The sequence below is a fragment of the Oncorhynchus mykiss genome, chromosome 18, assembly GCF_057628025.1.
Source record: "Oncorhynchus mykiss isolate SJ-2025 chromosome 18, ASM5762802v1, whole genome shotgun sequence".
NCBI classification, from domain to species: Eukaryota; Metazoa; Chordata; class Actinopteri; order Salmoniformes; family Salmonidae; genus Oncorhynchus; species Oncorhynchus mykiss.
Genome location: NC_143039.1, coordinates 51,747,322 through 51,819,199, shown reverse-complemented (window position 1 = coordinate 51,819,199; position 71,878 = coordinate 51,747,322). Strand labels below are relative to the sequence as shown.

Genomic DNA, 71,878 nt, shown 5'->3' with positions numbered 1-71,878 from the left:
AACATCACACCTGCGGGACAGGTACAGGACGGCGACAACAACTGCCTGAGTTATACCAGGAACACACAATCCCTCCATCAGTACTCAGACTGTCTGCAATAGGCTGAGAGGCTGGACTGAGGGCTTGTAGGCCTGTTGTAAGGCAGTTTCTCACCAGACATCACCAGCAACAACGTCACCTATGGTCACAAACCCACCGTCGCTGGACCAGACAGGACTGGCAAAAAGTGCTCTTCACTGACGAGTCGAGGTTGTGGTCGGATTCGCGTTTATCATCAAAGGAATGAGCAATACACCGAGGCCTGTACTCTAGAGCGGGATCAATTTGGAGGTGGAGGGTCTGTCATTGTCTGGGGCGGCGTGTCACAGCATCATCGGACTGAGCTTGCTGTTATTGCAGGCAATCTCAACGCTGTGCATTACAGGGAAGACATCCTCCTCCCTCATGTGGTACCCTTCCTGCAGGATCATCCTGACATGACCCTCCAGCATGACAATGCCACCAGCCATACTGCTCGTTCTGTGTATGATTTCCTGCAAGACAGGAATGTCAGTGTTCTGCCATGGTCAGCGAAGAGCCCGGATCTCAATCCCATTGAGCACGTCTGGGACCTGTTGGATCGGAGGGTGAGGGCTACTCCGGGAACTTGCAGGTGCCTTGGTGGAAGACTGGGGTAACATTTCACAGCAAGAACTGGCAAATCTGGTGCAGTCCATGTGGAGTTGCTGCACTGCAGTACTTAATGTGGAACTTGTTCAATGTATGTCTCGGTTGTTGAATCTTATGTTCATACAAATATTTACACAAGTTAAGTCTGCTTTAAATAAAACGTAGTTGACAGTGAGAGGCCGTTTTTTTGGGCTGAGTTTAGAAACTCCATTAAAAACCAGCCGTTTCCAGCTCCAATAGTCATTTACGACATTAACAATGTCTACACTGTATTTCTGATCAATTTGATGTTATTTTAAATTGACTATTTTTTTTTGCTTCTCTTTGAAAAACAAGAACATTTTTAAGTAACCCCAAACGTTTTTTTCACAGTTTGGAATTAGGCCATGCAACAAAAAAAAACGCTTAGGCGGCCCACCCAAGGATTTCAATGGCAGAAAAATCCCTGATGAATAAAATCAACTAGCCCTAAACTCCATTTCCGTGATCAGTGAAGTGGGCTGTGTCAGAGTTCTAAAGCACTATTAGTGTCGTTCCAGTGACGAGGAAAGCCACTTGCTGTTGCTGGCACAATGCCCGACAGCCATCTTGACTGGTGCTGCGACAATCAAAAGTCGGCATATCAACACAGTCATGACACATAGTGATTCCGACACCATCAAAAAAAGCATAGGCTACAGGCAGCAAAAATCTAACAGGGGCGAAAAATAAAACATGTCAATGATCTGAAAAGGCCAGTATTTCAATTGAAATAAAAGAAATGAGACATCTCATGTTTCCAACAGATCTCCATTGCAGACTGTGGAGAGGCTCCTCTGTATTATTTTTAAGCGAGAGCCTTTTGGGCCTCTGTGCTCCAGAGAACATATGAAATGGTGGGTTTTATGATTCTTCTCAGCCACAAACTTACTACATGATGGCTCCAGTCCTTTAAATATTTAGCATAATATTAGGACGCGCAAAAAAATGGTGAAAGGAGAAGCTATTGAGGCACAATTACAACACCATGGAGCAGAGGGGTTGACTTGACTGTAGGATGTTCATGCTGTTTCATTTGTGAAAAGTACACACTTTAAATCAAATGCATACCGACCTGGCTGTTATTGTTGAAGGTGCAGAAAGATGGAATGCATTTCACTACAACGCTAGGCTATATGCTCAGTAAAACACATGAGGTTTGATAAAGCCACCTGGGTGAATGGGAAATAGGAAAAGTAAGGCACTGGCAATGTTTTCCCTAAAAACAAAATGTTGAAGGCGGGGTGCAGAGGAACCTGTAACAGCCCCCATGGAAGCCAACTTCAAAACATTTCTATTGAAGTCAATGGAGGTCAAATTCCTTCAGGTGAGACAACATAACTGTGAGGGATAGCATTGGTAAGGAAATCACTGTATTATTATTTTCATACACAGACCAAAAATCACACTAATTTACCATGCCTGCTTTTTTATACCAGCTTTTTCATATATCTGAAAAGGTTAGGGGGTTATGGCAAATTCAAAGCCATCTTATGACCTATATGCCTTTCATATCAAGATGTTTTTCTGCCAACTTTACCATAATGTTAACATTTTCCACCTTTTCTTTATGTCTGAAAGGTTAGGCAAATTGTTGCTTACTGAATCTCCCAAAGTCACCCAATCCTTGTAATAAATTTGAAGCAATAGCCTAAGTGTCAACTTGATCATTTCAGCACTGTTTTAATTGGGACAGTGCCATCGCACTGCTTTGAGACAAGGGTGGGGATTCGCCTTGATAAATCAATAAGGTCAGATTTGAGTTTTCACTGAATCTCCGTTTAGATATTGGTTAGGCTACAATTAGATTGGGGAAACGTTAGCTAAGTTCAGGGGAGTGCTGCTCATGATCATCTTGTCTAGTTGGCTCATGTATTACAAAATTGTGCCAGCATGTTATGTAGCTTAACAAGTGGATTATTTTACTCTTCACTCGCAGTTGCTTGGTAGCCTAGGGCTACTCCCGACCAAAAGCCTGTGAATTCACTGACTTGTCTGATAATCAATGTGAATTTGTTTCACTGTATCTGTCTGTATAGGCTATTTGGTTTCTGACTGGGCAAATAAATGGAGGTGGTATAAGCTAATCTATTGTTTGCTCATTTATCACTGATCAGAAACATTTAGCATGCAATAATGTAGCATAAATCAAGTGTAGGCCTATTATTTTGCCCGATCTCGTATCGGCAACTACAAAAGTCCGCAGAGGTTGTGATATATGAACACGAGAGACACACGCTTGTGAAAATAGGATTTGTATTTTCTATCGGTATCATGCTGAAAACACTACGGCTGCTCACTAACAAACTAGAGAGGGTAGGGAAAGACGAAACGTGGATCAAAAAAGCATGAGCTTGGATTTGTATATTTGGATCCCCATTAGCTTTTGCAGAAGCAGTAAATACTCTTCCTGGGGTTCACAAAAAAACACAAAACATGTAAGAAAAACACTGATACACAAGGAGAGTCACAATTTTAAAATACAACTATATACTGTACAAACAATACAAAACAAAAATACAAACAATACAACTAAAGAATAATGTGTGTGTTAGAGTGTCTGGTCTGTACGCGTGTGTATGTGCTTGGGCTCCGTTTCAAAATATGACTTTATTTTTATATATGACAGTGGTTCCACACTTTCCTGTGACAAGTTGTGTGGGAACAATATTATTTGTATTTTATTCAGTTCTATTCTTACTATAAAGTATATGTGTGTTTACTGATCGGGTCGGTGTGTATTGTCTGTTTAATGAACAAAAGTTATTACAAACAAATTTGTAAGCATTAGGCTACCAACAGAGTAAATGTGACATGTGGTGGTCCCACCTAGCTATCTTAAGATGAATGCAATAACTGTAAATTGCTCTGGATAAGAGCGTCGGCTAAATTAATAAAATTAAAATGTAAAATGGATTCAAAATGTTTGCCCTCTGCTGGTGATTTGTTACATTGCCTACTATGCCAATGGCAAACGTGCATAAAGATGGCTACCACAAATCCTTTGTTTGCTAAATTCGCCAGATTGTAAATTGCTCTACATTACTTTTTGTATCGGCATTAGCATAATCACAATTCTAGCTCGAAGATGTCAGCAATTTGAAAAACTGAGAAAGTAGATTGTGCTGATTTATTGGTGCATTGAACCATGTCATTTTAAAAAATGTGGATAATTATCTGTACTCTGCCATCTTTATGGACGTTGGCCATTTTATTGTATAAAATGTCATATCAAAATACTACTCATAATACAGAGCAAGCGGTAAAGCTTCATATTACACCAATTATTGCTTTGTAGCACCTACAGAAGAAACATTATAGTCTTAAAGGAGGCCTGCGTAAAGCCAGAATGTTACAAATATTCCAACTTCAACAATTTATTAAGATACAAATATGTGTCAAAAATCCTTCCACCAAAAGGACCCTCCCATGGATTATATTTTGTGAAAATAATTTTTTGTTATTGTTGTTGTTGAGGAATCATTCAACTTGTGGATATGTGCAGATTAACTGATTTAACTGATTTCAATATAGCTAATACAAAACCATTTTCAGTCTTTCTTACCCTTGGTCCATCAAATTCCAAATCAACCTAGCAGTCCTCTTTCAACGTTAATATAGCAGAGAATCGGAGCTGGGGGAGAGCTCTATGAAAGATAAAAACTATCAAAGTTTAAGATAAGCTATGTTTCTTTCAACACTTAAGATGTTTTGTTCTATAATATAGCCTATAGTTAGATGAATGAGGTCAAGCCATGGCCTGTGTCCTGACAGGGGATTATCCTTAATCAAGCAGGTTATGCTGGGTACCTCTGTCATCAATAACCTAAAAGATAGGTCTGGGTCTACTAATGTCTCATATTGGCTAGTTGGCGAGTGTCTTTGAAAGACTTATAAGCCTAGTACTATATGTATCATAGCAATTAAGTGTTGAGTGGTGATGCTTGTTTCCATGTCGCAATTTCCAGATGCAAAGTTGTGTGTGCATTCACAGATTAAATGATGGCACGCAAAAGGAAAACATCCTGCTTGATTGAAGATCACGCACTCAAGAATATGGAAGATATTTGAGCCTCCACTTAGGTTGATTAGCATACATTTTGATTTGATGGAATTCAAGGTCTTGGAGTTTAGTGCTTTCCCTATATTCATTTAGATTTTTTTTGTTTGTTATGTAAACAATTATATATTTCTGCTGAGACACGCTTTTAAATAGAGTCTCAATTACTCAACAGAACCAACAGGAGCCTGAACAATTTCTACAGTAGCAAAACACTACAGTAGCTCTATGCTGGAATACTACACTACCCAGCCTATCTGCATTGAAAGTCTATGGGAACAGATAGCGCTAACATTAGTAGCAATGCCCCCCTTTCCATAGAAAATCATTCAATCTGATTGTGGGGCCTGCTAAGTCCCCACAATCAGAGGAGGACAAAGGAGTCGAGGAGAGGACGGACTTTACCCAATTGAGAATCTCCCATAGAATCATTACATTTTTTTGACTCCTAGATGGCCTAGACCTATACTTTTGCAACCACTCTGAAGCATTTCTTATTTTATTAAGTAGTTTAAAATATTTTCTCCCATTGCTAGTTACAACCTTGTCTCATCGCTGCAACTTCAATGGGCTTGGGAGATGCAAAAGTCGAGACATGCGTCCTCCAAACGCCTGGCCGCCTACTTCTTAAGAGACTGCTCGCTTAACCCGTAAGTCAGCCGCACCAACGAGTCAGGGGAAACATTGTTCACAAGGAGTCGCTAGAGCATGATGAACTAAGGAAAGCCCCCCTCTGGCCAAACCCTCCCTTAACCCGGACGGCGCTGGCCCAATTGTGCACCCCCCTATGGGGCTCCCAGTCATGGTCGGTTGTGACAGCCTGGGATCGAACCCCAGGCTGTAGTGGCGCCTCAACACTGCGATGTAGTGGTGCCTTACTGCTATCGTTACTGAGCATTTCAAAATATAGACTTGCTAGTTGATTATTGAGACAGTCTAGTTTAAATTTGCACGTTCCAAAAGAGTTTCAGGTGTGGTGACACAAAAAGTGTTTTCCCTTTCAATAGATCTAGCCTTCAAATACTGAATAAATACTGCTGGCTCAAAATAGATAGGTTCATGACTCAAAATAAACTTAATTAGGGCGTAAGCTCGTTAAGGGACTAAGACAGGGGAATGACACTGCAAAGGTCGGTAACCTCAAATTCTGAAAGGACTTTCAGTTTGTCTAAACATTCGACTGTTACCATGCTTTCTCCATGGATATCAGTCTGAAAGAAGTCGCTGTAAAAATAATGCAATAGTCTCTACAAGCCAGAATGTTGAATACAATCATTTTTAAAATGCACATTACCAATTGTCCATGCTGTTGGGCCTTCTGGCAGTAGGAAGTAGAGATAGGGTAATCACAGGAAAGTGTTGTTTACTCAACTTTTTTGCAGCGCCAGTCGGTTCTGTTGCTTGTATTTTCCATCTCCCGATGAATTTCACGTGATGCACAATATGTAAACAAATAGCCGAATATTGTTGACCAAAGCACGTTACCTTGCAATCAGCTGGAAGGGCTTGTGAAATTTGCTAGCCCATTGCATGGGACAAATTTTGGTCTGTGCTTGAGTTAAACTCTGCCATTGTTGACATATGCAAATCTCGTGCGAATTATGTCAGAATTGAAAATACAAACCGACATACAGACCAGCGTACAGAAAGTTGTGTTAATAACACTACTCTGTGGATATTGTCTCAGATTACCTCCTACATATGGACAAAATCAGCAGACAACAGGTGAAGTATGTTCAAATGAAGTGTATTCAATAGTCTGACTTGTGACTTGACTGTTCACAAAAAGTGAGCCTACATGTAAGAGAGTCTTCCACTCTCGGATTTGTAGAGGCTAACCTGCATTAACAGTCCAGTCTACTTTCTTTCCATCTGCCTACAAGCACCCTTTTATATATTTTGGGACTCCAGCAGGGAAGTGACTATTCTATTTTTACACTATCATCCTTCTCAGTTAACTATGAGGGTGGGTTTTCGTATCATCATAAAGTAGGCTATTGTGCCTGTTCACTGGATATTTAGAAATTGTATTAAATTCTGATTAAAATAAATCATACATTGAAATAGTACGTGAGGTGAGCATATGATGCATTGCAAAGCTTGATTGATTGATTTCATGAAGAGCAGAGCTTGTGTGACCTCGCCTTCTGCATGAGATAAGCAGTTGGCACCTTTTATTTTTTCATATCATTCAGCAGGGCTGTTATGACCTCATTTGTAGCACTGGTGGTTACAGTAACGTTAGCGTGCATAAAAAAGGAAACCAAGAATCCGTGACGTATGGAACATTTGAGTTTGCTCAAGCTAACTAGGGGCATGTCCTGAACCTGTCACACAAGAATTTCAATATTTCAATCACGTGGTGTTAATCAAGCCTGGCAGGAAAGGATGAATTGGTTCGCTAACTATCCAAGTTCAAATTAATACTTCTCTTCAAAACTGGTAGCTACATTTTAGGAGAAAACAGCACGTTTCTATGAGATACCAATGGAACTTCACATGACAAAGGAAGTCTTGCTAGCTGGCTAACACAGACACCTAAAACCCCCGGGCTGTCATCCATGCCATGGGGGTGCATGTTTTCTAGCAGTGACAGCTGACAGGGGGGGGAACACGGAAGGGGCTCCCGAAACAGCTACTAAATAAAACGATGTAAGCCCATGTATAACGGGAACCACGTGCAGCAATGAATGTGGTTCCCAAGCCAGACTAACCGAAACTTTGAAACGCAAATAAATAATTGACCTCGGCTAGATACCTAGTACTAGGCTATCATACCTTTGCCTTGCCGGCCTCGAGCTTCTTTTGCCTCTCTTCGTCTTCCATTACCGTTGTATGTAGCTGAGAAAAGAGGAAAGGGGCTTCATGCGAAGTTTCTGTTTGTTGACATTCACTTTGTTTAGTAATGGTTTCATATCACTGCGACCGGCTTGCATTAGGAGAAGACATAGTCCTTGCTACAACCACATCTCCGCCGCCATGTTATCCACGTAAACACGATTGCGTTGACGTCACGTAGGTGGCTGTTTTCTGCTGCTACGCCCCTTTAGGATCTTACTGCAGGAAATGTCAAAACGTGTCATTTGATTAAAACAAATTACAGAGGGAAACATACTGTATACAAATTAAATATACATTGATTGAAATCATATGCGTGAGTAAATCAAAATAATTTCTGTGGAGGTGCAAACAAGGTCAATGTGTTGCACAATTGCTAATCGTGATTCATTTCACACTGCCCAGTTAAGAACAGATCTAAAACATTCACAATATTGTTCAAACTGAGTTTAGAGGTTTTTTTTAAATAAAGTTTTCGTACTCTAATAATAATATCATGACGAATTTATAGTGGTCTCTCCAAATGATTATTTCTGCAATTTTGTTATTAAAACTAATAATAAATGAGAGCACAATTTGCACATAATCATAGAATATGTCCATCTGACATTTACAGTCAATGCTTCCAACCCAACCGCATCACAAATTATACCACTTATAGCATTTAGGAACATTCTCTGGATTCTCCATTGCGCTGGAAAACCATGCAGACCCTGATAATCAGCATTGAAAATGTGATTTAGGTCAAGAAAGCTCACAGAAAAGAAACATCAAACCTTTGAAGCTTCTACACAGACAGTGACACCTACATACCGGCAGCAGCAGGAGAAGGGGGTCTGTGTCTTCGACTGATGGGAGCTGTGCAGCTTATGGTCTGGCAGATCTTGAATTCCACCCATCTTCTCTTCGACATCCTTAGCTCAGATCCCACCTGTGAACTTTTGTTGTTTGTGCAGCACCTTCAGCAAGACCTGCTGCCCATCTGAAAGTTTTAGGCTTTTAATAATGGATGGCTCTGAGGAGTACTATGTCAGTGGCACAGTAACCCAAGCACCACCATGATTGCAAGGCATCAACAAAAGGATCAGGAAACTGATCTAGATTATGTCAACACAGTGGCAGTTTTCATAGAGTCCACATAGACATTTAAAATATAGGAGTTCGGTTGTTTTGGTAGAGGTTGTTTGTTTCCAGTTCGTCTTGAAAGAAACAACGAGGGCTGAGAAGAGCCTGAAAATAGGCTTTGGTACATTACTGTTGGTCAATATCTATTTCCCTATTGATTTAGTCTTGAGGATCACAATCCTGCTAAAAGCCATTATCAGAGAGACCAATCCAGGGGCAGCTATAGCATAGGAGGTTGGCAGAACCTTAATTGGGGAGGACAGGCTCGTGGTAATGGCTGGAGCGGAATTAGTGAATCCATTCATACCGTTCCAGACATTATTATGAGTCGTTCTCCCCCCAGCAGCTTCCTGTGGGTTTTAGGATTATGGGATATGCACAGTCATATCAGATACCGCTGCTGCCCTATAAGGTCTCAACAGAATCCCTTAACAAATACATTTGAGGAAAAAATGCTACAAGACCATGATTTGCACTATAACAAAACAAGCATTCAAGGCTTGAATAAATAACCATAGGATACAATAATAAACAAATGTATTGGTTAGGTGCCTTTCTGAATCACCAATACAGTAGGCCTACGTCAAGTAAAAATAAAGAAACTCTTTATGCTCTCTATAAATTGAATTCCACCGATTTTCACTGGGGTGGCAGACAGCCTAGTTGTAAAGTTTGGCTAGTAACCAAAAGGTCTCTGGTTCAAATCCCTGAGCCAATTAGGTGAACATCGATTGATGTAGGCTTGAGCAAGGCACATTAACCCTGATTGCTCCTGTAAATCGTTCTAGATAAGAGTGTCTGATAAAATATGAATAAGCTCGCTTTTTAAGTGTGTGCATACAAATAAAGCAGTCACATTTCAGCAGGAGACTTAGGCAATACCATAAGGTATGGAGAAAGTTACTGATTTTAAGTGTATGTGCACTGGGATGAACATAACAACAACAAGCAAACTAAAGAAAAGTGTAAGCCAACACAATAACTGTTCATCACATCAGTAACGAGACACAGATGAGACCCTCTTTATGAGCTGTGGATCGAGTGGGAGAATAAGGAAGCGAGGGCGATCATAATGAAAAACATACTGCACTGCTGATTATGTGTACAGAACGGTAATATTGAGCCTCTCTCACGCCAGACATGACTTAAATTAGCAGAGAGACTGGCGCCTTGACAAAGCATTATCTTTCCTTGCAGTGGAAGAAAAACCATTTGAATAATAAAGATAGCTCTATGTGCCATATTAAAATATGTATGAGCGCAGGGGCTCATCAAGGAAGAGATGGAGGATGATACTTCTTCCCGCAGTCGCGCTCTTGAGCTGCAAGGATTGCAACTGAAGTGGACAGCTGACAGAGGTGCACAGAGTCAGCTGGCTGCTGGGGCATTGAAAATGAAAGCCATTTCACTGTACTTGTGCACCTGACAATAACAACTTGAAACTTAGATGGATGGCATGAATAAAGTATAAGGGCCTTTGTGTCTCATTGTCCAATGCCAAACAACACCTTGATAGTTCTCCTTCTCCAGCCTTGAGATGGGCTGATTGGAGGAGCCCATGGTCATGATGGCCTTCAATACACAAGAAGTTGCATTTAATGAAGCCCAAAAATGCCCAAAAGATTTTGCCGTTATTCAATACATATAGACTACTGTATGATATAGGCTATTGCACATTATGCATGAAAAAAAAAACATAAAAGCCCATAGAAGTAGCTAGCTATATCATCTCTTGGGTAAATAAATGAAACTAGCTCCAGTAGGCTAATCTTTTTGAGTGTGAACTGTATTACTGTACTGTATTGTATTATACTTAAGTGATAATGACCCAATAGTCTTACTGCACTGTATTGTATTATACTTAAGTGATAATGACCAAGAGGTCAGTGTTTGGAGGATATATTTGCATGGGTGTTGTTAGGCCTGAGACCAAGTCGAGGGCTGGCAAACCATGACAATATATCCTCCAAACACCGATTTCAAGGGCATTATCACTTTTATACAACATATTACCAACATACTCAAATAATGATTTACATATTTTAATTAAAAACATTATTTTGATGGATTTATTCATACTATTTAATCCTTCCACAAGATATAGTCCAGGCACAAATATAGGGTCGCTACCCAGGCCTGCTGGTAGTCCTTATTTATCGGTTTGGTTGCCAGAAACCCGACCCAGTCTTCAGTCTTTTTGTACTGTATCTATAATGTTCTTATCTCTTGCATGCTAGTTAGCCAACTACGGCTAACTTCCAGTCACGTCAAAACGTGCAATTTTGGCATTAATACGTGTCACATATCAGTTTGCAAACAATGTAATAAAAATAACAATTTGAGTTAATAAAGCCACATACAAACAGGGGTTGCTTTCTTGAGTAAGGCAGCTCCAAAATGCAGGTGTTTCAGCCTAGCTCAGTGCTTTCTGTGGTGGTCGGGTAGCAAACTGAAAATGCGGAGTGTAGGGGTTAGCAGTGTTCTCTAGTTGCACCGTGACTGCCTGAGTGTTCTGTCACTCATGGGGACACCATGTCACCGCAAAATCTATGGGGAGAGCTCTTAAACTCAAGCCTTGGGTGTTGCCATAGAACTACATTAAAAGAGCCCTTCCAAGAAGGCTCAAGGTCATTGACCACAGATCAAATTAAGTCTAATCACGTTATATCTACTGTAGCTTTGATTGGACTGATCATGTCAACATCATACTTTCAAAATCTTAGCTAGCAAGCTAGACAAGCAGTCACCATCATGAATGAAGTCGACAATCTACTGGCAAATCCTTTTCCATCCTTGTCATAGGAAGAGAAATAATGAAGGGAAATTATAGATAAAACGTATCGCTGCTCATTGGCGATTGGACATAAATGTTACACAACAAGTTGGAAGTTGCAAATTCAACAATGAGTGGTTTGGAAGGAATCAGTGGCTAACTGCAAGAGTTGCAAAGCAATCACTAGTCTGCTATTCAGTGGAGTGGGTGTATGGTCCAAGTCTGAGTTTAAAGGTCTATTTTCCAAGCTTAAAAGGATAAACAATCACATGCAACACAATGGGCCAGAAAATGTTGAATACATTCGCCAAGCTGTCAATCCAGCATGACTACTGCCACGTTCAAAACAACTGGAAACTTGGAACTGGGAAATCTCAGACTTCAGTGAGTTCAAGACAACTGGGAACTTGGAAATAAACGTTTTGAACGGTCATCCAACTCAGAATTCTAAGTCGGGATCTCGGGCCTCTTTCTAGAGCTCCAACCTGAAGATCACTGACGTCATGATTCAACCTTGTTTTTTTCAGAGTTTCCAGTAGTCTTGAAAGCACCATAAATCCAGAGAATGACAGACTTTGATGACAAAGTTTGATGACAAAATTTGCCCAAAAGAAGGACCGCCGCGCCACCTTCCTGTTCAAATGAGCACAGCACAACAAGGTGAGTCCTAAAATGCATTGTATACTGCTGCATAAATTATGTATTATGCCAGGGAGATATGTATACTGTTGTTAAGAAAGTAATACTAAGTCTATGTTGTGTAGGAAGTTGTTAGTAGCCCATGTACCTCACCCTAATAATTTGATCCTTTTCCCTCTCATTCTAACTTTGTGGTGCACATGTAGCCTATAGCCTGTTTTAGAGAAATGTAATAATTTAATATTGTAAGAACTTTCATTGTCTGCTTATATGTCCCCTTTACTTATCCTACGGTTCTGACTTGGTGTCCAGGGAGAATACTGTAAGAACGGCCCATGTTCTGAATTCTGTCGCTGTACATTTCAAAAATAAAACAAATAGTTATATTGACTACGTCCATCCTAGCTCGCTCATTAATGTCTTAATCAAAATTACGGATTGCCTCTTATCCGCTCGCCATCCCCTTATGCCATAGTTTGTACATCTCAATTGTCAGTAGCAAGTCAGCCATATCAGCTATGTTTTTTTTTTAAGGTAGAAAGCAAATTAACTGTTTCGCTGCCAGACAAGGCTCTGCTGATAGCCAGGTGTAGCAGTGGTAAGGATTCACTCCATGGTGCTGTTTGTGGGCATCGTTTGTCACTGTAATAGTGCTAGTAATGTATTGTTTAGTATTGTGTTGTGTTGTCTAGTGGCTTTGCTGGCAAGCATAAACAAACAAAAAGATTTACATGCTAAAATCGCCACTGGCTAGGACATCTATATATAGGGCTATAGATCAATCTAGAACAGGATTATCAATTTTGGATGCAATTTGAATGGAGTTGATGGAGAGAGAGAAAGACTGCGAGAGAGTGCTCGCCAGTGCACTGATTTAAAGCAACAGCATTCGAGTGATAGGCTGTTTTAATACTCTGCTGCTGCAATAAAAACAAGGTGAAGCCAGATGGGTAAATTAGAAGCGCATTTGGTATTTATATTACTGTAGCACAAAAGACGCTAGCAGCAAATGTATGCCTACCTGTCACAAGAAAAAAAGTTACCATGATGAGATGCTAGGTCTAGATGCTTTGTGAACTAAGCTCCATACTGAGATGGGTCTGTCCCTAACCCGAGCGTTGATTCATCGTGTAGTGGCCATAGATAAGCCAGATTTAGACATTGCATATCATTTAACAGTTCCATTTCACGCCATGCTGTTCATATAAAGAACTTTTTATAATTTATTGGTTGCTCGCAGTAATTTATCCCGGGAAAAGGGAGTGGTTTTGGATGATAAATCCTGGTAAATCTCAGAAACCGGGTTCCCGCCATTCAACCCAACATTGTACCCCATGAGAACCATGATCAACAGTAAAACACTCTTGAATCATTCTGACATGGAATTGGAAACTTGGTAACATATGTTTCCCATATGAATCTTCTCTTTGTATCGGACTGGATGAAAATGCCTTCTGTGTCATGTACTGTCATGTTGTGTCTTGTCTCTGTCCTTTCCCTTCACCCTGTCTCCCTCTGCTGGTCGTTGTTAGGTTACCTTTTCTCCTCCTCTTTCCCCCAGCTGTGCCTTGTCTCCTCCTAACTACCCATTCACCCCGTTTCCCACCTGTTCCCTTTTTCCCTCTGATTAGGTCCCTATATCTCTCTCTGTTTTTGTTCCTGTCCTTGTCGGATTCTTGTTTGTTGTGTTTCATGCCTGAACCAGACTGTCGCCATGTTTGCTGTAACCTTGTCTTGTCCTGTCGGAATCTGCCGGTCCGTCTGAGCCTACCTATGTTTGGTAATTAAAGAAGCTCTGTCTAAGTTAATTCGCTTTTGGGTCCTCATTCACGCACCGTAACAGAAGAATCCGACCAAGAATGGACCCAGCGACTTCGGATCCTCTCCACTCAGCCGTCGGGATCCAGGGAGCGATGCTAGGCAGACACGAGCAGGAAGTGTCTGCTGCTCGACATGCCGTTGAGACCCTGGCCACCCAAGTCTCCAACCTCACAGAACAGGTTCACCATCTCCGCCTCGATCCACCGGCCACTTCCAGGGCTTTCGAATCTCCGGAGCCCAGAATCAATAACCCGCCGTGTTACTCTGGGGAGCCCACTGAATGCCGCTCGTTCCTCACCCAGTGTGATATTGTGTTTTCTCTCCAGCCCAACACTTACTCCAGGAGCACTGCTCGTGTCGCCTACGTCATATCTCTCCTTATTGGACGGGCTCGTGAGTGGGGCACGGCAATCTGGGAGGCAAGGGCTGAGTGTACTAACCAGTATCAGGACTTTAAGGAGGAGATGATACGGGTTTTTGATCGATCTGTTTTTGGGGAGGAGGCTTCCAGGGCCCTGTCTTCCCTATGTCAAGGCAATCGATCCATAACAGACTACTCTATTGAGTTTCGCACTCTTGCTGTCTCCAGTGGCTGGAACGAGCCGGCCTTGCTCGCTCGTCTTCTGGAGGGTCTCCGCGCAGTGGTAAAGGATGAGATTCTCTCCCGGGAGGTTCCTTCCAGCGTGGATTCCTTGATTGAACTCGCTATTCGCATTGAGCGACGGGTTGATCTTCGTCACCGAGCTCGTGGAAAGGAGCTCGCGCTCTCCGTCGCCCCCCTCTCCGCATCACTACCATCTTCCTCTGCCGGCTCGGGTGCTGAGCCCATGCAGCTGGGAGGTATCCGCATCTCGACTAAGGAGAGGGAACGGAGAATCACCAACCGCCTCTGTCTCTATTGCGGTTCCGCTGGTCATTTTGTCACTTCATGTCCAGTAAAAGGCCAGAGCTCGTCAGTGAGCGGAGGGCTACTGGTGAGCGCTACTACTCCTGTCTCTCCTTCAAGATCCTGCACTACCTTGTCGGTCCATCTACGCTGGACCGGTTCGTCAGCTTCCTGCAGTGCCTTAATAGACTCTGGGGCGGAGGGCTGTTTTATGGACGAGACCTGGGCTCGGGAACATGACATTCCTCTCAGACAGTTAAAGGAGCCCACGGCCTTGTTCGCCCTGGATGGTAGTCCTCTCCCCAGGATTCAGCGTGAGACGCTACCTTTAACCCTCACTGTTTCTGGTAATCATAGTGAAACCATTTCTTTTTTAATTTTTCGTTCACCTTTTACACCTGTTGTTTTGGGCCATCCCTGGCTAGTTTGTCATAATCCTTCCATTAATTGGTCTAGTAATTCTATCCTCTCCTGGAACGTCTCTTGTCATGTGAAATGTTTAATGTCTGCTATCCCTCCTGTTTCCTCTGTCTCTTCTTCACAGGAGGAGCCTGGTGATTTGACAGGGGTGCCGGAGGAATATCACGATCTGCGCACGGTGTTCAGTCGGTCCAGAGCCACCTCTCTTCCTCCACACCGGTCGTATGATTGTAGTATTGATCTCCTTCCGGGAACCACCCCCCCCCCCGGGGTAGACTATACTCTCTGTCGGCTCCCGAACGTAAGGCTCTCGAAGATTATTTGTCTGTAGCTCTTGACGCCGGTACCATAGTCCCCTCCTCCTCTCCCGCCGGAGCGGGGTTTTTTTTTGTCAAGAAGAAGGACGGGTCTCTGCGCCCCTGCATAGATTATCGAGGGCTGAATGACATAACAGTGAAGAATCGTTATCCGCTTCCTCTTATGTCTTCAGCCTTCGAGATCCTGCAGGGAGCCAGGTTTTTCACTAAGTTGGACCTTCGTAACGCTTACCATCTCGTGCGCATCAGGGAGGGGGACGAGTGGAAGACGGCGTTTAACACTCCGTTAGGGCACTTTGAATACCGGGTTCTTCCTTTCGGCCTCGCTAACGCTCCAGCTGTCTTTCAGGCATTAGTCAATGATGTCCTGAGAGACATGCTGAACATCTTTGTTTTCGTTTACCTTGACGATATCCTGATTTTTTCACCGTCACTCCAGATTCATGTTCAGCACGTTCGACGTGTCCTCCAGCGCCTTTTAGAGAATTGTCTTTTTGTGAAGGCTGAGAAGTGCACTTTTCATGCCTCCTCCGTCACATTTCTCGGTTCTGTTATTTCCGCTGAAGGCATTAAGATGGATCCCGCTAAGGTCCAAGCTGTCATTGATTGGCCCGTCCCTAAGTCACGCGTCGAGCTGCAGCGCTTTCTCGGCTTCGCAAACTTCTATCGTCGTTTCATCCGTAATTTCGGTCAGGTGGCAGCTCCTCTCACAGCCCTTACTTCTGTCAAGACGTGCTTTAAGTGGTCCGTTTCCGCCCAGGGAGCTTTTGATCTCCTCAAGAATCGTTTTACATCCGCTCCTATCCTTGTTACACCTGACGTCTCTAGACAGTTCGTTGTCGAGGTTGACGCGTCAGAGGTGGGCGTGGGAGCCATTCTTTCTCAGCGCTCCCTCTCTGACGACAAGGTCCACCCATGCGCGTATTTTTCTCATCGCCTGTCGCCGTCGGAACGTAACTATGATGTGGGTAACCGCGAACTGCTCGCCATCCGGTTAGCCCTAGGCGAATGGCGACAGTGGTTGGAGGGGGCGACCGTTCCTTTTGTCGTTTGGACTGACCATAGGAACCTTGAGTACATCCGTTCTGCCAAACGACTTAATGCGCGTCAGGCGCGTTGGGCGCTGTTTTTCGCTCGTTTCGAGTTCGTGATTTCTTATCGTCCGGGCTCTAAGAACACCAAGCCTGATGCTTTGTCTCGTCTCTTCAGTTCTTCAGTAGCCTCCACTGACCCCGAGGGGATTCTCCCTGAGGGGCGTGTTGTCGGGTTGACTGTCTGGGGAATTGAGAGGCAGGTAAAACAAGCGCTCACTCACACTCCGTCGCCGCGCGCTTGTCCTAGGAACCTTCTTTTCGTTCCCGTTCCTACTCGTCTGGCCGTTCTTCAGTGGGCTCACTCTGCCAAGTTAGCCGGCCACCCTGGCGTTCGGGGTACGCTTGCTTCCATTCGCCAGCGTTTTTGGTGGCCCACCCGGGAGCATGACACGCGTCGTTTCGTGGCTGCTTGTTCGGTCTGCGCGCAGACTAAGTCCGGTAACTCTCCTCCTGCCGGTCGTCTCAGGCCGCTTCCTATTCCCTCTCGACCGTGGTCTCACATCGCCTTAGATTTTGTCACCGGACTGCCTTCGTCAGCGGGGAAGACTGTTATTCTTACGGTTGTCGATAGGTTCTCGAAGGCGGCTCATTTCATTCCCCTTGCTAAGCTTCCTTCTGCTAAAGAGACGGCACAAATCATCATCGAGAATGTTTTCAGAATTCATGGCCTTCCGTCAGACGTCGTTTCGGACAGAGGTCCGCAATTCACGTCTCAATTTTGGAGGGAGTTTTGCCGTTTGATTGGGGCTTCCGTCAGTCTCTCTTCCGGCTTTCACCCCCAGTCTAACGGTCAAGCAGAACGGGCCAATCAGACTATTGGTCGCATCTTACGCAGTCTTTCTTTTCGTAACCCTGCGTCTTGGTCAGAACAGCTCCCCTGGGCAGAATACGCCCACAACTCGCTTCCTTCGTCTGCGACCGGGCTATCTCCTTTTCAGAGTAGCCTCGGGTACCAGCCTCCGCTGTTCTCATCTCAGTTCGCCGAGTCCAGCGTCCCCTCCGCTCAGGCTTTTGTCCAACGTTGCGAGCGCACCTGGAAGAGGGTCAGGTCTGCACTTTGCCGTTATAGGACGCAGACTGTGAGGGCTGCTAATAAGCGTAGAACTAAGAGTCCTAGATATTGTCGCGGTCAGAGAGTTTGGCTCTCCACTCAGAACCTTCCCCTTAAGACGGCTTCTCGCAAGTTGACCCCGCGGTTCATTGGTCCGTTCCGTATTTCTCGGGTCATTAATCCTGTCGCAGTTCGACTTCTTCTTCCGCGATACCTTCGTCGCGTCCACCCGGTCTTCCATGTCTCCTGCATCAAGCCCGTCCTTCGCGCCCCCGCTCGTCTTTCCCCCCCCCCCCCATCCTTGTCGAGGGCGCACCCATCTACAGGGTCCGTAGAATTTTGGACATGCGTCCTCGGGGCCGTGGTCACCAGTACCTCGTAGATTGGGAGGGGTACGGTCCTGAGGAGAGGAGTTGGGTTCCCTCTCGGGACGTGCTGGACCGTGCGCTGATCGAGGATTTCCTCCGTTGCCGCCAGGTTTCCTCCTCGAGTGCGCCAGGAGGCGCTCGGTGAGTGGGGGGGTACTGTCATGTACTGTCATGTTGTGTCTTGTCTCTGTCCTTTCCCTTCACCCTGTCTCCCTCTGCTGGTCGTTGTTAGGTTACCTTTTCTCCTCCTCTTTCCCCCAGCTGTGCCTTGTCTCCTCCTAACTACCCATTCACCCCGTTTCCCACCTGTTCCCTTTTTCCCTCTGATTAGGTCCCTATATCTCTCTCTGTTTTTGTTCCTGTCCTTGTCGGATTCTTGTTTGTTGTGTTTCATGCCTGAACCAGACTGTCGCCATGTTTGCTGTAACCTTGTCTTGTCCTGTCGGAATCTGCCGGTCCGTCTGAGCCTACCTATGTTTGGTAATTAAAGAAGCTCTGTCTAAGTTAATTCGCTTTTGGGTCCTCATTCACGCACCGTAACATTCTGTTTCTTTTTTCTGTATTTATTTATCTGTATACAGTTGAAGACGGACGTTTTCATACACCTTAGCCAAATACATTTAAACACAGTTTTTCACAATTCCTGACATTTAAACCTGGTAAACATTCCCTGTCTTAGGTCAGTTAGGATCACCACTTTATTTTAAGAATGTGAAATGTCAGAATAATAGTAGAGAGAATGCTTTTATTTGAGCTTTTATTTCTTTCATCACATTCCCAGTAGGTCAGAAGTTTACATACATACACTCAATTAGTATTTGGTAGCATTGCCTTTAAATGGTTTAACTTGGGTCAAACGTTTCAGGTAGCCTTCCACAAGCTTCCCACAATAAGTTGGGTGAATTTTGGCTCATTCCTCCTGATAGAGCTGGTGTAACTGAGTCAGGTTTGTTGGCCTCCTTGCTCGCGCATGCTTTTTCAGTTCTGCCCACACATTTTCGATGGGATTGAGGTCGGGGGTTGGGATGGCCACTCCAATACCTTGACTTTGTTGTCCTTAAGCGATTTTGCCACAACTTTGGAAGTATGCTTGGGGTCATTGTCCATTTGGAAGACCCATTTGCGACCAAGCTTTAACTTCCTGACTGATGTCTTCAGATGTTGCTTCAATATATCCACATAATTTTCCTATCTCATGATGCCATCTATTTTGTGAAGTGCACCAGACATTCCTGCAGCAAAGCACCCCCACAACATGATGCTGCCATCCCTGTGCTTCACGGTTGGGATGGCGTTCTTCGGCTTGCAAGCATCCCCCTTTTTCCTACAAAGTTAACGATGGTCATTATGGCCAAACAGCTCTGTTTTTGTTTCATCAGACCAGAGGACATTTCTCCAGAAGTACGACCATTGTCCCCATGTGCAGTTGCAAACTGTAGTCTGGCTTTTTTATGGCGGTTTTGGAGCAGTGGCTTCTTCCTTGCTGAGCGGCCTTTCAGGTTATGTCGTGCAGCCATGGGTGGGCCTGGGATGGCATAGGCCCACCCACTTGGCAGCCAGAACCACCCACTGGGGAGCCAGGCCCAGCCAATCAGAATGAGTTTTTCCCCACAAAAGGGCTTTATTACAGACATAAATACTCTTCAGCAACACCTCCACCCCACTCAGACAACTCCACAGGTGAAGAAGCCGAATGTGCAGGTCCTGGGCTGGTGTGGTTACACGGGGTCTGCGGTTGTGAAGCCGGGTTGGGCGTACTGCCAAATTCTGTAAAATGACGTTGGAGGCAGTTTACGGAAGATAATGTTAATTTAAATTCTCTGGCAGCAGCTTTGGTGGACATTCCTGCAGTCAGCATGCCAATTGCACACACCCTCAAAAATGGAGACATCTATGGCATTGTGTCGTGTGACAAAACTGCACATTTTAAAGTGGCCTTTTATTGTCCCCAGCACAAGGTGCACCTGTATAATGTAATGATTATGCTGTTTAATCAGCTTTTTTATATGTCACTCTTGTCAGGTAGATGGATTCTCTTGGAAAATTATAAATTCTCGCTAACAGGGATGTAAACAAATTTGTGCACAAACTTTGAGAGATATAAGCTATTTGTGCATATGGAACATTTCTGGGATTTTTATTTCAGCTCATGAAACATGGGACCAACACTTTACATGTTGTTTATATTTTTGTTCATTTTATTTTATTTTATTTAACCTTTATTTAACCTTATTTAACTAGGTAAGTCAGTTAACGTATAACAATTTTGACTACACTGGGCCTGTAAACATACAACATACATAACGTTATGCCCATATAACTCTGTCATATGGTAAAGAAAGCCAATTATATAAATATGATAGCAAATGCAGAATTACAGGAGGCAGGAATAACAAATATTATGTTTATTCCGATACACCTCTTGCAGAAATTGAATGGCGCCATCCAAGGACTTCTGGCGCCCTCTAGCGTATTGCTATATATTGCATGGCATTACAAACTGCACGTCCACCCCCACAGCAAGAGTGCGCTAAAGGCTTTACCGGAAATGAATGTAAACAAACTATCTGCTTGTTCCTCGTTTGTTGGTCATTGGGAAACGGTATGCCGTGTGTGGTAGAGGAGAAACCAAACAAAAGAAGGGTGAGCAGTTATTAAGACAAATACCTAACTTTCAATAAGGATTTGTTTAGGTAGCTAGCTAATGTTAGTTACTGTAATAGTACACAAGCAAATTCATGTATTTAAAAAGCATGTTCAATGTGGCACAAAGCGTGCACTGTCAATGGGAGAGTAGACCAAATATGTCCGGTAACTTCTTAAGGATCGGTAGTGCATAATTTACAGTAGCTAATGACTAACGTAAGTAAGTAACTGCTTTTAGCAGCGCTATTATTTACACACTACTATCGTTGGAATTAGTTTACAAAAATCCGGATAGTCTGCCGGAAGTTAAGGAACATTAAATTTAAACATTGCCGATTGTCCGTAGGTTTGGTCCTTATTCAGGGGGAAATTGAGAAAAATAATCTGTTTAATTTATGTTCTATAAAACGTTCCAAACGTGGGTCTGTTGTAGATTTACCTCCTCTCTGCCTACGTTTGGTAATGAAGTTCCATTAGATGTTTGTCTCCTCCAATGCATATGGATCAAGCTTATAGACAATCGACCGAGTAAGTTGAAATATAATTGTATTTAGCTCCGTTTTTTGCAAGCTAATTCCCAGCAACGTCAGCTAGCATGCAGGCTAAATGGTTGCTTACATTTAGCTAGATAGGCTGTTATAACTAGCTACTTATCTCCATGAAACACTTACAATAGATTGTTAACACTGATAGCTTGTATATGTGGGACTGGTATTAATTATAGCTAGAAGCTACTGCAGTGCTGCTGAATGGTGCACAAACTGAGGGCCTATAAAATGACTGTATTCTCTGCACAGCTGTTTGGAGAAAACTTTTTATAATATCTCCTCCTGCTTAGAGAATGCACAAAGTAGCTTGACTTTGATCAGTATCATTAATGAGTTCAGTAGACTTTAAATGTCTACTATAATTTCACTTGAGGTAGAATTTATTGATAATATTTTCTTGTATTTTTTTCTTCTAGGTCTGATGTCATGTTTCAACAGTGTTGAATATGACATTAATGCCAGGAGTCCAGGGTCTGCTAGGCCTTCACAGAACCCTTGTACCAGCTTTTAGCCGCTTTGTCTCATCTCCCACCCAGCTGACATCTGTTGGTCTTCCCAGGGGGCTTTGCACCGTCACTGCAACTGTCAGCGACTCAAAGCCTTCAGTGGGGCCTGAGAATGAGTCCTTGCTGGAGAGCTTGACCTTCATGGGGGTGGACGTGAAGATGGTGCGCCAGCGCCAACCGGGAGTGCTTCGCAAGATCATCACCAATGAGCAAGGTCTGGCTCACTTTCTCCATGGCAAAGGCGCCAGCCGCAAAGTGGTGGCCGGCATCATCTCCCGGTACCCACGAGCCATCACTCGCTCGGGTGAGCACTTGGAGCAACGCTGGGCGATGTGGCGGGGTGTCTTCAAGAGCGACAGCGAAATCGTCAGCATTCTGGACCGCTCGCCCGAGTCCTTCTTCCGTTCGAGCGACAACGACAACCTGGAGAAGAACATCGTGTTCCTGGGCTCGCTGGGCCTCAACGCCAAGGACCTCCACCGCCTGCTGACCACAGCGCCACGGACCTTCTCCAACAGTGTCGAGCTCAACCGTCAGATGGTGGAGTTCCTGGAAGATGTGTGCGCCGAGTTGGGTGGAGAGGACCCGGGGCAGTTCGCCAAGGTAGTGATTTCCCGAAACCTCTATATCCTCATCCGCAGCACCAAGAGGGTGAAGGCAAACATTGACTTCCTCAAGGCGACTTTCAAGATGAGTGATCCGGAGCTGCTGGCTCTGTTGCAGGGTGCTGGGGCAGAAATCCTGGACCTCTCTAACGAGTACCTGAAGAGAAACCTCAAGATGCTTCAGGAGAAGCTGGCGTCTCTCGGCTGTCGGAAAGTCGACGTCAAGAAACTGATCGTCTGCTACCCCACTGTGCTGTTCATCGGGTCGGATACGCTGAGTTCAAAACTGGACTGTCTATTAAAGGGAGGGATCACTATGAGGCAGATACTGGAGAAACCTAAAGTCCTGGAGTACAGCACACAGAACATCACAGGGCGACTAGAGGAGCTGCATAAACTTCGGTATGACTTTGAAAAGAACGGCATCAACATTCTGGACTCTAGCCGAAAACGTTTCGACGCCAAGTTGGAAAGACTGGCTCTCTCGTCAGAGGAATGAGTTGTATCAACATTTCGGTTATGCTTAGAATGAATCAGACATTTTTTGGCACTAGATTTTTTCATTGCTACCTGAAGCATAACCTCTACATATCACTGTCCTCCTCCTAAACTATAGGATTTGATTGTGCATAGCTGTAATAAGCAAGGTATACATACGGTAGGTAAAAACATGAGAATCATGTCAGTATCAGGAAACATTTATTTTTAATTTGAACCAAAAAGAGTATGTAAAGTAGTGTCATCATATTTGAACTATGATTTAGATGTTTACGTAAGCTAACAAACTGTGTATTGTAGTACTGTGTCAATGTATTTCTCATGATTGATTATGAGGCACCTTATTGAACTTACCAATGGTTTTACAGAACTGTAAACTACCAAGAGGCATCAGTACACTGTTTTCACTGACAGATTCTCAAACGTATTTTTTGCCAGATGAGCTGTCCGATGAGAAATCAGCCAAACTCCTTTCTTCCTAGCTTACTGTGCATTCGGAAAGTGTTCAGACTCCTAGACTTTTTACACATTTTGTTACGTTACAGCCTTATTCTAAAATTGATTAAATACATACAAATCCTCATCGATCTACACACAATACCCAATAATGACAACGCAAAACAGGTTTTTAGTTGTATTACAAATGATTGACATAAGTATTCAGACCCTTTACTATGAGACTCGAAATTGCGCTCAGGGGCATCTTGTTTCCATTGGTCATCCATGAGATGTTACTACAACTTGATTGGAGTTCACCTGTGGAAATTCAATTGATTGGATATGATTTGGAAAGGCACACACCTGTCTATATAAGGTCCCACAGTTGACAGTGCATGTCAGAGCATAAACCAAGCCTTGAGGTCGAAGGAATTGTCCGTAGAGCTCCGAAACAGTATTGTGTCGAGGCACAGATCTGGGGAAGGGTACCAAAACATTTCTGCAGAATTGAAGGGCCCCAAGAACACATTAACCACCATCATTCCTAAATGGAAGAAGTTTCGAACCACCAAGACTCTTCCTAGAGCAATTTGGGGAGAAGGGACTTGGTGAGGTAGGTTACCAAGAACCCAATGGTCACTCTGAAAGAGCTCCAGAGTTCTTCTGCGGAGATGGGAGAACCTTCCAGAAGGACAACCATCTCTGCAGCTCTCCACCAATCAGGCATTTATGGTAGAATGGCCAGACAGAAGCCACTCCTCAATAAAAGGCACATGACAGCCCGCTAGAAGCTTGCCAAAAGGCTTCTAAAGACTCTCAAACCATGAGAAACAAGATTCTCTGGTCTGATGAAACCAAGATTGAACTCTTTGACTTGAATGCCAAGCATCACGTCTGGAGGAAACCTGGCACCATCCCTTTGATGAAGCATGGTGGTGGCAGCATCATGCTGTGGGGATGCTTTTCAACGGCGGGGACTGGGAGACTGGTCAGGATCAAGGGAATGATGAATGGGGCAAAGTACAGAGATCCTTAATGAGTACCTGCTCCGGAGCGCTCAGGACCTCAGACTGGGGCGAAGGTTCACCTTCCAACAGGACAATACAGGAGTGGCTTTGGGACAAGTCTCAATGTCCTTGAGTGGCCCAGCCAGAGCCCGGACTTGATCCTGATCGAACATCTCTAGAGAGACCTGAAAATAGCTGTGCAGCGATGCTCCCCATCTAACCTGACAGAGCTTGAGGATCTGCGGAGATGAATGGGAGAAACTCCCCAAATACAGGTGTGCCAAGCTTGTACCATCATACCCAAGAAGACTCAAGGCTGTAATTGCTGCCAAAGGTGCTTTAACAAAGGAAAGGGTCTGAATACTTAGAAAATGTGATATTTCATTTTTTTTATATATACATTTTGCAAAAATGTCTAAAAACCTGTTGCTCCTTTATCTTTATGGGTTATTGTGTGTAGATTAGTGAGGGGGGGAAACTATTGAATCCATTTTATAATAAGGCTGTAACGTAACACAATGTGGAACAAGTCAATGTGTCTGAATTCTTTCTGAATGCACTGAATCTGCCTGAATGAATGAATATGTGAAAAATCAAGGTTGTTTGAATTGCATCACAAAATTATGCATTCAGTTTACTATAAGTAATAGTTATGTATGTTCTCTGTTTGATGCAAATATATGCCAATAAACTGTAATAAAATGACAGTTGATACTTTAATTAACCTTATGGATTTAAAATGTCATTTTCTGTATTTTGAAAGTTCTATATCTTGAATTGAGTGCGTTTATCTGAAAACCTGCAGAGAGAGTCTACCTGCAATTAATGGTATTCAATATAACTTTATCCATATTCTACAGTGAAAGGCTACAGTGCAATTTTCATTGAACTGAGGAATGGATGGCATTCTGCTAACACAAGAGAATGAAAGCGGGAGATGATCGTTTCGGTAAGACCAATATGTGATCGAGGAGTGTTTCAATTTGTTGGTAGGTGGAAAAAGTACCCAATTGTCACACTTGAATAAAAGTAAAGATACCTTAATAGATAATGACTTGAGTAAAATTGAAAGTCAACCAATAAAATACTACTTGAGTAAAAGTCTTCAATTATTTGGTTTTAAATATACTTAAGTATCAAAAGTAAATGTAATTGCAAAAATATACATAAGTATTAAAAGTGAAAGTATAAATCATTTAAAATTCCTTAATAAACAAACCAGACGGCACCATTTTCTTGTTTTTTACATTTACGGATAGCCAGTGGCAGACTAACACTCGGATATCATTTTCAAATTAAGCGTTTGTGTTTAGAGTCTGCCAGATCAGAGGCAGGAGGGATGACCTCATGTTAAGTGCGTAACTTTGACAATTTTCCTGTCCTGCTAATCATTCAAAATGTAACGAGTACTTTTGGGTGTCAGGGAAAATGTACTGAGGAAAAAGTTGATTATTTTCATTAGGAATGTAGTAATGTAAAAGTTACTCTCCAGCACCATAGCCAACTTTTATTGATTATTGTTAGGTTCTTATTTTTCAGAGTAAATAACTCGCGGACACTAGAGAAGCTTTAACCAAGTTTAATTATTCCTAAAAGTTCTGGACAGCTGTAATCAGAAAACCCAACATTTGTCCCATCCAGATATTTATATCCCACTTAAGACACTCCTCCTTCTCTCCAATCCTTACATTTTATGGCTCTACAGGAAGATAATAAAGAGGGTAACAGGATAACAAACATTTATTACTTCCTTAAGAGAATCTGTCCCCACCTCTTGACCTTAACCCCTCCTTCATCTAATCCACAGAGGTCCATCTGTCTCCCCTGTATCAGGACATCGCTCTCTTCTTGTCACCCAACACATTCCACAGCTATCTGTCTTTCTACAGAGACCTAGTCTCTTTCACCCCTTAATATACTATGCGTCTGATCTATCATGTCTTTAATGGGTCAATGTTCAAAATGTCGAATCCAACACTATACACTTGTATGTAGAAGTTTTTAAATCGGACACACCCACTTTGAATCAGCTTTTGTTTTGTCAGAGGAGAAAAATATGCACACGTTGTTTTATCTAAAAAATGAACTTTAGTTTTTATCACTTTACACATTTATTTTGGGATCCACCCCTTTAAACGTAATTTGCCTAATGACTTGCGAGTTGAGAAGGACTGTCTCATTTCAAGCAATCAGATTTCCATCCACGTTCACTCTCCTCGCAGACTCTCCGATTCATTTGGACCTTTTTCAAAAGGAGGCGAGAGAGGACGCAGGAGGTGAGCAAATCTAATTCATAGTAGGCCAGAGAATAGGACACATTTTTTTTCCAATGATGGACAGGCCCCCTCTGGTGTTAGAATCCGGTACTACAATAACTCAGATTATTTCAACCCAAAGCTTTATTATGCTTGCTTTCATAAATGTGTTACGATTTCCTTACGTATACATCCTCCTTTCTGAGAACACAAGGAAGAATTGGATCAAGAAAAGGTTACAATAACTTTACCGCTACGTGTCAAAAGCTTTACAGCTAAAAGCTGAGCTGGGTACAAGAGTCAATCATTACCCACAGTAATTTAATTATTACATTTTAATAATTGATTTAAGGGTTTTATAACATGCCCTTTGATTGTCGTTAAAGTAGATTAGATTGTCATTCAATTTGAATTAGCATACTAATATGACACCAACTCTGTATATTTGAATATCCACATGTTCATGATATATTCCTCAATGACTCTAAATGATGTATTTGTTGAATTTCTACTAAATATGAAATACTACCTATCATGAACATTTCTATTCAGTCTTTACGAGGAATGACGTACCATATCCCACTATAAAGGCTTTCTATGATGCTTTTATCTATGAAAAATTCCTCGTTAAATTTACGATGACATCACTTTTAGAGACACCTTTGAGGGGCAGATCTGAATGAATCCAGGTTCACTGGCATCTTTACATTTTCCAATAGAGAAGTATGGGAAGAGTCTCTCATTAAATGTGTCTTTGTGAGTGTAGATTTTTGACATGTCACGGGGGTCATAGAAGGACAATTCCCCTCCGCTGTAGTCTAGTTGCACCATAACCCTTTGGGGTCTCCTCTTCAGAGCAAGAAGCCTAGCCTCTGGATCTGTATACTCACTGTTTTCTAAACCTATTGCCCAGATTCCATATTTAGGATTTGCGAATGTCCTATCTTTTCTGTTGATTGAATCTTTTGCCACACCCAAATTCCAGCTGGGGTGGTTCCTCACCTCCACCTCCCAGCTGTGCTTTCCTGAGGTGAACCCTTCAGAACCCAAAATTTTTGCGTTAAACGTGCATCGCTCTGGATTATCTGGCAGCATCTGCTGCATGCCTGAGTTTCGCACACTGGTCAGATCATCAGACAAAGTGAGAAAGCTGGGAGCTGTGTTGGGGTCCATAATCACAGGAGCTTGAAGATAAGGAGATACTCTGTTAGTTCTATACAGTGTATACCTTTTCTTTGGTATAGCTACATCATGAAAACTGACTATAAAGACAAGTTTTACAACAAATAAAATGTTATGTTAAACCTACTCTATCATCTACAATACATATTAATCACAAACATATTCTCTTTTAACTGTTACTCACTGTGGTTAGCAATCACCAGCATCTTCTCCCAGACTCTGAACTTGAGGTTACCCAGGTGTTTGGCCACATCTATGAGCACTCCCGATAATATTTTAGGATCTTGTGGTGTGCACTGCAGCTGGGCCCTACAACTGTAAATCACAATAATGGGTGAGTGTTCTCCTTAGCTTGTAAGGAGTCTATGGACAAGGAATGAGTCCTCGTAACCGCTAATGTTAGCATAAAAAAAAACTGGAAATCAATGAACCTGATATCAATTTTTTTTAAATTAATGCCCAAACAATCTGAGATGCTTTAAACCAAGTCATTGAGCTACACAATCCCGTTCAGAAAGTTTTGTTGTTATATTACATATATGTTTTTACAATTGTGCCTACTGTCTCTAAGGTTTTTGGTCAAGTTAGGAGTAGCACATCAATTAAGAGTATGCTTTGATTTATTGCTAATCCAATATGACAGCTTGATTCCATATTTCTGCTTGATCATTGCATGCATTGATGATGCACATTGGTGTGTTCCAGTACAATTGTACTTGGGTTGAGTTTGACACCAAGGATCTTCCAGCAATCCATGAACACCATCCATTCAAATATTGAGATGTTATTTTTTAGGCCATATCGTTTATGTGTAAGAGGAGTAATTTCTCTATATCAGTAACAAGCAGATACCGTATAATATTGAGAAAGAAAATATATTGGACGTACCTCATTTGGATGTTTTTGTAGCTCTAGCAATGATAAGACAGAGAAAAACGGAATGTTAATCATATTATGCTAGAATATAGTCAAGAACACATTGGAATATCCTGTGCAGAAAACAACTGATTAAACCTTAGACAAGGAATCAAAGCCATCACCATAATGGATACCTTCCCAAAAGCTGCAGTAATGTATTTTTATTCTTATCAGCAACAGCACCCTGGGGAGTATACGTCACTCACAATCACATTGATTGCACTGCAATATTGTGGTGGTGATATTGTAAAATGATCTAATCCGTACCCTCAAGCTAAACCGCTAGCATTGCATGTCCGTTATCCTAACTAACAGATGCAACATACAATGTTTGCAGTCTAGTTTTGGGATTACTGTGTTCATACCTTCAGAAAGCGCAAATCCTGCTTCTTTAAGTCTTGTTCCAAAGTAGTGATACCCGTTGTAAGAGATGAGATTTGGTCGTGAATGATCTTCATTTCTGTGGTCATAGTATCTCTCTTCTGCTGTTCTTCCTTCCTCAGCTCACCTAGTCTGGCCTTCTCTTCATCTCTCAGAAACTGGTGAAGCTTCTCAAAAGCCTCCTTTATCTGCCTCTCAGTGTCCACCAACTGTGTCTATGACAATGAAGCATCTTAATTAGCAAAAATAACTGGTTGGGGCTAATGATGTCATGATTTTGTTAGAAACGTAGAAAAATTGAAGAATAGTTAGAACATTTCAGAACAATTAATAGAAAACACAAATTAACCAATTTCAAAAGTATTAAAGTAAAAAAGTATGTTCAATTTAATTCAGATAAAATTCTATATTTGTATTTTATTTTGTTACTTCCATTGCCAATACACATACCTTTGTGTGTTGCACAATATGCTTGTATTTTCTCTCAGTCTCAGTACATTTCTTCAGATTGTCCTGCATAGGCTTCATGTACAGCTTCAGCTTTTCCTGTGTGACATTGTACAGGTTGTTAACATAGCCCAACCTGGTCTCAGAGTATTTCATATTATTCTGTAGGTAAATCCAGGACACTCCATTTAGTATATGTTCTGTTTCATATGGTATGTATTCATTTGGGGATGTGAAATGGAAATGGATCACCCATTTCGTATGATATGTTACGAATTACAATCCGTATTATATGTTAAGAATTTGAAAAACGTATATATTATGAATTTGCTAAATGTATGGCATGTTACGAATTCTAGCTAGGTGGCTAATGTTAGAAAGACTAGGGGTTAGGGTTAAGTTTAGGAGATAGGTTACAGGGTTAGGTGAGGGGTTAGCTAAAAGGACTTTTCCTGCGCTTAGCTGCAATGGTTCCTCAAAGAAAAGTGTAGGCACTGAAAACATTTCAAGGCTGCTGAGCGCAAAATTTAAGGTTGTGAAAATTCTGTGCAACTTCCAGCCCAGGTTTACTGTGAACACTGAGGCTGTACTTGCTTTAAGTTACAGTTTCAGTGGTAAAGTAGGCTCTTGTGGCTATTTGGTCATAAGTAGGCCTACCATAAAAAACAATGGAGTAAATGCATCCCATAACATTTCAACATGGAAATAGCTGTTCTATCATTCAGCCTACAGTAGCAGCCAATGTGTGGTGTTCAATGTAGGCCTACATTCCATGAGACCTTTCAAAAAAACATGCCGGGCTTAACATTAACCTGATAATTCACTTGTCCTTCAGACAAGGAGGTGTTGTTTGATGCAAGAAACCACTTTACAAAATAAAATGCACACTGTACCATTATTACAGAGAATCAGACAAATTATGCTACCCTCTGCCCATTGGCTACTTAGCTTATTCAAGCCTGTCTCAAAATAAAACACTGCCCCTTAAAGACAAAAAAGCTCTTTGCTTGACTTGAAGAGCTCTTTGCTCTTGTAGGAAGCAGTCACTCCCCCAGTGCTGACAACAAATGATCTATAACTGGGTTAATAACTCACTAACTAGCAAAGGATATGAACAAATGTGCACACGTGGCTACATGCAGCTTTTGCTTTGATTTCAAAACAAGTGCATCTGCAGTTGAAGTCGGAAGTTTCCATGCACCTTAGACAAATACATTAACTCAGTTTTTACAATCCCTGACATTTAATCCTTGTAAAAAAAAGTTGAGTGCTGCATCAGATGACCTGGCTTCCACAATCACCCATCTTCAACCCAATTGTTGAAATGTACATACACTCAATTAGTATTTGGTAGCATTGCCTTTAAATTGTTTAACTTGTGTCAAACATTTTGGGTAGCCTTCCACAAGCTTCTCACAATAAATTGGGTGAATTTTGGCCCATTCCTCCTGACAGAGCTGGTGTAACTGAGTCAGGTTTGTAAGCCTCCTTGCTCATACATGCTTGTTCTGCCCACAAATTTTCTATAGGATTGAGGTCAGTTTTTCTGTGATGGCCAGTCCAATACCTTGACTTTGTTGTCCAGTACCTTGACTTTGTTGTCCATTTTGACACAACTTTGGAAGTATGCTTGGGGTCATTGTCCATTTGGAAGACCCATTTGCGACCAAGCTTTAACTTCCTGACTGATGTCTTGAGATGTTGCTTCAATATATCCACATCATTTTCCTTCCTCATGATGCCATCTATTTTGTGAAGTGCACCAGACCCTCCTGCAGCAAAGCAACCCCACAACATGATGCTGCCACCCCCGTGCTTCACATTTTGGATGGTGTTCTTCGGCTTGCAAGCATCCCCCTTTTTCCTCCAAACTTAATGATGGTCATTATGGCCTTACAGTACTATTTTTGTTTCATCAGACCAGAGGACATTTCTCCAAAAAGTACGATCTTTGCCCCCATTTGCAGTTGCAAATCGTAGTCTGAATTTTTTATGGCGATTTTGGAGCAGTTACTTCTTCCTTGCTGAGCGGCCTTTCAGGTTATGTCGATATAGGACTCGTTTTACTGTGGATATTGTTACGCTCGTCGATGGAAAGATCGGACCAAGGTGCAGCGTGGTAGGCGTACATCTTATTTTATTCAATGAACACCGAAAAAACAACAAATACAAATGAAACGTAAAGCTTAGTAGGGCTAAACAGCACAGTACCAAAACAAGATCCCACAAACTACAGGTGGAAAAAGGCTGCCTAAGTATGATCCCCAATCAGAGACAACGATAGACAGCTGCCTCTGATTGGGAACCATACCCGGCCAACAAAGAAATAGAAAACATAGATTGCCCACCCTAGTCACACCCTGACCTAACCAAATTGAGAATTAAAAGGATCTCTAAGGTCAGGGCGTGACAAATATAGATACTTTTGTACCTGTTTCCTCAAGCATCTTCACAAGGTGCTTTGCTGTTGTTCTGGGATTGATTTGCACTTTTCGCACCAAAGTACGTTCATCTCTAGGAGACAGAACGCGTCTCCTTCCTGAGCGGTATGACGGCTGCGTGGTTCCATGGTGTTTATACTGGTGTGCTATTGTTTGTACAGATGAACGTGGTACCTTCAGGCGTTTGGAAATTGCTCCCTAGGATGAACCAGACTTGTGGAGGTCGACAATGTTTTTTCTGAGGTCTTGGCTGACTTCTTTTGATTAACTCAAATTATGTCAATTAGCCTATCAGAAGCTTCTAAAGCCATGACATCATTTTCTGGAATTTCCCAAGCTATTTAAAGGCACAGTCAATTTAGTGTTTGTAAACTTCTGACCCACTGGAATTGTGATACAGTGAATTATAAGTGAAATAATCTGTCTGTAAAATGCCTTGTGTCATGCACAAAGTAGATGTCCTAACAGACTTGCCAAAACTATAGTTTGTTAACAAGAAATTTGTGGAGTGGTTGAAAAACTAGTTTTAATGAATCCAACCTAAGTGCATATAAACTTTCAACTTCAACTGTACTTAAGACCTTTCATGCCAACACAATCTCACACTCAATTCGTGCAAATATGTACAAAAGTTTTTCTGCAGATTTTGTGCGTTTTTGTGTGTTATATCACCTTAAAAAATTGTTTATTTACAGCCGATGGGGTATAAGAAGTAGGAAAAAGTGGCATAGGAGAGTCAGTACCCTAACCCTAAGCTATGTTTAATTTCAGCAGCAATTTCTAGTTAGAAATGCTCAGTTTGAAGCCATTCAACTATGGATTTCACAGCGCTATAAAAATGATACAATTTATCACCTTTAAAAGCGTTTATTTACAACCTCTGGGGTATAACATGTTGGGCAAAGTGGAATAGGAGTGTCTGACATACAACCCCTAACTTGAATTCAGTCTTTGCCCATGAGAACTAAGATGGGCCTAGCTTTCATGACTGGGAAAGGCCTTGATTCTAGGCCGTTGAAAATCTTACATCCACCTCATTAGATCAGTACAGGATGGATCAACAGTGAGTCATATTATTGGTTTGCATCCTAAAAAAAAGGATAGTTGTGTTTTGCTGCATAACACACATTATTTGTCTACCCACATGATGTGGATGGACCAATGTCAGGTTATTAGATATTTAAGCTTCAGTAACAAAAGAACACCATGGTTGTAATAACACTTTTAACAGGTAGTTTGTAAATGTGTAGAATGTGTTTTGTTTTTGGTCCCTTCTTAAATTATGTAAATTTGACAGTCAGAGGATTTTCTTCTGAATAACTAACTGGTCAGGGCATAGCACTTTCGTTTCAGCTTCAGGCATCTTTGACGTAAGTCTTGATCACACCTACTTATGTCCTTCACACCCATTGTTGCTTATCCATTGTTCACTAGATATATCAATGTAATTACACCCAACACATTGTTGAAAAACAGAAAACTTCTCACCACTAGATCACATAACTAGCCTTGAGCAGGAAGTGGTCCCAATGCTGCCACCAGTGTAGCGGAAGAAAGTGAACGCTGCAACAGGGACTCATATGGGACAAAGTGAACTCTAATGGTCGTTGCCATGAAAGCCTAGTAGGTCTCTGGGAAGAGGCGGTAGCATATGCCTTGTTATATTAGCATAAGTATATACGGTGCGGTCGGAAAGTATTCAGACGCCTTGACTTTTTCCAAATTTTGTTACATTACAGCCTTATTCTAAAATATATTTTTTTAAAGCTTGCAGCGTCATACCCCAGAAGCCTCGAGGCTGCAATCGTTGCCAAAGGTGCTTCAACAAAGCACTGAGGGTCTCAATACTTAAGCACAAAGGTATCTGTTTTTATTCTTAATACATTTGCAAAATATCGATAAACCTGTTTTTGCTTTGTCATTATAGGGTAGTGTATGTAGATTGCTGAAGATTTGTATTTATTTAATCCATTTTAGAATAAGGCTGTAATGTAACAAAATGTGGAAAAAGTCAAGGGGTCTAAATACTTTCCGAAGGCACCTTAACATTATTGACACGACCATAATAATCATCATTAAACTGCCTTGGTGTTTAGTGTATAAGCCAACATAATTCATTATTTATATTAACCTGTTGAACTGTATTGGAATGGCTTAATTGATCAGAGTCCAGACTCGTTCTAGATGCAAATACTGTTGCAGTTGCACCAGGGGAATTTAAACCAAACACATTTTTTTTATGTAAGGCTTGATCATCATGAACATGTATCCCCATTCCCCAATCAAATACCTTCATCGATTTCACACAAAAAAAGACAAAGACAGATTTTATTCCAATCTGGCAAACCTCATAAATTTCGACATAATACTTTGGGATACGGGTGCTAAGTGAAAACAAGCATAGAAAATAGCATTGGCAAGCCAGCTGTGCCACCAGAGACCCTGGGTTCGCGCTCTGTCGTAACCAGCCGCGACCGGGAGGTCCGTGGGGCGACGTACAATTTGCCTAGCGTCGCCCGGGTTAGGGAGGGATTGGCCGGTAGGGATATCCTTGTCTCATCGCGCACCAGCGACTCCTGTGGTGGGCCGGGCGCAGTGCGCACTAACCAAGGTTGCCAGGTGCACGGTGTTTCCTCAGACAAATTGGTGCGGCTGGCTTCCGGGTTGGATGCACGCTGTGTTAAGAAGCTGTGCGGCTTGGTTGGGTTGTGTATCGGAGGACGCATGACTTTCAACCTTCGTCGAGGCCGTACGGGAGTTGTAAAAGGGGTAAAAAATGTTAAATATTTTTTTAATAAATAAAAAAGTTGTAAGGCTACTAGTATATTATATGTATTTCAGTGATAACCTGGTTGATTAACAATATAGGGTTGTTGACGCGTTTGATTTTTAAAATAAATATAAAAAAGGCAGTGTAGAACATTGTTTCCCAGAATGCATTGCTCCATTAACTTTCAAAAGATTGTTTCGAAGTTGCACAAAATTGATGTATTTTCACACGAATTCAGCCACACAAAAACTCACAAAATCTGCTGAAATACTTTTTGTACATATTTGCATGAATTGAGTGTGAGATTGTATTGATGCTGTAAACACAGTGCAGTTAAAAAATAATAACATAGACCCCTATGTGGCAATGGTCTATTGGCAATCGTGGGCAGCTTAGAGGGAACATAGCTTAGCTGTATTCCGTTTCTTTTTATTGTAAAAAAAAACTCCCTAGTCCTTGCCTGATGACAAGCATACCAATAACATGATGCAGCATCCACCGTATTTGAAAATACAGTATGAAGAGTTGTACCCAGTGATGTGTTGTGTTGGATTTCCCCAAAACATAATGCTTTGTATTCAGGATATAACATTCATTTCTTTGCCACATTTTTGGCAGCATTACTCAAGTGTCTTTTTGCAAACAGGATATTTGTTTTGGAATATTTTTATTCTGTACAGGCTCCCTTCTTTTCACTCTGTCATTTAGCTTAGCATTCTGGAGAAACTACAATGTTGTTGATCCATCCTCAGTTCTCTCATATGACAACCATTATACTCTGTAACTGTTTTAAAATCCCCATCGGCCTCATGGTGAAATCCCTGAGCAGATTCCTTCCTGTTCAGCAACTGAGTGAGGAAGGACGCCTGTTTTTTTTAGTGACTGTGAGTATTTATCCAAAGCTTAGTTAATAATTTATTAATTGATTAATTAACCATGCTCAAAGGAATATTCAGTCTGCGTTTTTTTATTTTTACATCTACGAAATGGTGCTCTTCTTTGCTAGGCATTGAAAAAATCCCTGGTCTTTGTGGTTGACTATGTGCTTGAAATTCACTACTCGATTGAGGGACCTTACAGATAATTGTGTGGGGTACAGAGGTGGGGTAGTCATTCTAAAATCATTTTACCCACTATTATTGAACACAGAACGAGTTCATGCAAATTATTAAGCGATTTGTTAAGCACATTTGTCCTCCTGAACTTATTTAGGCTTGCCATAACAAAGGGGTTGTCTTAAAACAAAATTCCACTTCAACCTTTTGGGATATTGTGTGTAGATCAGTGACACAATATCTAAATGTTATCCATTTTAAATTCACTCTGTAACACAACAAAAAGTGGTGTGAATACTTTCTTAATGCACGGTACTGTAGCTCGTCCTAATATACCTACTACTGTACATACCATTTTCTTCTCCAAATGATAGATTTTCAATACATACTACATTTGAATATTCTGGATTCAGACACTGCTCAGCCTAATATATCTGCTTTGGATTGTTATTTGGACTTTCGAAAATATTTGTGTATGTGTATTGTATTTGCTAGACATTCTACTGTACTCTTGGAGCTAGTAACATAACCATTTTGCTGCACAACCATAATACCTGCACATCTGTGTAGGCAACCAATAAACTTATCTTTGATTTTATAAAAGCCAGCTAAGGTGGCATTGGCAAGCAACACCTGGTTACACCAGGTGAGGTTAGAGGGTATGTGACTTAATCTAACCAAGTCAAAATTATACCAGTAACATGTAGAAATTTGAAACAGGTGCACACATTTACCTTGAGGTCAACTACAGCCTTTTCTATATCAATGACCTTGTGTCCAGAGTGTTGAGTTGGATTTTCACAGACGTTACACACAGCTTTCCCCTCGTCCATACAAAACCACTTATGCTTCTCTGCATGTTTACTGCACAACACTTGTCCAGCCAGGCCAGGAAAAACGTGCTTTTCTTCAGTTCTTGAATCTGTGGACCCCCTTATTTCTTCCCTCCTCGAGCCTTTGGAACCCCTCTTTTTTCCCACACCTGATTCTATGGGCTCCCTTTTTTCTTCCATCCGTAAATCTTTGGACGCCCTCATTTCTTCCTTCTCTGAGCTGGTGGAACCCCTCTTCTCTTCCTTGCCACAGCCTGTTGACCCGATCACTTCATCGGTCATTGAGTCAATGACGTATACCCTTTTCTCCTTCTTTGTGTATGAGTCTGCCAGGTCCTTCAGGGCAAAGTTAGGCATCCACCCTTTGGAAGATTTTCTCTTACAGATCGGACAGTTACTATTTTTTGTTTCATCCCAGAACTTGGAAATACAGCCGAAACAAAAGTTGTGGAGGCAACTAAGAGACACAGGGTCTGTATAAATCTCAGAACACACATGGCAGCAAAGATATTTCTCAAGGAGAAAGTCTGCCATGTCTACACCTTGAAATGGCGTTTCTTCTCGGAACAACTTGAGATGATCAAATGTTTATTGCAATATCACTTGCACATCAGCTCAAAGGTTCATCTATAAAAGGCCATCACGTCCGGGTTCAATAGTGCAGATGACTGAAATACTGTCAGACTTTAACCGTAACCAATATGAAGATATACTGTTTACGTGGTTTAAGAGTCTATTTAGTCAAGCAAATTCTGAATTATATCACAATTAAAGTGATCATTCCCTTATTTGACATGAGTAGTGTTAAAAGTTGCTTTATACCACTACAGCAGACTTGGGCAAAATTTGTAAGGTTAAACACAAGGTCACTTTAAGTTCACTGTTACTGCGAATACTATGAATTGAGTGCATGGACACAGCAGATACAGTGCCTGTATTCACACCCCTTGACTTTTCCACATTTTGTTGTGTTACAGACTGAATTTAAAATGGACCGGGATCGTCTGAGACTAGCCACCCGGACAGCTGACTAAACTGTGGGTTTGCACAACCGAAACATTTCTGCACTGTCAGAAATTGTCTCAGGGAAGCTCATCTGTGTGCTCTTCATCCTCACCACGGTCTTGACCTGACTGCAGTTTGGCATCGTAACCGACTTCAATTGGCAAATGCTCACCTTCGATGGCCACTGGCACGCCAGAGAATTGTCCCCTTCACGGATACATCCCGGTTTCAACTTTACCGGGCGGATGGCAGACAGTGTAGCGTGTATGGCGTCTTGTGTGCGAGTGGTTTGCGGATGTCAACGTTGTGAACAGAATTCCCCATGGTGGCGGTGGGGTTAGGGTATGGGCAGACATAAGCTACGAACAACGAATATAATTGCATTTTATCAATGGCAATTTGAATGCACAGAGATACCGTGTCGAGATCCTGAGGCCCATTGTTGTGGCATTCATCCGCCGCCATCACCTCATCTTTCAGCATGATAATGCACACAGCCTCATGTCACAAGGATCTGTATACAATTCCTGGAAGCTGAAAATGTCCCAGTTCTCCCATGGCCTGCATACTGTCGTGGCATTTTTCTGCTTTACCAAATGAGGAGAGAGTTACCAACTTCACACACCAGTCAGAGTTATACCTAAACTACATATTGTTTAATAAGAGCTTTGCAATAGCCATTGACTTTCAATGATGCGCCATCTCTAATGAACCATTGAAAAGTACCAACAGAAATGTACAAAGATCTTTTATAGCCAAGATACGCCCCTCTCAACTTACATGACGAATCACAGATCTTAGGAACTGTTCACAAATAAATACTTTTTCTTGAGAAAGGAGTATCCCTTAGCCAGATAACATTCACTATTAATTATCGTTGAGTTTGGTCCCTCAGACGAGGTTCTAATCTCGTTCCTGGTACTTCATAGCACAGAACCATTACCTCATCCAAGGCATAACTCAATTGTCAACTCTAGATAGCCCCAAGTAGACTCCCTCTTGACCCCACTCCTGAACAAGCTCACTGAGGGGAGTGAGCCTCTAGGTCATACACTGTCCCAGCATAAGTGCAGCATCAGAGAGGACATACAATATTTCCAGACACTGCCATACACCTCCCCACAATGGGAAAAGGAGGGAGTGACTGGCGCACAGACATTGTGGAGACAAGTAATTGGTTCCCCATTAATCACACCATCCCTCCACATGGTTTAGGTGACTGAGCCCTAGCTGAGGGAAAAGTGCAACTGCCAATACTATAGTTCAAAAGGATACATTCTAATGACAAGTATCTCACATAAGCATATTATGCAAATAAAACATCTTCATTATCTATGTTTCCCAACTAATTCTGATTCATCTGCCACAATACTCACCAGACATGTCACCCATTGAGCCTTGTTTGGGATGCTCTGGATCGACGTGTACGACAGAGTGCTCCAGTTCCCGCCAATATCCAGCAACTTCACACAGCCATTGAAGAGGTGTGGGACAACATTCCACAGGCCACAATCAACAGCCTAATCAACTCTATGCAAAGGAGATGTGTCACGCTGCATGAGGAAAATGGTGGTCACACTGGATACTTACTGGGTTTCTGATCCACACCCTACCTTTCTTTTAAGGTACCTGTGGCCAACAGATGCATAGCTGTATTCTCAGTCATGTGAAGTCCATAGATTACGGCCTAATGACGGATTTCCTTCTTGGAACTGTAACTCAGTAAAACCTTTGAAATGGTTGTACATAATACAAATATTCCAAAGCATGCATCCTGTTTGCAATAAGGCACTAAAGTAAAACTGCTAAAAATGTGGTCCAACACAACACATCATTGAGGACCACTTTTCATATTTTCAAGCATTGTGGTGGCTGCATCATGTTATGGGTTTGCATGTCATCAGCAAGGACTAGTGAGTTTTTTTGGGAGGATTAAAAGAAACGGAATAGAGCTAAACACAGGCAAAATCCTACAGGAAAACCTGGTTCAGTCTGCTTTCCAACAGACACTGGGAGACAAATTCACCTTTTAGCAGGGCAAGACGACATTGAATATTCCTGAGTGGCCTAGTTACAGGTTTGACTTAAATCAGCTTGAAAATCTATGACATGACTTGAAAATGGCTGAATAGCAATGATCAACAGCCAACTTGACAGAGCTTCAAGAATTTTAAAAATAATACATTTTCAAATATTGTACAATCAAGGTTTGCAAAGCTCTTAGAGACTTACCCAGAAATACACAGTTGTTATCACTGTCAAAGGTGATTGTAACATGTATTGACTCAGGGGTGTGAATACTTATGTAAATGTATTTAATTTTCAATAGATTTGCAAACATTTTCACTTTTCATTATGGGGTATTGTGTGTAGATGGGTGTAAAAATATATATTTAATCAATTTTGAATTCAGGCTGTAACACAACAAAATGTGGAATAAGGTACTGTAGTTCACAACTGCTAATACACCCTCTGCGTCCAAAGTAAAACTATTATCAATAATCTGTTAATAGAAATGATGGGGCTTATATATTTCCTGGTAACTTTATTTTATCCTCTCTGTGTGTGTGTTTGTGTATTCCAGGAAGTACTGCCCCCTATTTGCAGTCCTCTCCTGTGGTCTTACTTTTTTTTATTGAAGATTGACAATTTAAATCAATCTTATTAGACTTTTTTAAATTACCTTGTGATGCAGCTATTTGTTATTCTGTATCTGACATGTACATGGCTTTATTATGGGTCATGTCATGTTGTCCAATACTACTATTCATTCCTATACACAGGCCCATACTGCACATGAAAAAGTAATGTGTAAAGCATTATCCGTCATGATTTGTTGATTCAATGTGCAGAATCACCACCATCATCATGTAAGTCTTAGAACAATGTGTGCAAAAGCATGTGTTTAATAGGCTCCAAGTTGTTGCTGTACAGGCATGGCTTCTAATTTGATTCATATAGCCGTGCCCATTTCTAATTTCAAAGCTTTTACAGTAAAATCCCCAAGACCTTCCAAACCTGGTGTTCTGAAATGTGTCATAACTCAGGTTAGGATTGCAACTGGTTCATAAGGAATATTCTCAATACCTACTTCAATTCAAATAACCTTTAACCTGTAATATAACTTTCGTTGTGGGTATGGTTACTTCCATTTAGCTCTCTAGGATGTTTGTCTTCTGTGCCCAGTCACTTTTTATAGCTACTGTTTACAGGCCTCCTGGGCCATATACAGCGTTCCTCATAGAGTTCCCTGAATTCCTATCGGACCTTGTAGTCATAGCAGATAATATTCTAATCTTTGGTGACTTTAATATTCACATGGAAAAGTCCACAGACCCACTCCAAAAGGCTTTCGGAGCCATCATCGACTCAGTGGGTTTTGTCCAACATGTCTCTGGACCCACTCACTGTCACAGTCATACTCTGGACCTAGTTTTGTCCCATGGAATAAATGTTGTGGATCTTATTGTTTTTCCTCATAATCCTGGACTATCGGACCACCATTTTATTACGTTTGCAATTGCAACAAATAATCTGCTCAGACCCCAACCAAGGAACATCAGAAGTCGTGCTATAAATTCACAGACAACACAAAGATTCCTTGATGTCCTTCCATATTCCCTCTGTCTACCCAAGGACGCCAGAGGACAAAAATCAGTTAACCACCTAACTGAGGAACTCAATTTAACCTTGCGCAATACCCTAGATGCAGTTGCACCCCTAAAAACTAAAAACATTTCTCATAAGAAACTAGCTCCCTGGTACACAGAAAATACCCAAGCTCTGAAGCAAGCTTCCAGAAAATTGGAACGGAAATGGCGCCACACCAAACTGGAAGTCTTCCGACTAGCTTGGAAAGACAGTACCGTGCAGTACCGAAGAGCCCTTACTGCTGCTCGAACATCCTATTTTTCTAACTTAATTGAGGAAAATAAGAACAATCCGAAATTCCTTTTTGATACTGTCGCAAAGCTAGCTAAAAAGCAGCATTCCCCAAGAGAGGATGGCTTTCACTTTAGCAGTGATAAATTCATGAACTTCTTTGAGGAAAAGATCATGATTATTAGAAAGCAAATTACGGACTCCTCTTTAAATCTGCGTATTCCTTCAAAGCTCAGTTGTCCTGAGTCTGCACAACTCTGCCAGGACCTAGGATCAAGAGAGACTATCACGTTCTGACCTTTATTTCCTTTGTTTTGTATTTATTTAGTATGGTCAGGGCGTGAGTTGGGTGGGCAGTCTGTTTGTTTTTCTATGTTTTGGGGCATTTCTATGTTTCGGCCTAGTATGGTTCTCAATCAGAGGCAGGTGTCATTAGTTGTCTCTGATTGAGAATCATACTTAGGTAGCCTGGGTTTCACTGTGTGTTTGTGGGTGATTGTTCCTGTCTCTGTGTTTTTCACCAGACAGGGCTGTTTTTGGTTTTCCACATTTGTTGTTTTGTAGTGTTCGTGTTTATCCTTTTTGTTATTAAACATGAATCAATATAATCACGCTGCTTTTTGGTCCGCCTCTATTTCACCACAGGAAAACCCTTACAGAGACGCTCAAGTGTTTTAGTACTATATGTCTTGACACAATGATGAAAATAATCATGGCCTCAACCTTCAAGCTGCATACTGGACCCTATTCCAACTAAACTACTGAAAGAGCTGCTTCCTGTGCTTGGCCCTCCTATGTTGAACATAATAAACGGCTCTCTATCCACCGGATGTGTACCAAACTCACTAAAAGTGGCAGTAATAAAGCCTCTCTTGAAAAAGCCAAACCTTGACCCAGAAAATATAAAAAACTATCGGCCTATATCGAATCTTCCATTCGAATCTTCCATTCAAATTTTGAAAAGGCTGTTGAGCAGCAACTCACTGCCTTCCTGAAGACAAACAATGTATACGAAATGCTTCAGTCTGGTTTTAGACCCCATCATAGCACTGAGACTGCACTTGTGAAGGTGGTAAATTTCCTTTTAATGGCATCAGACCGAGGCTCTGCATCTGTCCTCGTGCTCCTAGACCTTAGTGCTGCTTTTGATACCATCGATCACCACATTCTTTTGGAGAGATTGGAAACCCAAATTGGTCTACACGGACAAGTTCTGGCCTGGTTTAGATCTTATCTGTCGGAAAGATATCAGTTTGTCTTTGTGAATGGTTTGTCCTCTGACAAATCAACTGTAAATTTTGGTGTTCCTCAAGGTTCCGTTTTAGGACCACTATTGTTTTCACTATATATTTTACCTCTTGGGGATGTCATTCGAAAACATAATGTTAACTTTCACTGTTATGCGGATGACACACAGCTGTACATTTCAATGAAACATGGTGAAGCCCCAAAATTGCCCTCGCTAGAATCATGTGTTTCAGACATAAGGAAGTGGATAGCTGCAAACTTTCTACTTTTAAACTCGGACAAAACAGAGATGCTTGTTCTAGGTCCCAAGAAACAAAGAGATCTTCTGTTGAATCTGACAATTAATCTTAATGGTTGTACAGTCGTCTCAAATAAAACTGTGAAGGACCTCGGCATTACTCTGGACCCTGATCTCTCTTTTGAAGAACATATCAAGACCATTTCAATGACAGCTTTTTTCCATCTACGTAACATTGCAAAAATCAGAAACTTTCTGTCCAAAAATGATGCAGAAAAATGAATCCATGCTTTTGTCACTTCTAGGTTAGACTACTGCAATGCTCTACTTTCCGGCTACCCGGATAAAGCACTAAATAAACTTCAGTTAGTGCTAAATACGGCTACTAGAATCCTGACTAGAACCAAAAGATTTGATCATATTACTCCAGTGCTAGCCTCCCTACACTGGCTTCCTGTCAAAGCAAGGGCTGATTTCAAGGTTTTACTGCTAACCTACAAAGCATTACATGGGCTTGCTCCTACCTATCTCTCTGATTTGGTCCTGCCGTACATACCTACACGTACGCTACGGTCACAAGACGCAGGCCTCCTAATTGTCCCTAGAATTTCTAAGCAAACAGCTGGAGGCAGGGCTTTCTCCTATAGAGCTCCATTTTTATGGAACGGTCTGCCTACCCATGTCAGAGACGCAAACTCGGTCTCAACCTTTAAGTCTTTACTGAAGACTCATCTCTTCAGTGGGTCATATGATTGAGTGTAGTCTGGCCCAGGAGTGGGAAGGTGAACGGAAAGGCTCTGGAGCAACGAACCGCCCTTGCTGTCTCTGCCTGGCCGGTTCCCCTCTTTCCACTGGGATTCTCTGCCTCTAACCCTATTACAGGGGCTGAGTCACTGGCTTACTTACTGGGGCTCTCTCATACCGTCCCTGGGAGGGGTGCGTCACCTGAGTGGGTTGAGTCACTGATGTGATCATCCTGTCTGGGTTGGCGCCCCCCCCCCCCTCCCCCTCCCCCTCCCCCCTTGGGTTGTGCCGTGGCGGAGATCTTTGTGGGCTATATTCAGCCTTGTCTCAGGATGGTAAGTTGGTGGTTGAAGATATCCCTCTAGTGGTGTGGGGGCTGTGCTTTGGCAAAGTGGGTGGGGTTATATCCTTCCTGTTTGGCTCTGTCCGGGGGTGTCCTCGGATGGGGCCACAGTGTCTCCTGACCCCTCCTGTCTCAGCCTCCAGTATTTATGCTGCAGTAGTTTATGTGTCGGGGGGCTAGGGTCAGTTTGTTATATCTGGAGTACTTCTTCTGTCCTATTCGGTGTCCTGTGTGAATTTAAGTGTGCTCTCTCTAATTCTCTCTTTCTCTCTTTCTTTCTCTCTCTCGGAGGACCTGAGCCCTAGGACCATGCCTCAGGACTACCTGACATGATGACTCCTTGCTGTCCCCAGTCCACCTGGCCGTGTTGCTGCTCCAGTTTCAACTGTTCTGCCTTATTATTATTGGACCATGCTGGTCATTTATGAACATTTGAACATCTTGGCAATGTTCTGTTATAATCTCCACCCGGCACAGCCAGAAGAGGACTGGCCACCCCACATAGCCTAGTTCCTCTAGGTTTCTTCCTAGGATTTGGCCTTTCTAGGGAGTTTTTCCTAGCCACCGTGCTTCTACACCTGCATTGCTTGCTGTTTGGGGTTTTAGGCTGGGTTTCTGTACAGCACTTTGAGATATCAGCTGATGTACGAAGGGCTATATAAATACATTTTATTTTATTTTATTTGATTCAGTAGGGGGCAGTATGTTACAATCGCTCTGTTATTTCATCAATTCAAATGCTGGAGTTGACAGATGATGGAGACATGGGAATTCTAAATCCCGATTTTGGTCCAAGACAGCAGTGTGTAGCTGTCTTGTCTAGAGGGAGCACAATCCAACGTTATAGAGAGAGAGACAGAGAATGCCTCAGGTATGTTGGTGAAGAATCCCATGGTTCATTGGCATTGATACAGTAGGAAAACAGGAAATCATTCAGTATGTACAGTCAATAAATTATTAAACATTATAATTTGCAGTGCTGTTTCTCATTTTCCCTATGCTATCAAAACCAATAATTGTGAATCTGACAGAGGAAAGTACATAACTAGTTTTGCAAAAATGCACATTATCTTCTGACAAAAAGTAATTATACTAAGTCACATGTCATAAGGAGACATCAATTGGGATGATTGATGCCATCTGGAATGTCACCTTCAGGTAAACAAACATAGAGAGAGAGAGCTGATTGGTGTTCCAGAGTGTTAGATGTACGGTGGCAGGGTTATAGACCAACCATGGCAACACAAACACCCCTTATACATTGCACTAATTCATCAGTAGCACAAGTAGTAAATGAATGGGAAACATCTATGGAAATGTACACACACACACACACACACACACACACACACACACACACACACACACACACACACTACAAGATTATAACAAACCTAGCCTACTAACATCATGTTATGTAAAATGTATGTTTTGCTGTGCTCTCAAAAAAAAAGTCACATCTGATCAGGAACTGTCTGTTCCTTGTTCTCTCCGGGTCATGGTTACAATAACAGTTATGGCTAATAGGCAGAGGCTTGGTGTGTAGTAGTAGGCCTATATGAAGCAACCTGTAACATTTCTAAGTATGAAGATGTACGTGGAACTTTCTGTGAACCATGCTCAGTTATCCCCATATCTATATGAAACATGTAACCTGTGATATATCTTCTTGTTCAGAACACATGGGACCTACCAAAAAGTTAACAAAAACGCCTTCAACTTTCAGTTTCAAAACATGTAGTAAACAAAACCTGAAACCACATCTCTGATGGCTCGGTATCGATTTATTTGTCTGAAAAAAGCTTTACAAAGTATTTCCTCTCTTAGTTTAGTCTCTGGCGTCAATGCTGTTTAAGGGAGAAGTTTTAAATAGAGACAAAACATTCAAGTTACATAAAAGTGCAATAATACTCATTTAAATATGCAAAGTGAAAACAAATTGTAACAGATATCCTTTGGGCAGTAGCGGTGCATGTGTAAAATCACGGGGTAAGCCAAGCCAGGAAACAAATTCCATATTGCAACCTATGTGTTATGATAATTGCGTTGTTTGCTCTATAACCGGTTAGTTCATATGCCTTTGCCACCATGGTATATAGGCATAAGGCCGAGACAATAAGAAGACACAGTGGCAGAATAAATTCAACCACACCTTTGTTTCATCACAAAACCGGAGAGCAACATCTGTCTGGTGAACTCCACAAAACATATTGTACGTAACAAACAGTTACATGACGTACAGCATGGTGAAGAAAGTGAATCCTTCCGCCATTTTCAGACCACTAAACAACTATTGATTTTGAACCACAGAGCAAGTCGCAAAGAAAACAGGCGCTGCCTCCTCAATTCTAGCTCCATTTCAACATCATCTAATCCCCTATGCTTAGTCCAATACAGTGACTAAAGAGAGCAAAAACAACTTAGTCCAATCAACGTAAGCGAAATATGATGTAGCTGTCCATGGTACTGATTTCTGTGTCTGTGTGCGCTTGCAAGTAGAAAATAACACTCACCCTACTTGTAGAGAATAGCCAATGCCATCCTCCTCTTTCATGTTGCCTAAACGGTCTATGACTGTCATAGAGTACACACTTTTAGTTTTTGTTGTCCTAAACTACCTGGCTAAAATGCTTGCTCGCTAGCCTAACTTCCTTTCATGGGCAACAATGATTTAGATGGTAGAACGATTGTGACAAAACAAGCAAACTGAAATTAGGCAAACTATTAGAATTTTTGCATATTGCACCTTTAAATCCACTTCAATCAGGGAGGAGACAGGATAAAGCATGATTTTACTTGGCACCGGTTTGTGTCAAGTACTGCAAACACAGCAGAGTTTTTCACGCTCAACAGTTTCCCGTATCAAGAATGGTCCACCACCCAGAGGATGTCCAGCCAGCTTGACACAACTTTTGGAAGCATTGAAGTCAACATGGGCCAGCATCCCTGTGGAATGCTTTTGACACCTTGTAGAGTCCATACCCCAACAAATTGAGGCTGTTCTGATGGGAAAAGGGGCCCTAATGTCTGGTATAGTCAGTGTAGATACAAGGCCATTATTGCACTCAGTATTTACAAGCATGACAGTGGTCTTTAGTATAGGCCAGGGGTTCCTAACGTTTTTCTGCACATAACCCCAAATTGACACTAGACCCTAGTTAATACTGTGTGTTTCATATCCACTCAATTTTAGGTCCAGCAGGCTGTTTCAACACACTAAACGTTTGTATTCTATACCCATTTTAAGAGAAGAAAGTTCTTACATTTTGTTTGAAAATATAAACAGATTTTCTCAGGGGACACCATTTCAATTTCACCTCAAGTTTGGGAACCACTGGTCTAGGCCGTATACTTTATTACCTTTTTTCAATGTATAGTTTTCTGTTCAGTAACACCAGGGTTGTGTTCATTAGGGCACACAACAGCGAACAGTTAACATTTTGCAACAGAAAATGAAAAGTCTTGGTTTTGCCTCCCTGTTTCAGCCTATTTTCTTCCATTTAGTATGTAATGAACACGACCCAATAGTAAATCCACTAGACTGTCAGCGGTTACAAATAGTCTAATAGCTTTGAGTTAACCTTTGTTGGCTTACATTTGATAGATTAGTGTTACACTAGCTACAGTACTAAAAAGACAACCAGGATCTGCAGCAAAGTAGAAAGCACTATACTGCACACTTCCACATTGGCAAGATTTTAGCGGAAAGTCTTCGAAATCTAAAAAGGTTCGTAACTCTCACCACAAAGGAAGATTAAGTCCAAACCACAATTATAGTGAATAAATTGGAGGTAGCTTTTATTTTCATTTAAATGATGGTATGCTAGGATTATCTGTTTAATATACACATTGGTAGACTGAAAAAGGGTGTTAGAAAGTCATATACAATTTAAAAACATTGGTCGGCATACAAACAACATTGACCTCAATACAAACATAGTGCTATAAAAAAATGAATGGCTCTGATTAAGAAAATGTAATCCCTGGGTAAGAAAATATACCACAGCGCTAAAACAGAAAGATCAATATCAGCGTTGATGCCTTTGACAAAAATGCATAAATGGAGTGAAGCAATGCATAATATGAAGAATCATCAAGAACAAGTGTACAACATGGTCGTGTTCATTAGGCCATGCAACAGAGAATATTTAGCAAAAGATAATTGGACAAGTCCATATATTCCCTCCCGGTTTGTCTGTTTTCTTCTGTTTGGTGCCTAATGAACTCCATGTGCATTAGGGCAACAAGAGCTCAATGACTGATCTCTGTCAAAGAAATTATAAAATTCATCAGTATTTTTCATTGAGATTCAAAATACCATCCATTATAGAGCTGTGACTCTAAAAAATTCAGATGCAAGCTTTGTTTTGTATTACTAACCCGGGAAGTTTGGCTCCTGGATGCTGATTGGCTGAAAGCTGTGGTATATCAGACCATATATCACGGGTATGACCCAAAAATATTTTTTTACTGTTCTATGTAAGTTGGTAACCAGTTTATAATAACAATAAGATACCTCAGAGTTTTGCGCTATATGGCCAACATACCATAGCTAAGGCCTGTATCCAGAAAGAAAAGCCTTTAGCCGTGGTATATTGGCCATATACCACACCCCCGTGCCTCATTCCTTAATTATAGAATAACGAATATGACATTATGCGCAACATGCACTACAGTGTGACAGATTTCTAAGGAGGACTCCTCATTAAAGTTGAGCATGTTTTTCATTCAAGTGCGGTATTACTACATTTTTCACCCATTTTCACCCATTTAAGCAGAATAATGTGCTTGGAGTCAGCAGAAAACAATCCCTTGGTGACTAGAAAGAGGATGGATAGTTGTGTAGACAGCTGGATTATTGGACTTCAACGACAATAACTCCACCCATACTCTCTTAAAACAAAGGCACTGGACTGAGCATTCCATTATTGTCAAAGTCAATTCCAGTCATATAGCTTGTGTGTGCAGAAAGTAATCATTTTGGATCTATCCCCGTAAGTAGAAGGCCTTTGAATGAGTGCTAAATTCAAAGTAGTTCAATAGCGACAGGCTTTTGTTTACACATAGGGGTATTGATCTCATCCCCTAATCTAATATTTCTTTGGAGAAGTCTGCATTCACTTTAATGGTAAAATATCCCCAAAACACAAAATACACATGGTGAAAGAAAAATGAATGCTCAGATATCCCATAAAAACACATGGTAAAACAAACATCAATAAAAACGAGAATAAACTATGAAGTGGCCAGTAACCAGTTTTGAAATAGTGGTCTATGGAATGATTGTGAAAAAGGTTATTATGACCCATAAAATACAGCAAAAGTCCAACAGAACCTTGATGACTGTTTCTCAAATACAGGGAAGATCTAAATTGCACAGGGGAGTGAACACTGGCTCTCATCCAATTCCTTTTTGAGAAGGAGATGAGGATGCGAGGAGTACGTAATTGAGATCTTCCCATAGTTCACATGAAACACCACTAATAGGATGACATGAAAAAGTTCAATGGAGCACAAATAGAATTAATGAAAAAGTTCAGATAGTCTAATTCTCCTCATTGAACTAGATAAGAGCTTTCCTTCTTTTTATATCAAAGTGTGATAGATTAGAATCAGATGTGTGGGCTATTTTAAATACAAATATGTAAAAATGTCTCCCCAAAAAAGCTTATTTGTAACTTTTTTTTTTAAAGTGTGTCACAGTAGCTTTTTCTTCAGTTCATGCATCTGTGTGTGTGTGTGTGTGTGTGTGTGTGTTCAGGGGACAACAAACAGTATTAGGTCTTACACTGTTGTCTCACCCTGTTTATTGCTCGCCAGTCTCGTATAAAATCTCCTCCACGAATTCAACGTCTTACTCGACCAAATCCAGAAGCCAGAGGTGATACCCACAATCAACATCATCAGGTACTTGATCATGAAGACGGTAAAGTCTGGCGACATCTGCGGGTGGTCGTGCCCAGGGCACGGCACTGCGTAGTTCTTACACGTCCGACTCACCCAACTTTTCTCCCACTGTTCCCTGAACGCCTGCTCATAGAAGTAGCACGCGATGACGACGGTGGCGGGCACCGTGTAGAGCACGCTGAAGATGCCGATGCGCACCATGAGCTTCTCCAGCTTCTCCGTCTTGATGCTGTCATGCTTCATGATGGTCCGGATGCGGAAGAGCGACACAAAGCCGGCCAGAAGGAATGAGGTCCCCAGGAAGAGGTAGATGAAGAGCGGCGCCAGAACAAAGCCTCTGAGAGCGTGCACGCTGTTAATGCCCACGTAGCACACACCACTCAGAACGTCGCCGTCCACCTGCCCCACCGCCAGGATGGTGAAGGTCTTGATGGCGGGTACCGCCCATGCCACCAGGTGGAAGTACTGCGAGTTGGCTTCGATGGCCTCGTGATCCCACTTCATCCCGGCTGACAAGAACCACGTCAAGGCCAGGATGACCCACCAGATGGAGCTGGCCATGCTGAAAAAGTAGAGCATCATGAACAAAATGGTGCAGCCCTCCTTTTTGGTGCCTTGGATGACTGTTTTGACGTCGCTGTCAAAGCGGTTGTTGCACACCACCTTGTCCCCCAACAAGAAGCCAGCGATGTAGGCTAATGATACTATGGAGTAGCAGCCTGATAGGAAAATGATGGGTCGCTCTGGGTAGCTGAACCTCTGCATGTCCACCAAGTAGGTCAAAAATGTGAACAGAGTGGACCCGCAGCATAACACAGACCATATTCCAATCCAGATCTTGGCGAATTTCAACTCAGCCTCACTGAAGTACATCATTCCATGTGGTTTTGAGGGCTCACAAGGTGCACCACAATCCTCCTCCCCAAGAAAACGGTAGTTCAAATAGGGGGGTACTCTCAATGCAACTGGGCATCGAAACTGTCCCTTTACAGTCCTACGCTGCCCATAAGGTGATTCTGTTACATCCGAGGTAGGATTAATAGGAGTGCTTCTATCGGACACGTTTTGCCCGACGCACAACTCACCCGCTCCGTGAACAGGGAAAGATTCACAGGCGAGGCTGTCAGGCCACTGGAAACCAAATTTATTCATCAGTGCCTCGCAGCCCTGCCTCGCTCTCTCGCAGAGCGAGCGACACGGAGGCAGTGCTTGTTCCAGCACCGTACAAACGGGGGTATACATGGAGCAGAGGAAAAACTTCAGGTCAGGAGAGCATTGAACTTTCACAAGCGGATAGAACTGGTGCACTTCAAGCCCGGCGTCCTCTTGGTTCATGTGCCCTAATAGATTTGGCATGATAGTCTCGTTATAGGCAATATCCATACAGAGAGGAATGGAAATAGGTTGGCAAAAGCCATGTTCAGGAACGGACATTCCACGGAGGCCATGCTGACCATCTGCTCCCCGTAGAAGTGCAAGAATAATCAGAACCAGCAAATGGGAAGATATAATACAAACTTGGTTGTTCCCCATTCCAAATTAATTCTAACACGCGACTTTATGTCTGCGCGTAAACACGCAGGCTCGAGACCACGGGATTATTTTCCCGAATAAAACAAAATCATAAACGACAATACTTTTCTGACAGGCTACATACATTACAGTATATCCTTGTGTGGTCGCTTCCACAATTTACCTCGGATACTCGGAAGAGGTTTTAAATCCATCTGTTGTCAGTGTGTAGCCATTATCTGTCTCCTCCAACTGTCTGTGAGGGTTGCGGTCCGGTTTCTAGACTCCCCCACTATTCACGGAGGGAGGAGCCTTGAAACTGACTGTAGGTTACTTTTTAGAATAATCTCAATTTTACAAGATTGTTAATATTTGGTCCAAAAATGTGCATATTCTTTTGGTCTATTCTATTTTATTTGGCATTTTTCGAGAGAAAACTATATCTACGTATCTACTCTACCATCACCATGTCATTATCGTATCATATGGGTACTGAAAGTTGCACCCTCCCTCTTCCTCGGAGGCTGGGAGTGTAGACTGCTGTGCACCACGCCACTGTCCCTGGTCGGATTAACGCCTGATGGAGAGAAGGTGTGAAATTAAAGCCGATTGTGGAGTGACAGATTCACAGCTGGCCCCAGTAACCCTGCAGGCTGCTGTGGCCTTGGTGGAAGGGAGGTTTAGGGAGACTTTAGCTATGCCAGCCAAGGAATATTAAAAGTGGAGAAAGCGAAATATTGCAGCACATGTTCACATATACGTTAACACACACACACACACACACACACACACACACACACACACACACACACACACACACACACACACACACACACACACCGAAAGCACACACTAATGAATATTAGCAAAAAAGCACTATCCTTCTATGTTTGTCACTGCAGTCCCAGCAGCAGTCCGGATCTGGCCACATTATCTTGCCTTAATGGGCTGAACTCATGGCTCCTCCTACTGAATTATGCATAGTTCCCAGTCCCCCCTCCCAGTCCTGGCTTTGGAAGTCAGCACTTCCCAACAGATGTGGGTCTTAAAAAGCCCGAAATTTGCACTTTTTTAACAATTAGTAATTTTCTGCACTACAGATAAGAACAAATCTTTTGTTTTGTAATGGGCAGCAGTGTAAAACGGATAATGTACAGGCAGTACCTCGAATGCTGCTTTTTTGCTAAAGGTGATCTTTTAATTAACCATTTTCAAACCTCACAGCTTCATTGTGCGATTTTGTCATACTGTTCACCTTTACCACTAGCATATTACTCAAATAGTGAGAGAGGAGCAAAAACTAGACTTGTATCTTGTGTTTCTTGAACTCACTCTGAAATGGACACATTATACTCTGTCTCCACACTAAGCAACAGTATATTTTAATTACACAAACCAAATAAAATCTAAATGTATTTGTCACGTGTGCCGAATAAAACAGGTGTAGACTATACAGTGAAATGATTACTTACAAGCCCTTAACCAACAATGCAGTTCAAGAGTTAGAGTTATGAAAATATTTACTGAATTAACTAAAGTAATAAAATAAAATAAAAAAGTAACACAAGAAAACTGCATAACAATAACGAGGCTACAGTATATACAGGGGACACCTGTACCGAGTCAATGTGCGGGGGCACAGGTTAGTCCCGCTGCACTGGCAATACCAGTGTGCAAACACAGCTTGTCCCGGCTATCGGCCTTGACCCGGCAAGCAAAATGCCACAAACTAAGGAAATTAACACAGGTTCAGCTCCCGGCATTTTCTGCTGTGAAAGGATTAGTTCCTAATTCAATTTGAGTTGAAATGCAGAGAGAATGGCATTTCAAAATTAGAGGGTACATGCTGGTAAAATGTTGAGAATCATTATTTGGGTGCCTGTAGGGAATGTTTGAAAACATTTTCATAGCTACGCTGGTGGTGGTACCAAACCAAATATAAAATTCTAACAGTTACTCTGATTGGCAGGCTCCCCTCTATACTATTTTAGGTTGCTGCAAGGGAAAGGGAAAGGGAAAGGGGAAACCTAGTCAGTTGTACAACTGAATGCCTTCAACTGAAATGTGTCTTCCACATTTAACCCAACCCCTCTGAATCAGAGAGGTGCGGCGGGCTTCCTTAATCGACATCCACGTCTTCGGCGCACGGGGAACAGTGCTCCCCCCATATACCATCTGTGCTATTGAACCTGTTGGGTCATTGCCCATGTAGGGGTTAAAGGTCAGGGGTAATTCAGGGGCGTGTTCATTAGGGTGCATTCAACATAATAAGAACGTTTGAATTTGTCATTGGACAAGTCCAGGTAATTCCCCATTTTACTCAGTTTTATTCTGTTTGCTGCCTATTGAACACAACCATGTAGTCTCCCAGTCTGCATTCTGCGTGTGAAGTGTAGTCCACCAGTCTGCATTCTGCGTGTGAAGTGTAGTCACCCAGTCTGCATTCTGCGTGTGAAGTGTAGTCACCCAGTCTGCATTCTGCGTGTGAAGTGTAGTCACCCAGTCTGCATTCTGCGTGTGAAGTGTAGTCTCCCAGTCTGCATTCTGCGTGTGAAGTGTAGTCACCCAGTCTGCATTCTGCGTGTGAAGTGTAGTCACCCAGTCTGCATTCTGCGTGTGAAGTGTAGTCACCCAGTCTGCATTCTGCGTGTGAAGTGTAGTCACCCAGTCTGCATTCTGCGTGTGAAGTGTAGTCACCCAGTCTGCATTCTGCGTGTGAAGTGTAGTCACCCAGTCTGCATTCTGCGTGTGAAGTGTAGTCACCCAGTCTGCATTCTGTGTGTGAAGTGTAGTCTCCCAGTCTGCATTCTGCGTGTGAAGTGTAGTCTCCCAGTCTGCATTCTGCGTGTGAAGTGGAGTCCACCAGTGAGCGCCACTTCCACCAACGCTGCATGGGAAAGGTATTTTAGCTCATTCATACCTGGAGCAACAAGCTGACAGACAAGAATGAGAACTCTCCCCTCCCTCCTCTCCTCTCCCCCATTGCAGATATTTTCAACAAATAGAGCTCTAAAGAACACTGCGTATCAAGTTGAATCTCCTCAGGTCTTTGAGGACACTGGTTAAGGAGAGCTGCAGTACAGCAGACTCATGGGGTTGCTGTTCTAAATCAGAGTTAATGAGTGTGAACAAGAGCATAGTAGTTTTCATCAGTGTATTGTGTATAAGGTTTTGAGCTGGCAGTGTATTTTTGACTGTACCCCTGTTCAGTCTACTAACTAGTGTACAGAAAAGTGTTTGAGACAATCTACTGTTTCTGGTTTCACCTCTTGACTATGTCAGAAAGGCAATGGGAATACTGTAACTACTGTATCTCATACCCTGTAGAGGAGATGTACTGCAGTTCTAATTGAGAAATATTTACAATGAAGAATTGCCATATTTACAGAAAACATATAGTGCCAACTCAGACTCCAAGCATATGGAATTATGAGAGAGGGTTCATGAAAGGTTTGCTTCAAAGCCTCCCCTTATATTCAACTAGGTCATGTCCTGGGGGAGAAGGTAAGAAAAGGACAGAGATTCATTGGAAGAGGGGATATTTTTCTGGTTGAATTTAAATGCCAAGATAGATGGTAGCAATTACTGTGTAGGGTCTGTTGCATATGCAAAGTATCAAATGTTTATGCCTGTGCCTTGGTTTAAAATTACTTTAGGAGACACTTTACTCCTTGTATCCTTATACCTCAGCTATGAGATTTAGATTAATTCAGACGATGTCGAACAACATAGAATAGATACTGCAATGCAGGTCCAGTTGAATTGAGTGTGTTACAGTAGCCGAGGTATAAGATATGGGTTTATTTAAAGTAACAAACAGTTCATTTACCCTATTGTTGGAAATAGGAAGAAAAATTGATTATTTATTTTGTTGTCAACTTTTAGTTAATACTACTATGACTCTAGCAGAGGAGGCTGGTGGAAGGAGTTATAGGAGGACGGGTTCATTGTAATTGCTTGAATGGAATTAATGGAATGGAGTCAAACACTGTGGTATTAATGGAACGGTATGTGGTATTAATGGGACGGTATGTTCCATTAATTCCGTCCCAGCCATTGAAATGAGCCCGTCCTCCTATAGCTCCTCCCACCAGCCTCCATTGGAGAAAAGAGTACCGTACAAACCGTATAAATTGTCTCTAGTGTATAAATTAGGTTACTCAGTGCTTGTCTAATTACCCAGTCAGTTTAATGAATGTATGTGTGTGCATAACAATTAAAGAGGAGACTTGAAAAGTATATCAGCTCTGAAATGTGCTTGCATGCATTTACAGACCACCGAGACAGGATGAAATAGGTTGCCCAACCACCACTATGATTGGAAATATATATTCATTTAGTATTCTTGTGGTAAGTTGCCAAAATACTTGGTTTTAAGTTGGCTACTTCTCTCATTCCAGGTGGAAAATGAAGTAAAACATGTTGTGGTGTGCACACACAGTGTGTGTGTGTGTGTGTGTGTGTGTGAGAGAGAGAGAGATAGTTGAGAGAAAAAGAGAAAAGATGTTTGTGAGTGTGCATTTGTATGCATGCTTTTACTTGCGTACCTTCACTGAACCCACATGTCCGGACACGTTTTACATCCCTCACTTTTCCTCTCACTCTTCTCCATGACTTATGTTCCTGATATCTATGCCACGTAACCCATGGGGCTCCAAACTGAGTAATCCGTGGATCAAACTGGGATGGAACAGCGCCTCTTTCCTCCTTTTCCTGATCCCAATCTGGATCCACAGCCTCACTGCCAAGCAGATCTCCTTAGCCAAACAATTAGGGTATATTTTTGGGGCCTGGAAATTCATCCTCTAATTATCCGTGTTGGGAGCATGCGGTTTGTTGAACCTCGGTTCCCTCATACCCTCACAGCCAGTCTTCTTACAGGAATGTATCATCAAAATCCCACACACACCATCCTTGAATCAGGACTGGGTTAACAAGTTAGCAGTATGTGGCCCCTATAAGTTTGCCTTGCTCCATGTTGGTATAACCTATTCGCCATGTGAATAGTGGGTTTAGTCCTCATTTCAGATCTGTCCTTCACCTGCTGGGAGGAAACAATCCCCCTCACCAATGGGAGGCCTGCAACCATTCAGGCGGTCTCCGTGGCAACCTTAGTTGTCTCATTTTAGCCCGTAGCTCTTGCAAATCAGACAGAATTTAATTGAGAATTGCTTGTGCATGGAGTCTTGTTAGCCAACAACCAAGCGTAAAATTGCCACCCTTCTATGCAGGCATGATGAGTCAATCGATCTCAAAACATTTATTTTGTTAAAAGGATGTCACCTGAAGGACTGTCGGTGAACACACACACCAGTTTGTAGAGAAAAACATTGCAGATCATACTGGGAGTTTCTGCCTTTTTATTTTTTTACAAGCAAGAAATGCATCTCCTGTTCTTTTTAAGTTCTGGCTGGCTGTGTTGAAAGGGGATTCTGAAATCATTTAAAATATTATAAAAAGCAATAAATATTTTGTAAGGATAGAAAAACTTGATCGATGTCATTGTGTAAACACAATGTATGCATACTTAAAATGTTGTCAATTCTGTCCAAAACACTTTTTTTGTGCCATTCACTGTATATTCTCTTCAGTGGGGGTTAACCCCACTAATTTATACTTAAAAAAAGAAAGATATGTTTGCCTGTTTTGCATGTTATTTTGGCATTAATACTTGTCACATATCAGTTTGCAAACAATGTAAAAAAAAGAGCTAAATAATTGAGTTAATAAAGTTGCATACAAATTTGGTCTCTTTTTTCCTTTATTAAGTAAGGCAGCTCCAAAATGCAGGTGTTTCAGCTTAGCTCAGTGCTTTCTATGGTGGTTGGGCAGCCAGCTGAAAATACAGAGCGTAGAGGCTGGTAATGTTCTCTAGTTGCGCCACGATTGGCTCAGTGTTCTGTCACTCATAGGGACACTACGTCACCACAAAATCTACAGGTAGAGCTCGAATATTCAAGCTACTTAGGTGCTGCCATAGAGTTACATTAGAAGTGCTAAGAAGTGCAAAACAAAATCTAATTACGTTATATCTACAGTAGCTTTGATTGGACTGATCATGTCAACATCATATTTTTAAAATGTTAACTAGCAAGCTAGCATTCATCATCATGAATCAAGTCGACAATCTACTGGAAAATCCTTTTCAATCCTTGTCATATGAAGAGAAAATAAGAAGAGAAATTATAGATAAAACAAATCGGTGCTCATGCTGTCAATCCAGCAGGACTTCTGCCTTGCTCAAAAAAATGGAAACTCGGAACTGGGAAATCTCAGACTTCAGTGAGTTCAAGACAACTGGGAACTCAATTTTGTTTTGCTCTGATTGGGAAAATAGGTTTTGAATGGTCATCCAACTTGGAATTTCAAGTTGGGAACTCGGGCCTGAAGGTCACTGATGTCATCATGAGTCAACTTTGTTGTCTTGAAAGTACCATAAATCTAGAGAATGCCAGACTTTGACGACAAAGTTTGATGACAAAATTTGCCCTCAAAGGACAGCCACACAACCTTCCTGTTCAAGTGAGCACAGCACAACAAGGTGAGTCCAAAAATGTATTGCATGCTGCTGCGTAAATGAAGTTATATGCCAGGGAGATATGTATACTGTAACTAAGAAAGTAATATCAAGTGTATGTGTAGTAAGCTGTTAGCCTCACCCTAATAATTTGATCCCTTTTCCCTCATAATTCTAACTACTGTTCTGACTTGGTGGTGTACATGTAGCCTATAGCCTGTTTTAAAGAAATTTCATCATCGAAATTTTGTAAGACTTTCAATGTCTGCTTACATGCCCCTTTTATTTATCCTACTGTTCTGACTTGGTGAACAGGGAGAATACTGTACTGTACTGTGCTGTACATAGTGTCCTGTTCAAAAGTGCTGAACTAATAGTTTTATTGACTACATCTGTCCTCGCTCGCACATTGTCTTAATCAAAATTACGGATTGCCTCTTATGCGCTCGTCGTCCCCTTATCCCATAGTTTGTACATCTCAATTGTCTCTAGACACTACATGTGTTTAAGCAAGTCAGTCATATCAGCTTTGCTGTTTTTTAAAGGCAGGAAATGAGGCTGAAAGAATTGTTTATCTGCCAGACACAGTTCCTCTGATAGCCAGGTGTAGCAGTGGTAAGGTTTTGGGACTGCTGTTGGGACAGCTTTATGTAGGCCATAACAGGTTGTGGGCACCGTTTGTCACCGTTATAGGGCAATTCTCTTTATAACTTATTTTGTACATAGTGTTGCTGCTATAACTTCTGTGCATCAGAACTGCGTTTACTCACCACGAACTGGAGAGAATTTGTCGGCGATCAAATAAACCCCCACTTCCTTCCAATTCTGATAGCAAACGTGCAATCTTTGGAAAATAAAAACGTTGATCTATGTATTTTTGTAAATAACCGCTGGTGCACGATATCTAAGGAAGTCTTGAGGTTTTGCTTGCTTGAGGTAGAGTATCTCATGATAAGCTGTAGACCACAACATCTACCTAGAGAGTTTTCATCTGTATTTTTCATAGCTGTCTACATTCCACCACAGACTGATGCTGGCACTAAGACCGCACTGAATGAGCTGTATTTCGCCATAAGCAAACAGGAAAACGCTGTGTGTGTGTGCATGTGAGTGTGTGTGTGCGTGTGTCTGTGTGTGTGAGTGACTTTACAGTAGCCAGCTATAGTGTGTGTATGTGATTTTACAGTAGCCAACTATAGTGTGACTTTACAATAGCCAGCTATAGTGAATGTAAGACTTTACAGTACCCAGCTATAGTGTGTGTGTGTGTGTGTGTGTGTGTGTGTGTGTGTGTGTGTGTGACTTTACAGTAGCCAGCTATAGTGTGTGTGTGTGACTTTACAGTAGCCAGCTATAGTGTGTGGGTGTGACTTTACAGTAGCCAGCTATAGTGTGTGGGTGACTTTACAGTAGCCAGCTATAGTGTGTGTGTGTGTGACTTTACAGAGGCCAACTATAGTGTGTGTGTGACTTTACAGTAGCCAGCTATATTGTGTGTGTGACTTTACAGAGGCCAGCTATAGTTTGTGTGTGACTTTACAGCAGGCCAGCTATAGTTTGTGTGTGACTTTACAGTAGCCAGCTGAAGTGTGTGTGTGTGACTTTACAGTAGCCAGGTGTAGTGTGTTTGTGTGACTTTACAGCAGCCAGCTATAGTGTATGTGTGCCTTTACAGTAGCCAGCACAGTGTGTGACTTTACGCCAAGTCTAGGTCCAAGAGGCTTCTAAACAGCTTCTACCCCCAAGCCATAAGTCTCCTGAACAGCTAATCAAATGGCAACCGAGACTGTTTGCATTGCACCCCACCCCCCACCCTCTTCTATGCTGCTATTACTCTCTGTTATTATCTATGCATGGTCACTTTAAAAACTCTACCTACATGTACATAAGTACCTCGACACCGGTGCGCCCTGCACATTGACTCTGTACCGGTACACCCTGTATATAGCCCTGCTATTGTTATTTACTGCTGCTCTTTACTTATTTGTTATTCTTATCTCTTTTTTCTTAAAACTGCATTGTTGACTCAATGCACAGTTTCCTAGAGATACATCAAGTCAAGCCTGCTACATAAAAGAAATAGAAGCAGGCGAAATAGATAGGAGAGTAGTTGCTTTGTAAGGTATCTCTACCTGAAATTACATGACCTAAGTGTTTGACAGTTGGTTTTAATAATCAAATCAGTACTATTTTTTATATATATTTTTTACATTATAGTATCAATGAATAAATATGCAAGATTGAAGACAACTGAACCTCTAACGGAATTATTTATTTGCCTGGATCCAAATATTTAGAAAATGCGTCACACGGACCGATATAAGGTGTTGCACGGGTCGATTGTCTTGCCGCGGTAGTTAGTTTTGGATTATCAGGTACTCTTCAGTTTTTAATCGACTGGATTTGTCACCTCAGCATATTACCATAGTTTTAGTGATATTTTACTTTTGTATAATGACTTTCTTCCACTTAACGCATAATTATTCGAGAGCGACATGGTTAGCTAACGTTACGGGCAGCTTAACTTGATTTGCTAGTTAGCTGCAGTGCACGGCTAGCTGTCATGCATGGGTTGTCATAAAATGCAGCTCGCCAAGTGTAGCTTCGTAGCTTTGCTTGCTTAATTTTACTTGTCATGAAGTTTCCATGGATTTATCTCTAAGTGTATCATTTAATCATAAGAGCTATGAATGTTGCTTTTCCTAATGTGCTACTGCAACATTGCAGTAGTATTTTGTTGCTGACATTGTTTTCTAGCTAGCTACAGTAGCCATAATGCATTAAGTAAAGTTACCACCCTTGTTCAAGCCAGCCAAAATCCGAGTCCAGTGTCGACTAACGTTAAGTGTTCAAGCAAGCAACTGTGCTAGCTAACTTACCAACTAATGTTGCAATGTTTATTTCAGAGGGAGTTATGGAGACCGAGACAACCCCAAATATACCCACAGAAAGCCATGGGATGAATGGGACTGATAAAGGCAGAGCTGCCATTAAAACCCAGTAAGTTTGCTTCCTGTTGCTACTTGGTTGGAAAAAAATCCTGCACACACAACTGTGGATACAATTGGCCACCCCTGCCCCAGACCATCACCCGTCTGACATGTACTGATAGAACAGGCTTCAATGAGAGAAACTATACAATTAAAAAAAAGACTGGTCGATAGGCTGTTGGTCGACCGAGATTTCTTTAGTCGAGCAGTTTGATTTGCGCTTGTCTGAGTGGACTAATCCATTGTGGTGGCTGTGGGGATCACTCTTAATAAAGGTTTTCCCAAACCCTGACCTGGCCCCACCCCTGGGTGCATGTTTTGGTTTTTGCCATAGTACTACACAGCTGACTCAAATAACCAACTCATCATCAAGCTTTGATCATTTGAATCAGCTGTGTAGTGCTAGGGCAAAAAACTTAACGTGCACCCAGGATAGGCCCCCGGACTGAGTTTGGGAAACCCTCCCCTTAAGACGTGCTACTGAAATTGTAAATGGTTATTTTACATAAGAACAAATGGTGCAACACTAATACAAATATTATTTTATAACAAATGCGCTTCCTCCCACGTTTGATAGCGGTTGCGCTTCTGAAACATCAGTGCGCTGTTAAATGAACATGTTGCTATGTGCGTAATAGCAAAGTCACCCAGCATATTTGTGTTGAGAACAATGCGGCGGAGGCAGCAGCGGAGTTATGAGATAAGAAAACAGCCCTTACCTTAATTGTCTAAGAAAAGTGAGGAGAGAGGAAACACCAACTTAAATAGATCTATAATCAACAGCCTAACTGTTAATTGTGCCTGACCTATAAATCATCCATATATATTTAGCTACAGAAATAAGACAGGTCCTGCTTGTGTTGCCTGTTTGAGTGTTAGTTTTAGGGGCATGATATATCTTTGAACATATCGGAATTGGACGATATTAGCTAAAAATGCCAACATCGGCATCGACCGATATCTAGTATAACACCGATGTGCAAAACTAATGTCAAAGCAGACTTGCTAACCTATATAATGACACCACGTAAATTTTGCGCTACATGTGCAGCACAGCATTCCTAACCTAGCCCACAATGTCTGCTGTGTGGATCGAGCAGTCAAAAAGTCGAGCAGTCATTTGAAAGAGTAAGAACATTTCAGCGAGACAACTCTAAAGGCAAAATCCATTAAAGCCAAGATCATGGAATTCATTGCCATTGACAATCAACCGTTCTCGGTCGTGGGTGATGTTGGCTTTTGCCGACTGGTCAAACACCGGTGCACACTACCAAGTGCTCTATTTTTCAGATGTTGCCCTACCGGAGTTACACAGTAATAGCGTCACTGATATTAGCTTCACGACATACATACTATGGAACGTCGTTTGGGTCTTTGCGTGTCAAAATAAATACAGTAGCACTGTCAAATCTGTACAAAAAAGTTTGCAAACACCGGCCACAAACGATGTGTTTACAATACCGCGTTGGTAATAAAGCATAATTTGCTCGACTGCAACTTCTGGGGTGGCTAGCTTGGTACCGAGCTAGAACCAAAGCACCAATACAACCAGCCTGAAAACACTGACCAGTAGAAACTGAAGTCATTTAAATTATTCTTAGCAAAGATTTAGGAATCCTTGTAAGTATTAGCTTGGATGCCACTTGTTGTTCGCCTATTGAAATTGAACTTCAGTTCATGAAAATAAATTGCCTGCCTGCTACTTAACCCTGTTGACCAAAGCTAAAGTTATAAGCATCCAGCTAGCTTCATCTGGCTAGTGAGGTTCGACCGGACCGATTATGTATTGTGAAGCTAGCCACAATAAGGATTAGGCACAATAGCGGAATTTGTGGTTTGCCTTCAAAATAAAAGTATGTCATTGACAGTAAGGGCAAATATATACAAATAGTAGAATTGTCATACCTTTATTTTGAAGGCTAACTGCTAAGTCCACTATTGTGGCCAATCCTTATTGTGGCTAGCTTCACATAGATGGGTTGATCAAGTAAGAACTGTCTTATAAATTAGGGTTATTTTAGATGATGACACCTAGCTATATAGTTAGCTAGTTAAGTATAGCTACTGAAACAGATTGTCCTTTTGCTGTGTTTTTGGGGAAGAACGTTGTTTGCATCCATGAGCTAGCTAGATTTTTTTATGACCAGCATTGGTGCGCGAGACAACTTTACAACCTTCCTGTGACATCGGGTGTTGTGGGTGTCCTGGAGGGCAGGTAGTTTGCCCCTAGTGACGCGTTGTGCAGACCGCACCACCCTCTGGACAGCCTGACAGGATGCTCTCAATTGTGCACCTCTAAAAGTTAGTGAGGGTTTTCGGTGACGAGCCACATTTTTTTCAGCCTCTTGAGGTTGAAGAGGCGCTATTGCGCCTTTACCACACTATCTGTGTGGGTGGACCATTTCAGCTTGTCGGTGAAATGCACTCCGAGAAACTTAACTTTCCACCTTCTGCACTGCTGTACCGTCGATGTGGATAGGGGGTGCTCCTTTTGCTGTTTCCTGGAGTCCACGATCATCTCTTTTGCTTTGCTGACATTGAGTGAGAGGTTCTTTTCCTGACACCACACTCTGAGGGCCCTCACCTCCTCCCTGTAGGTTGTCTCGTTGTTGTTGGTAATCAAGTCCACTACTGTTGTGTCGTCTGCAAACTTGATGATTGAGTTGAAAGCGTGCATGGCCAGGCAGTCATGGGTGAACAGGGAGCACAGGAGGTGGCTGAGAACACACCCTTGTTATGCCCCAGTGTTGAGGATCAGCGGAGTAGAGATGTTGTTCCCTACCTTCACCATCTGGGGGTGGTCCGTCAGGAAGTCCAGGACCCAGTTGCACAGGGCGGGGTTGAGACCCAGGGTCTCAAACTTAATTATGAGTGTGGCGGGTACTATGGTGTTGAATGCTGAGCTGTAGTCAATGAACAGCGTTCTTACATAAGTATTCCTCTTGTCCAGATGGGATAGGGAAGTGTGATGGCGATTGCATCGTCTGTGGACCTATTGGGGCGGTAAGCAAATTGGAGTGGGTCTAGGGTGACAGGTAGGGTGGAGGTGATATGATCCTTGACTAGTCTTTAATTTTTTTTATTTTTTATTGAATTGGTATGTAACTGTTATGAAAGTTGTATTGTCCGTTTTGTATATAAATGCCAATTTAAACGTGTACATGACACTGCAACAACATTTCCCCATGGGGACAAGTAAGTAAGTAGTCTCTCAAAGCACTTCATGATCAAAGAAGTGAGTGCTACGGGGCGATAGTCATTTAGTTCAGGTACCTTAGCTTTCTTGGGAAAAGGAACAATGGTGGCCATCTTGAAGCATGTGGGGACACCAGACTGGGATAGGGATTGATTGAATATGTCTGTAAACACACCAGCCAGCTGGTACTGGTTATCATTCATTTAGTGTTTACATTGTTCCAATACAGTCAGAATTATATTGTAATCTAACAGCACTTGTTTGGCATGCAGGACTTGCTCCAGTATTTTCCACAACTAGTCAAATTTATTCCTTATATCTGACATTCCCTTTACCTCCTGAGCAACCAAACATTCCCCCGATTTGTCATGTCATTTGCATCCGTTTTGCTATCACATGTGTTACGGTGTTCATAGTTGGTTATAACCAATTTATTCATGTGATTGTGATATGCTAAAGTCAGGCTCTATTTGTCACATCCTTACATGTGTCACGTGACGAGAGCAAGGGTTGAAGTAATAGGGAATGCTTTTCCTAAATAAATTTGGGATTTTGGTCATAACTTTTCATTAAGAAATGGCTGTAATTATGTTGCAGCTTCAGTAACACGGACACCACGATAAACACAGATTTTCTGTGGTGGTCGCTGCAGCAGGGACGAGAGACAACAGGTGCTAGTCACAGTCACTCGCTGTCATTTTTAACACAGGGCAGCAAGTCTGAGCTTGGCCTGGCACAATCAAATGTGTGCTTAAAGCGTCATACACACTTAGTGCATATATACTGAACAAAAATATAAACGTAACATGCAACAATTTAGAAGATTTTACTGAGTAACAGTTAATATAATGAAATCATTCAAGTACATTCATTAGGCCCTAATCTATGGATTTTGCATGACTGGGCAGGGACGCAGCCATGGGAGGGCATAGGTCCACCCACTTGGGAGCCAGGTCTAATAAAGGAATGGCACCAGAGGGGATGGCTGCTGTTTTACAGGCTCCTAACCAACTGTGCTATTTTGTTTTTTTCAAATTTTTTGTTACTTATTTCGTACATAGTGTTGCTGCTACCATCTCTTATGACCTTAAAGAGCTTCTGGATATCAGAACAGTGATTACTCACCTCAAACTGGATGAAGATTTTTTCTTTAATGAATCTGACGTGAAGGATATACTGTTTCCCTGAGACCAGGCCCAAATCCCCATCATTCGCGTGAAGAAAATATGGAAATACAGGGGGTGGAGGTTGGGGTGCCTTGTGAGATTTAGTCGGCGAGTGGGTAACTCTCCTCTACCATCAGTTCTATTGGCCAAAGTGCAATCACTGGAGAATAAACTGGATGATCGGCATTCAAGACTCCTACCAACGGGACATTAAAAGCTGTAATATCTTCTGTTTCACCGAGTCGTGGCTGAACGACAACACGGATAATGTACAGTTGGCTGGGTTGTCGTGGCTGAACGACAACACGGATAATGTACAGTTGGCTGGGTTTTCCGTGCATCGACAGAACAGCTATGACTGGTAAGACAATGGGTGGTGGTGTCTTTTTGTCAATAACTGCTGGTGCGCGATGTCTAATATTACAGAAGTCTCGAGGTACCCCTCAGGGGTGCATACTTAGTCCCCTTCTGTATTCCCTGTTCACCCACGACTGCTTGGCCAAGCACAACTCTTAACCATCATTAAGTTTGCTGACAACACAACAGTGGTAGGCCAGATCACTGAGAATGATGAGACCGCCTATAGGGAAGAGGTCTGAGCCCTGGGAGTGTAGTGCTAAGGACAACAACCTCACCCTCAACGTGAGCAAGACAAAGGAGCTGATGGTGGACTACAGGAAAAGGGGTGCAGAACATGCTCTCATTCACATCGACGGGGCTGTAGTGGAGTGGGTCGAGTGTTTCAAATTCCTTGATGTCCACTTCACCAACAAACTATCATGTTCCAAACACCCCAAGACAGTCGTGAAGAGGGCATGACTACACCTTTTCCCCCTCCGGAGACTGAAAAGATTTGGCATGAACCCCCAGATCCTCAAATATATTTTATATTTGAAATTCTTCAAAATAGCCACCCTTTGCCTTGATGGCTGCTTTGCACACTCTTGGCATTCTCTCAACCAGCTTCACCTGGAATGAATTTCTAACAGTCTTGAAGGAGGTCCCACATAACCTGAGCATATTGTTGGCTGCTTTTCGTTCACTCTGAGGTCCAACTCATCCCAAACCATCTCAATTGGGTTGAGGTTGGGTGATTGTGGAGGCCATTTCATCTGGATGCAGCACTCCTCACTCGCCTTCTTGGTCAAATAGCCCTTACACATCTTGGAGGTGTGTTGGGTCATTGTCCTGTTGAAAAACAAATGATAGTCCCACTAAGCGCAAACCAGATGGGATGGAATTTTGCTGCAGAATGCTGTGGTAGCCATGCTGGTTAAGTGTGAGTTGAATTATAAATAAATCACTGACAGTGTCACCAGCAAAACACCATCACACCACCTCCTCCATGCTTCACGGTGGGTACCGCACATGCGGACATCGTCCATTCACCAACTCTGCATCTCACGAAGACACGGCGTTTGGAACCAAAAATCTCATATTTGGACTCATCAGACCAAAGAACAGATTTCCACCGGTCTCATGTCCATTGCTCGTGTTTCTTGGCCCAATCAAGTCCCTTCTTATTGGTGTCCTTTAGTAGTAGTTTCTTTGCAGAAATTCAAGCATGAAGGCCTGATTCACGCAGTCTCTTCTGAACAGTTGATGTCTGTTACTTGAACTCTGAAGCATTTATTTGGGCAGCAATTTCTGAGGCTGTTAACTCTAATGAACTTATCCTCTGTAGTAGAGGTACAGTGCCTTGCGAAAGTATTCGGCCCCCTTGAACTTTGCGACCTTTTGCCACATTTCGGGCTTCAAACAAAGATATAAAACTATTTTTTTGTGAAGAATCAACAACAAGTGGGACACAATCATGAAGTGGAACGACATTTATTGGATATTTCAAACTTTTTTAACAAATCAAAAACGGAAAAATTGGGTGTGCAACATTAACTCGGTACCGGTATCCCCTGTATATAGCCTCTTTATTGTTACTTTATATTTAATCTTTTACTTCACTTTATTTAGTAAATATTTTCTGAACCAACAATGCAGTTCAAGGAATAAAGGGCTTTTAAGTAAGCATTTCACGGTAAGGTCTATGTTACTGATGTGAAATGGCTAGCTAGTTAGCGGGGTGCGCGCTAATAGCGTTTCAATCGGTGACGTCACTCGCTCTGAGACCTTGAAGTAGTTGTTCCCCTTGCTCTCAAAGGGCCACAAAGGAGGGTGGTTAATGATGCTTCAGATGCGTGCAGATGGTCCCTGGTTCGAGCCCAGGTAGGGGCGAGGAGAAGGACGGAAGGTATACTGTTACATCTACAGATGTTGTATTCGGCGCATTTGATTTGACATCCAGACAGCCAATACATCTCTATTGCTAGGCAGGAATGTAGGTGGTGTGTGCGTAATAGAATGGTTTCTTGTCACTTCATCTGACCATCCACGGCTATCCAACCTTATCAGTGACTGAAACCAAACTTTTACCCTTTGGCCCTCTTAATAGGATTCATGAGATTTAACAATAACATTATACATGTAAAGTAGTTCTAGTATGGTAAAATTAATAAGTACAGTGGGGAGAACAAGTATTTGATACACTGCCGATTTTGCAGGGTTTCCTACTTACAAAGCATGTAGAGGTCTGTCATTTTTATCATTGGTACACTTCAACTGTGAGAGACGGAATCTAAAACAAAAATCCAGAAAATCACATTGTATGATTTTTAAGTCATTCATTTGCATTTTATTGCATGACATAAGTATTTGATCACCTACCAACCAGTAAGAATTCCGGCTCTCCCAGACCTGTTAGTTTTTCTTTAAGAAGCCCTCCCGCTCTCCATTCATTACCTGTATTAACTGCACCTGTTTGAACTCGTTACCTGTATAAAAGACACCTGTCCACACACTCAATCAAACAGACTCCAACCTCTCCACAATGGCCAAGACCAGAGCTGTGTAAGGACATCAGGGATACAATTGTAGACCTGCAAAAGGCTGGGATGGGCTACAGGACAATAGGCAAGCAGCTTGGTGAGAAGGCAACAACTGTTGGCGCAATTATTAGAAAATGGAAGAAGTTCAAGATGACGGTCCATCACCCTCTGTCTGGGGCTCCATGCAAGATCTCACCTCGTGGGGCATCAATGATCATGAGGAAGGTGAGGGATCAGCCCAGAACTACACGGCAGGACCTGGTCAATGACCTGAAGAGAGCTGGGACCACAGTCTCAAAAAAAACCATTAGTAACACACTAAGATGGGTCGTGGCTGGGTCTTCCAGCATGACAATGACCCGAAACACACAGCCAGGGCAACTAAGGAGTGGCTCCGTAAGAAGCATCTCAAGGTCATGGAGTGGCCTAGCCAGTCTCCAGACCTGAACCCAATAGAAAATCTTTGGAGGGAGCTGAAAGTCCATATTGCCCAGCGACAGCCCTGAAACCTGAAGGATCTGGAGAAGATCTGTATGGAGGTGTAGGCCAAAATCCCTGCTGCAGTGTGTGCAAACCTGGTCAAGGAACTACAGGAAACGTATGATCTCTATAATTGCAAACAAAGGTTTCTGTACCAAATATTAAGTTCTGCATTTCTGATGTATCAAATACTTATGTCATGCAATAAAATGCAAATTAATTACTTAAAAATCATACAATATGATTTTCTGGATTGTTGTTTTAGATTCCGTCTCTCACAGTTGAAGTGTACCTATGATAAAAAATTATAGACCTCTACATGCTTTGTAAGTAGGAAACATTGCCGATTTTGCAGGTTATCAAATACTTGTTGTCTCCACTATATATATTTCAAGCTAGAATACAACACAACTCCAAAAAATTGGACTAACACCTTCATATTTAGTTTCTATTTTTGTTCAGTATAGTTGATTTGATTAAAACACATAGGATGTGTCTGCATATGGAAAAATTAACGTTTAAAAATTTCGACCAAAAGAACAGATGACTCTCGGCCGACCAATGTTTTTTGTATTCGGGGACAGCCCAAATTTATACGTATTAGGCCTACTTGTTGAATTGTATCAATTATATATGAATGTGATCAGCATTCTCTGTTTTCAGGTTTCTCACAACCAAAGAAAAGTTCCATGAGTTACTGGACTCTGGAGGGAAGGGTCCTAACGATGACAAGGCCAGTGACGATGCAGCACCAAAAGAGACAGCAGAAGACTCTCTGGAAGAGCCTCAAGAGAAAAAATTTAAAGTGGACCCGGATGAGCAGGAGAGGACGGAGAAACGGAACAGCAAGCGAATGCGAGGACAGAACAAGTCTAGGCCGCATATGAAACCCACGAGCTACGACAACAGACGACTGTGTCCTTCCATAATTCAGGTAGGACTGTCACTTTAGCGACTAGATGAAAGGGCCAACTACTTTTATGCAACCTGGGACTTGCCTTGTTTGAAATCCCCCCCCCCCCCCCCCCCAAGTCATTTCAATAATATGTTTTTCCTTTACCTATCAGGAGCATGCTCAATTGAGTTTCCTGTAGACCTAATTGTTTATCAACACCAAATAGTTTTTACTATTTTCTCATTGAACTCCCCCAGGAGCGTGATACCAAATGTGTCTACGGCGACAAATGCAAGTTCATCCATGATGTTGCTGAGTACATGGCCTTAAAGCCCGCTGACGTTGGAGAGCACTGCTACCTCTATGACACCTTCGGGAAGTGCCACTACGGCTTGAGCTGCCGATTCGCCCGGGCCCACATCAGCGCTGACCTAAAAAACCTGGCTAACGAGGAGCGTGTGAAAGCCATGGAGGGGAGAACACCCGTGAGGAATAGCCTGGACAAGGACCTGCAGTGGCGCCTCCGCAAGAAGGTGGTCCCCTTTACAGCATCTGACGCCTACATGAAGACCGTTTTCAAAGGCGGACACAAAGCAGGAGAGGGCTGGAAAAAGGCTGCAACCGCAGAGAACGGTAAGGCTCGGTGGGGTCTGCCATTTTGTGGAAGCAATATGTTGCCTGGGTTATATTCATTAGTCACACACCGTAGCAAAAAGTTTTGCAACGAAACAAGAGTTTATATTAGCAAATTCCGGCAGGTCCCTCCCTATTTGCTTCTGTTTGGTTACTAGTGAATACATCCCTGGTGGTTTTGCGACTGATATTCGCAGGAATTTCACTGTTTTTAGTTGCAGAATTGGCCATATTTTTTGTTTGGACAGTTTTCTTTGTGTACCACTCTCAAAGCCAAACTGCATTTCAAGTGGCTTTACTGTTTGTAAAGACTTGTCAGGTGCAGAGATGGTGTTAGAATAAATTAAATGGATTAATTCAGCTATTATATAATCTGATTTTCACGCTAATCAGGTGTTGATGATAATTATTCTGATAGTTCAATGTTTTATCTCCCTTAGTTGATAACTGTTGTTCAGCGGTGGTGATCTCTCAGTGTTCTGAAGGGGAGAAACTACAAACAACAGACAACCAGGGAACTGAGGTACTGTAGCAACACTATTACTCTACAACTACTACTACATTTGTCACAAAGCGCTTAACAGCAACGAGTTGACAGTGACAAGGGAAAAACTGCCTGGCTGGGAAATATAATAAATAGATCTGTGCTATTTTGGGATTTACTGTATGGTGGCTCGAAGTTTTTCCTCAAGTTGTTTACCTTTTGGAAAATTGCAGGTTAGCCAGGAGAACCTGGCTCTAGTGAAAACCATTGGGCCGTTGACTGATGCTGATGTTATAAAGTTACGACAATGTGAAAAGAAGCAGGTATGTTTGAGCCGCTTGACTTAAACACAGTGCTAGGTATTTTGTCTTGCATGTCGGGCATCTGAGTGGCACTTTGTATATTAAGCTCATTTAAATATTAACTGCCCATTTTTAATATTAAGAAGTTGTTTAAACCAAATAGTAACGTTATGAATAGAAATAATTGTTTTTATTCTTCCTAAAGGTGGACTTCAAAGACAAGCTGTATCTTGCTCCCTTAACAACGGTAAGTCGGTCCTTGGAACAGAATTGGTCACTTTCCCAGACTGATTAATCCTACTCCTGGACTGAAACCCATGCTCAACTGAAAATCTATTTTTAATAGGGTTTCTTAGTCCAGGAATAAGCTTGTTTTGGGTTCGGGAAAGCGACCCAATGTGCACACACTAATGGCTTGATATTTCATACACCAAAGAGGACCAGAATGAAAATAAGTGACTTTGTTAGATATAATCTATGATTTTTTTATGTGTGAATTGTTGTTTTCTGCATTATGTATTTTAGAATGATCTAATAAAATGAATACATTTGTCTCAGTGTGGAAACCTGCCTTTCCGTCGTATATGCAAACGATTCGGCGCCGACATTACATGTGGAGAGATGGCCATGTGTACCAACCTGCTGCAGGGCCAGTCGTCCGAATGGGCGCTCCTCAAGAGACATGAGAGCGAGGACCTTTTCGGCGTGCAGGTTAGAACAGGCTGAAAGTGCTAGAATTTATTTTATTTTTATTTATTTTTTTACATCTGAATACATACTTATGCCCATTGCTCCCCAGGGATATCTCCACTTCATTGTACTCTGTTCTGGGCAGTGTGCTTGAGCT

At 42.1% G+C, this 71,878-nt stretch overlaps 5 protein-coding genes across 25 annotated transcripts in view; 2 read left to right on the top strand and 3 right to left on the bottom strand.

Annotated features, from left to right (window-relative positions):
• akap9 (A kinase (PRKA) anchor protein 9) overlaps window positions 1-8,546 on the bottom strand; it is a 141,025-nt gene extending 132,479 nt beyond the window's left edge. For 19 of the 21 annotated variants that reach the window (XM_021572164.3, XM_021572171.3, XM_021572172.3 and 16 more), the window contains exon 1: window positions 7,527-8,546. In XM_021572164.3, coding sequence (XP_021427839.3) covers window positions 7,527-7,574 — 48 coding nt within the window. In that variant the 5' untranslated portion in view covers window positions 7,575-8,546. The remainder of the gene's footprint in view (window positions 1-7,526) is intronic. The other 2 variants (XM_021572169.3, XM_090208746.1) reach the window with 1 other exon arrangement.
• A 12,023-nt stretch (window positions 8,547-20,569) lies between these two features.
• mterf1 (mitochondrial transcription termination factor 1) lies at window positions 20,570-25,051 on the top strand. The gene is made up of 2 exons (XM_021572163.3): window positions 20,570-20,723; window positions 21,691-25,051. Exon 2 carries the CDS (start codon window positions 21,721-21,723, stop codon window positions 22,882-22,884), a length of 1,164 nt encoding a protein of 387 aa, XP_021427838.1. The 5' UTR covers window positions 20,570-20,723; window positions 21,691-21,720; the 3' UTR covers window positions 22,885-25,051.
• Window positions 25,052-25,891: 840 nt separating this feature from the next.
• On the bottom strand, window positions 25,892-37,219 carry LOC110496338 (E3 ubiquitin-protein ligase TRIM35-like). Its single transcript, XM_021572162.3, has 6 exons — window positions 36,512-37,219; window positions 29,515-29,610; window positions 29,049-29,279; window positions 28,654-28,676; window positions 27,950-28,080; window positions 25,892-27,767 (listed from the first exon to the last, which is right to left on the bottom strand). Exons 1-6 carry the CDS (start codon window positions 37,142-37,144, stop codon window positions 27,217-27,219), a joined length of 1,665 nt encoding a protein of 554 aa, XP_021427837.1. The 5' UTR covers window positions 37,145-37,219; the 3' UTR covers window positions 25,892-27,216.
• A 10,627-nt stretch (window positions 37,220-47,846) lies between these two features.
• Window positions 47,847-51,901, bottom strand: LOC110496337 (frizzled-1-like). Its single transcript, XM_021572161.3, has one exon. The coding sequence runs from the start codon at window positions 51,508-51,510 to the stop codon at window positions 49,855-49,857; it is 1,656 nt and encodes a 551-aa protein (XP_021427836.3). The 5' UTR covers window positions 51,511-51,901; the 3' UTR covers window positions 47,847-49,854.
• Window positions 51,902-60,299: 8,398 nt separating this feature from the next.
• dus3l (dihydrouridine synthase 3 like) overlaps window positions 60,300-71,878 on the top strand; it is a 20,205-nt gene continuing 8,626 nt past the window's right edge. The window contains exons 1-8 of the mRNA XM_021572160.3: window positions 60,300-60,381; window positions 60,913-61,006; window positions 69,381-69,651; window positions 69,870-70,245; window positions 70,686-70,768; window positions 70,963-71,052; window positions 71,237-71,278; window positions 71,590-71,742. Coding sequence (XP_021427835.3) covers window positions 60,921-61,006; window positions 69,381-69,651; window positions 69,870-70,245; window positions 70,686-70,768; window positions 70,963-71,052; window positions 71,237-71,278; window positions 71,590-71,742 — 1,101 coding nt within the window. The 5' untranslated portion in view covers window positions 60,300-60,381; window positions 60,913-60,920. The remainder of the gene's footprint in view (window positions 60,382-60,912; window positions 61,007-69,380; window positions 69,652-69,869; window positions 70,246-70,685; window positions 70,769-70,962; window positions 71,053-71,236; window positions 71,279-71,589; window positions 71,743-71,878) is intronic.

Coding starts and splice junctions, on each gene's coding strand:
- mterf1 (XM_021572163.3), top strand. CDS start 21,721: ATGACATTAATGCCAGGAGTCCAGGGTCTGCTAGGCCTTCACAGAACC.
- LOC110496338 (XM_021572162.3), bottom strand. CDS start 37,144: ATGGCAGACTTTCTCCTTGAGAAATATCTTTGCTGCCATGTGTGTTCT. Junction 28,081..28,653: donor TACAAAAACATCCAAATGAG/GTACGTCCAATA, acceptor TGTGATTTACAG/TTGTAGGGCCCAGCTGCAGT. Junction 27,768..27,949: donor GCTGGTGATTGCTAACCACA/GTGAGTAACAGT, acceptor CTTATCTTCAAG/CTCCTGTGATTATGGACCCC.
- LOC110496337 (XM_021572161.3), bottom strand. CDS start 51,510: ATGGGGAACAACCAAGTTTGTATTATATCTTCCCATTTGCTGGTTCTG.